Below are 72089 nucleotides of genomic sequence, written 5' to 3'. Positions count from 1 at the left end.
CATAGGCTCTCTGCACATATGTTAAATTTTCTTGGTCTACTTGTGTGGATTCTATTAGTGAGAGCAGCTGCTGTCTTTGACTCTGTTACCTTATTTTGGGACCCTTTCCTCCTAGTTCCTTTATACTTTGCTGGTTTCTGTGGTTACTCTGTGTTACTCATATCTGAGGATCCAGAGCTAGGAACCCAATGAGAGATAACACAAATCATTTGTCTTTCTGGCTCTGGGTAACCTTGCTCCATCTAATCTTTCCTAGTTCTATACTACCTGAAAATTGCATTACTTCATTTTTTCTTTACAGCTGAATAGTATTCCATTGTGTATACGTAGTACATTTTACTAGCCATTTATCTGTTGAGTGACATGTAGGTTGTTTCCATTTCCTGGCTACTGTAAACAGGACAGTAATGAACACTGCCCAACAAAATCTGTTGAGTAGGACGTCACAATACTAACTTTTAAAATAAATGGAGTTTTCTAAAATATACACAGAAAAGCTTTTGAAGTCATCCTTCCTGCATTTCCTTATTCTTTGCTGAAAGGATAACTATAAACTACTTATATTCTTCATTCTTGCCAATTTCTTGTTCTTCTCTTGTTTGCCTATTTATTTTCTTTGTTTGGGGTTTTTGTTGGCATTGTTTTGTTTTGGTTTATCAGCCTGTGTTTTCACTAGTGTCAATTATATTGCTGTTTACTAGGGATCTATTCTGAAGAGTTTCTTTATGGTTCTGGTTAAACATGTGCTTTGTGAAAGTACATGACGTAAAGCTTATCACTGCTGTGCAAAGCTTAGTGACTTGAATATTGAAGTAGAGATAATAAGTATTTATAATATGTTTGATTGCATGTGGTAATAATTTGTAATGAACTGAACTCAGCAAGCATTTTGTGCACCTACCATGCCCGATCTATTGGCTCAGTGTTTGGGTGTAAGAAGGCATGTCTTTAAAGTTCTCAGTAACAAAATAACTTGAAGAGAAGAAGGAAGCCCAGTGAAAAGAATTGCTTCTGGGTTCAGGTTAAGCAGCAAGCAAAGGAGTCTGCAGTAAAAATGCTGGTGCATCACCTCATCCTCAAACTAATCATCAATGAAAGGCAATGGGAAACTTCAAAGAAACCAGCGCACCAGTTCTCTCCAATTAAAGTAATCTACTCAAATTGACCCAAACCAGATATTTCCTTTAATTTAAAAAATTATAATGCCTATTCACTTTAATCTTCTAGCCGTATAATGAAATCAGAGTTACTGCCACTAATAAGACTGACATTACTAAGCCAGCTCCAAAGCAGCATTTTGATGATGTAGTAACAATCTCGCAGAGTAATTCTCCAGATGTTTCAAGAAAGTCCAGCACCTCACTTGTTACCAAAGAACACTGAGGTATTTTGATTTAATTTTTATTCCAAATAAAAACTGTAAAGCTATTTTTATTAAATAGCCACTGTAGTTGGTATCAAGATTCCCTGTATTGCACCAGTGATAGAGTACAAGCCAATCACTCTGAGTACTAACAATGGGCCTCTATACAACCACCTGAATCCAGTTTTGTTTTTCTACACAGGAATATGTAGCAACCACATGAGATAGCATCTTTTGTTCAGTGGCACTATTACTTTGTCTTATCTGGAAAAATGTTTAGATTGTTAGAAATATAGATAAATAGTAGTTTTGTTATTTTTACATCCAACACTAAAATCATGAAGATAGCTGTATGCTTACAAATGACAACTTATGAGACAACTGATTGCAGGGTTGACATAATATTTTATTCAGTCTTGTAATTGCCTTTCTTTTTTATATTACCTTTTGTTTTGAAAGAGGATCTGTGAACAAATTTCCATTTGGAAAAATAAACACTTCTAAGCAAAATTGAGACAGTAAAATCAACTGTTCCTTCTTTCATCAGGCTAGCTCCTAAAGCAGCTAAATACTCACACATTAAGAAGCTTAAACATTAGATTTGCTATTAGGCAATATTTTTAATTTAGAGGTAGCCTTCTGAAAACTTAGATAGAGTCTCATATTCACTTACACTTTCAGAACATATATAGGGTAGAAAATCTTGAGGCCGCATGCAGCTGGGAAAGGAATATATCCAACTAGAAGGAGAGTTAAGAAAAGAGAATCTCAGTTGGAGGAATAATGACCCACCCATACCCTTCTTCTATGAGTGAATAGCAAGAAGCTTATCTTTTTAGGAGCTATAGAGCTAATGGCAGCTTTCCTGTTTCAGATCTTAACTGCCATGCTGTGCCCCAAGTACAGCATCCCACCAATATGATGGCTTCTTTAAAAAGTAAAAACAGAGTTGACATATCACTTAGCAAATCTTCTTGTAAATCTAAACACAAATGGAATAAAATTGCTACCCCATAATGATATCTGTAACTCCTATAATCACTTCTAGTATTTCATAAGCAGTGGAATGAAGATTAAGGATTCAAGAACAGCCTAGGCTACATAGCAAGTCACAGTCTCAACATCCGCTGACAGATTATTGGATAAAAACTTTGAAAAGGAGGTGTTGCTATTGTTCATGCCATAGATGAATTTGGAAGATACTGTGTTGAATAAAATAAGACAGAAACATATTCCTTGATCTCGTATGTGAAACCTAAAGTTACCTTTAAATATATAGAAATATACGTCTGTGTATGATGAACAAGATTAAGTATCTGATATAAAATGACAAATGTAATTAAAGATAATGTATTATTTTTCATATTTTTTTCTTAATGGTTATAGTTACTGTTGCCACGGAGGAAATAAATGCTTAGCTTTGCACAATAATGCAGATGCTCATTTGCTTCCATATAGTAAGTATATATCTGTGTGTACAAACCTTGTCATGTTTATATCATAAAGCTACAATAAATATTGTTCTAAAATAAAATTACAGAAACTCTCAAATCAATGACCTAATTTTTATTCTAGACTAAAAAAGAGAATACAATAAATAAAAAGCAAGGAAAATATAAAAAAAAAACAACTAAAACCGGGAAATTTGGATATATGAAGATAACCTGGAAATCAATAAAATCAAAAGTCATTTCTAGAAATGATGACACAACAAAACCACAAACAAGACTGACAAAACCGAAAAGACAAGAGAGGAATCACCTATATCAGAAATGAAAAGGACATATACTTGTAGAATCTGCAGATAATAAGATCTCATAGTATGAAAAACTTTTATCAATTTGAAAACATAATATAAATGTGCCTTTGCCTCAAAATGACAAACTTTCATGGATCAAATAAGGTGAATATATAACATAAGCAGTCTTATAACCATACTGAAAATGATTTTTTCTTAAATTTTAGAACCCCCAATAAAGACATCTACAGATGGCTGGGCAGTGATGATGCACATCTTTAATAACAGCACTTGGGAGGCAGAGAAAGGAGGAGGAGGATGTCTGTGATTTTAATGGAAGCCTGGTGTACAGAGCGAGTTCTGGGACAGGCTTCAAAGCTACAGAGAAACCTTGTCTCAAAAAGGCAAACGAACAATGCAGAAAACAAAACAAGACATCTCCAGGCTTAGATGATTTTTTTTGTACAATTTTATCAACTATTTTTAAAAGATGCAAATTTTATGCAATTGCTTCCAAGGGAAGAGATTATTGACTATTTGTGTTGTGATATTAAATAATACAAAGTCAACCTTTTAAAGAAAACCACAGATCAATCATCTTTTTTAAAAAAATAATTTATTTTATTTAACTTTATTTTATGTGTATGGGTGTGAAGTGTCAGATCCCTTGCAACTGGATCTTCAGACACTTGTGAGCTGCCATGTGGGTGCTAGGAATTGAACCTGGGTCCTCTGAAAGAGCAGTCAGTTCTCTTAACCACTGAGCCATCTCTCCAGCCCCAGATCAATACATCTTATGAAAATATTTGTAAATTCTTCAAGCAAGGGGATGAAACGATGGCTCAGAATTTAAAAGCACTGGCTACTTTTTTTAAAGAGGATCTAGGCTTGGTTTCTAGCACCAACATGGTAGCTCACAACCTTCTATAACTTCTGTTCTAGGGGACTTGATACCCTGGCTAAGCTAGCCAGGTGGCCAGGACAAACAAGCAGCCCCTCCTTGCAACATAAAGTCTTTAAGCAAATATTGTCAAAAGAAACACAACAATGTGTAAAATATGTGTGGCAAATTAATATTTTACTTTCAACATAGACAACTTTGAATCATCATTTGAACATTAATCAAAAAAAAAATCTACCTCAGTAGCCAAGTAAACAAGGAACACAAGATTTTATAAATTCGTACACAAAGTTCACTTGAAAAAATTCAATGCAGATTCATGCCTAATTTTTAAAAAAATTTCTTTGCAATTTAAGAAAGTGTTCATTTTGATAAGAAGCACATATACAAAACATAGATAGCATCGTATTTAATAGTGAAAATTAGTGCACTTGGTATGGAAGCAGAAAAAAGAAGAAAAGATTTCCACTATTACCACTCTTTTCTTTCACACACTGTGAGATCTACTCCCTGGAAAAAAAATACAGATGAGTAAAAGGCATATACTCTAAGGGAAGGAATAAACAGTCACTATTTATAGATGTGATCATTTTCAGCATATAAAATCCAAAAATATCTACCAAATGTCCCAAATTGTTAAATGAGATCACTGAGCTGCAATATCACCAGCAAAATTCAATCACATTGATATATATATATATATATATATATATATATATGAAAGCCCTAGAACCCCAGAGGTTAGGTATAAAGTAAGGAATTATGGTTATTATGGTTACAGATAGATCTCATTACAAAAGGAAAAAACCTATATAGATGTGAATGGACGGGGGGGGGGGGGGCTGAAATGTGAAGATCAAGTGGGGACAGGGCACGTAGAGGGACATGAGGGAGAGAATATGGAGAGAGACAGCTAAATTTAAGGAGCATTTGATGGGCAGTATGGAAATTTTATACAGTAGAAACTTCCTAAAATATAAATATTTATGAAGGCAATCTAAATGAGACAACCAAATATTGGATATTGCAGGCTTTCTCTGACTACCAGCCCCCAAATCATGACACAAAGATTTATTATAAATTATGAATGCTCAGCCTTATCTTAAGCTTGTCCCACTTGCTCTTATATCTTAATTTAACCTGTTTCTCTTCATCTGTGTTTTGCCTCTGGCCTTTTACCTTTCTTTCATTCTGTATGTTCTTTCTGCTTCCTCCATGTCTTGCTGACTGGTCCCAAGTGTCTCCCTCTCTTCCTCCTTTGTTCTCTTTTCTTGAGCCAAGATTCCTTCTGATACTTATTCTCTTTGCCTTCAAGGCCCCCTATCCCTTTACTGCCTAGCTATTGGCCTTTCAGCTTTTTATTAGATCAATCAGGTGCCTTAGGCAGGCAAGGTAAAACAAATGAAACACGTCTTTCATACTTAAAGTAGTATTTCACAACAGTTGGAAAAGATTGAGTGCCAACTGGCCATATCTTGTTACCAAATAAAGCTTCCAGATTGGTTTACACCTAATTGGGTTGTTGGTCAGAGGTGTTCCATGAGTATTCCCAAACAACCCAGGCTGTTGCCAAAATTATAGGTTGCTCTCCACAAATTGACAGCAAGGCCCCACTGCTGAAGAATATACCTACACAACTTATTGAACATGGAGAAGTTGAACTGGTGCATATATAGAGGATTCGCCCCTATGATTTAGCATCTTTGGTACAGGAAGGTACTCTGCACACTACTGAAAGGGTCTGTGGCAGGCTTTGTGTTGATGTACCTCTTTTGGAACAAAGCTAGTGGGAGTACCCAACACATATCTGATTTGACATAAAGCACACTCCATGAGATGGAACCCATGCCTAACACTGCTTGAGTGGCTAAGAACCAGAAACAAGATCTCCCAGGGACCTAAGGTTAAACCAAATACTATTATTCTACTAAAATGACATAGCAATAAAATGCCTCCTAATGACTTTCTGCTGCAGTCATAGATCAGTCTCTTTCTCATCCATCATCAGGGAATCTTCCTCCTTCAGTAGAGGGGAACAAATACAAACACCCACTGACAAATATTATGCAGAGAATAACAGACTGAAACACTCAGTTCCACCAAATTTCTCCCCTCAGGGCTCAGGAAACCCTGTAGAAGAGGAGGCAGAAAGAATGTGAGAGTCAAAGGATGAGAAACACTAAGAAAACAAGGGACTCCAAATCACCAGGATCTAAACTTATATGAACTCACAGAAATAAAGGATGCATTTGCAAGGCCTGCGTGGATCTGTGCTGCGTCCTCTGAGTATACATTACGGCTTCAGTTTATTGTTCTTTTTTTTTTTTGGTTTTTTTCGAGACAGGGTTTCTCTGTGGTTTTGGAGCATGTCCTGGAACTAGCTCTTGTAGACCAGGCTGGTCTCGAACTCACAGAGATCCGCCTGCCTCTGCCTCCCGAGTGCTGGGATTAAAGGTATGCGCCATGGAACTCCTAAGTGTGTAAATGAATGGATTTCTGTTTCTCGTGCCTTCTCCTGGACTCTTTTTCTTCGGTTTGTTTGTTTTGTCCAATTGTGAAGCATTAATTTTGTTTCATCTTATTACATTTGTTATATTATATTTTGCTTTATTATTAACCCTTAGAAGCCCATTTTTTTCTAATGAGAGACAGAAAGGGAGTGAATCTGGATAGAAAGGGAGATGAGGAGGAACTGGGAGAGTAGAGGGAGAAATTGTAATCAGGATATATTGTGTGTGTTAAAAAAATCTATTTTCAATAAATGGGAAAAAAAGATTTTCTGTTACTCTGAGAATATTAAACATTAAATATAAATTTAATAATAAAATTTGTATGAGCTCAGTGAACTGTAACCCACAAAATGGTAATGAGATAAATAAAAGAATATATAAAGCCATTATGTTCATGAACTTAAATATTCAACACAATAATGATACCAAGGTTTACAAACGGATAAATAATTTTCATATTGCTCATAGAAAAGTATCCAGTTTTTTATTTACATGGAGATGGTTTCAAAAGTATGATGGTTCAACTTGTTATAGTTTTATTCTGAAAAGATGCCAAAGTGATACATATTTAGAGAAATGTTATTTTGTATTTTCAAATTTCCTTTCTCGGGATTAGGAGTGCAGCACATACAGTCTTGGGCAGTAGTCAGCCATGTGATCAGAAGTGTAAACATCTATGATATATTGCTAAATAGGATGTAGAGTAGGTTAGGTAGTTTGAACTTGAGATATTTCAATTTCTAAATTTTTGCACAACACATTTGATCATATTTGTTCTCCTTTCTCAAGTTCTCTCAGATCCTCCCCAACAATCTACTCAGTAAATTTCATGTTTGATAAGTTTGTTATGATTCAATTTGTCAAGAGCCTACTATATATAAAATTAGGTAAACTAGACTTACAAATAAGAAGAAATAGTATATGATAAACTAAAGAAATTACCCTATCCTATCTTACAGATCACTGTATCATTAGAGCAGTCAACAACAGTGTGGTATCAGAAAGGGAATGGACCATTAAATCAATGGAGCAGATTAGACTCATGCTAAACTACATGCCTAATTGACTCTAATGGAAGCAATGAAATGAAGAAAATATTTCAACACATGTCACTAGGGTGAGTGGAAAAGTATAATAAAGAAAGATAAATAAATTTATATCTACACTTTATACTGTATGCAAATCTTAAGTTAGAATGAGTGATAGAATGAAATGTAAAACATAAAACTGCCAAAGTTGTTGAAAAAAAGGGAAAAAACTTTAGAAACTAGGTGTAGAAAAGGAAATGGTGTATGTTACACCAAAAGCACTAGTACTATCAGTAAGTGAAATAAATAAATTTAGACTTCAACAATATTTAAACTTGTTCCATGAAAGTTTTTGTTAAGAGAATAAAATACAGACTTGGGATGCTATTTATAATTCTACTATTAGACATTGGGTAGTATCTAGATTATAGAATATTCAACATGGAAGAAAGAAGCTACATTTCATTGAAGAAAACATACAAATCATAACTGTTCATAATGAATAGATGAACACTTAACCTATACCTAGTTATTGAATGAATGAAATATAAAATCCAAAGGAGTCATGATCACATATTTACCAGAATGACATTCTCAAATTTGCATGAAAATAGATGGAAGTAGAAAAAAACCGTCCTGAGTGAGGTAACTCAGACCCAGAAAGATGAACATGTTATGTACTCACTCATAAGGGGGTACTAGCTGTAAAGCAAAAGATAATGAGCCTACAGTGTACATTTCTAAAAAAGCTAAGTAACAAGGATGAACCATAAGAGAAACATATATAGATTCCCCTGGGAAGGGGAAATAGACAAGATCTCGTGACAAAATTGGGAGCATGTGGATGGGGAGAGAAGGGAGGATGGAAGGTGGGGAGGAGAAGAGAAGGGGAGGGGGAGGAGAATTTGAGGGAATGGGATAGGGATAGTTGAGATGGTGAAGGAGAGAGAGAGAGAGAGAGGGAGAGAGAGAGAGAGAGAGAGAGAGAGCAAGGTGTTTTGATTGAGGGAATTATTATGGGGTTAGCAAGAAACCTGGCACTAGAGACATTCCCAGGAATCCACAAGGATGACCCCAGCTAAGAGCCTAAGCAATAGTGGAGAAGGTGCCCGAACTGGCCTTGCACTATAGTCAGATTGATTACTATCTTAAATGTCACTATAGAGCCTTCATCCAGCAACTAATGGAAACAGAGGCAGAGACCCGCATTGGATCACTGGGCTGAGCTCCCAAAGTTCAGTTGAAGAGTGAATGGAGTGAGAATATGAGCAAAGAGGTCAAGACCATATTTGGTTCACCCACTGAAGCAGTTTACCTGAGCTAATGGGAGCTCACCAACTCCAACTGGACAGGGAAGGAAACCGCATAGGACCAAACTAGTCCCTCTGAATGAGAGTGACAGTGGTATGGCTGGGCCAGACTGAGGGGCCATTGGCAGTGCGATTTATCCCTATTGCTTGTAGTGGCTTTGGGGAACCTACTCTCTTTGGATGGATACCTTGCCCAGCCTTTATATAGTAGGGAGGGCCTTGGACCTTCCCCAAAGCAATGTGCCTGACCCTCTCTGAGGAATGGATGGGGGTGGGGTGGGAGGAAAGGTGGAGGGAATGGGAGGAGGGGTGGGAGGGTGGGAACTTGGATTGTTATGTAAAATGAAAAAGATAGTTTGTTTTCTTTTTTAAAAAAAAATTAAAGAAAAGACTTAGTATTGTTATTTTCCTAAACTTGATTTCATTTTAAAGTTTTGCTTAAATTTTTATTTTAAAAGTATTTTAAAGCCTTCATAGTCCATCTTCCATTTTCACTATAATGTGTTACTTAACTAGTTTCTCTGGTCCTCATATACACTGTGTTATTATTGATTTTAGTCATTCTGATAAAGGTGTGATCAAATCTTATTTGGAATTCATTTAAAATCATTTAATAACTAAATATTAATCTTTTCATTATCTGCAGTTGTAATTTGCTCTTCCAGAGGACAGGTTTTCAGTTCCCAGCACCCACACAGTGGCTCATAACCATGTGTAATTCTAGTTCCTGGTGAGCTACTTCTAGTTCTCTTCTGATCTCTGGAGGCATTAAACACTCACGTGTTGCACATAGACTAATTAAACCAAAGCATCCATACACATATTATAAAATAAATAGATCTGAAAATGTTTTAAAGTTGATTCAAGACAGATAATAATAAAACTAAAACTATCATACTTCTAGAATAAAACATTAAAAAATATTTCACAATTTTAGCTGTTTTTTGATGAGTTTACACAAGTGCACCTACCATAAATAAAAGTAACTGTAGTAAAAGGATTGGCAGGCTGTGTCCCACCGCCTGGCTAGCTTACCCCAGAAATAACCACATGGAAATTGTATTAATTTAATTACTGTCTGGCCCATTATATCTAGTCTCTTCTTAGCAAAATCTCACATTTTGATTTAGCCCATTTTTAATAATCTGTATAAAACCATGAGGTTGTGGCTTACGGGGAAAAATTTTAACCTACGTCCATCTCGGGCCGGAGCTTCATGGTGTCTGCCTGACTCTGTTCTTCTTCCCCGCATCCAGTTCTGTCTTTTCCACCTACCTAACTTTCTGCCCTATCAAAAGGCCAAGGCAGTCTCTTTATTCAACCAATGAAAGCAACACATCCTACACTAGAAACAAATGTCATTTCAACAAAATTAAAAGTTCTGGCCATCAAAGTATTTTGTTTCTTAAATTTAAAACTGTAGCATTAGGTACTATACTCACAATGCACATGTCATAAAAAGACTATAAAACAATTTATACATAGCTCCTAAAATATGACACTGAAAAGAACTCTATTAAAATAAACCAGATATCTCATTATATACTTCACAAAAGAAAATTTATAAATAACTACTTAGCACAATAAAACCTGAAGGAACAGTAGCAAAATAAAACACACAGTCTTTGAAACATGAAAAAAGCATGCTTCCATAAATATACATTTAAAAAGAACTAAATAAAAAATAAATGTTGAATCTGAATGAAGAGTCAAAGAATAAATTTTAAGGGTGGGAACCAATAGAAAATGAAAACAAATATATTGGTGAAAGAGACAAACTCATATCCAACATCATGTTACAAAGAGAAAACTCCAAGCAATTACATTCAAATCAGGAAGAAGACAAGGCTGTCTACTCATTATGATTCTATTTATATATATAATGCTTGCAGTCATAGCTAGAGCTAAAACAAGGGAAGGAAATAAAAGAGATACAAATAGGGAAAGAATGAGTAAAACTAATCCTATGAGTTCTTTCATAAGAGACCATAAAGACTCTATCAGAAATCCTCTAGAACTAAACAATAATGTTATCAAAGTGGCATAATACAAAATTGACGTGCAGGAGTCAAAGTCAATAGCCTTCATATATACCAAGGAAAAACTCGTCAAGAAAGTAACCAGGGAAATAACTAGCCTCAAAAACAAAACAACAAAAAACTTGCAATAAACCTCATCAAGAAAACAAATTTTACAATGAAAACTTGAAATCTGTAAAGAAAGAGATTAAGAAGATGGAACGACTTCCCATGCTCATGAATTGTTAGTTTTGTGGAAATGACTGTTCTACAAAAAGCAACTAATAGATTCAAGGCAATCCTAATTAAAATTCCCTCGCCTTTCATCACAGAAATATCACAATCTTAACATTCTTATAAAAACATGGAAGACCTAGAATAGCATTCTATTGAGTGAGGTAACCCAGACCCAGAAAAAAAATATAATATATACTCACTCATAAATGGCTTGTTCAGATGTACATTCTCAGAAGAGAAAGCTGAGTCTCAGATGAGTTATGTAACCTGCCCAAGGCACTACTCCCATTGTATGGTACAACCTAGGTTAACTTCCCCCTCTGTTAAATATGATTATTATGAAAATAAATGACTACAACAATTCAATGGAGATGACCTGGGGGAAAAAAACTTTAGAAATGCAAAATACAATACAATGGCATCACCACAAACTAGAATTTTAACAGTGGATAGAGTATAGAGAAGTGAGTTGGCCCAGCAGGTGTAAGATGCAGTGGCCAAAAGGCTGTAAGATTGCTTTCTCTTTCATGTTGACTTTCCTTCCCAACGACTCCTGCTCTCTCTTTTGCATATATTGTATGTGGCACATGCTATTGTATTATATTCTGATATGGTTGTTTCTTAAGATGCCAGGCCTAGGTAATGAGGTCTTCTCTAAGTAGGTCTAAGAGTATATTGTTTATGGAAGGAATCACCTTTCTAAATTGAGGTTAATATTTATTTGCAGCCTTCTTTTCCATATTGGTTTTACTGAGTACTCCTTTAGTTAATACATGTTTTGCTAATTCTCACTTTAAAAAAATGTATTCTTTGCCGGGCGGTGGTGGCGCACGCCTTTAATCCCAGCACTCGGGAGGCAGAGGCAGGCGGATCTCTGTGAGTTCGAGGCCAGCCTGGTCTAGAAGAGCTAGTTCCAGGACAGGAACCAAAAGCTACGGAGAAACCCTGTCTCGAAAAATAAAAAAAAAATGTATTCTTTGAAAATTGCAAAAAATAAAAAGAAATCCTGCATGGCCATACATGATCTCAAGTTATACTCCAGAGTCATAGTAATAAAGTCACCATAGTACTGGCACAAAAGCAGACATGAATCAACTGAATAGAAGAAAAAATGTAAGCCTATGCAATTACATATATGTTTATATCACATCTGGTTTTAATTAATGTCTCAGAAAATATTAGGTTTTAATTAATGTATCAGAAAATATTATCTAGGAAGTATAAAGAACAATAACTTCACACTTGATTTTATACAAATGGATAACAGAGGCCATTTACTGATTTCACCACATACACACATATATAAAGATAAAAATGAAAACAATTATGTGTGTAAATATACAAATTCATATACACACATGTAAGAAAAACACATGTACAACCATATGGAATATATAAAGCATTGAAAGTAGCTTGCATACATACAAGTCTTTAAGGAGGATACACCTGAACATAGATATAACTGTTATAATTAAAAGCTAAACTTTATAGACAAACAAAAATCTCTTTTTATTTGATATTTTAAGCATCCCTCTGATCTGGTATTAAACTAGACATTTTCGTTAAAATTTTATTGTGTTAGATTGCAAAACTGATTGATATAGGTCACACTATACATGGAGCTCACTTTACATGGGCAATGGAGCATAAAAATGAAAATCAAGTTGGTACTGATCAATAAGCTTTCTCATTGCTGATGGGCTTGCATACTACTGTTGGGGCATGGGTATGCCATTGATAGTCTCACCGATCTGTGAACCTTGGGGAATGCAATAATGATAATAATGAGTACAAAAGTGACACAAATGTTGTTGGGGTAACTATCCACTTTCTGATTGGATTCAAGGCCTGTTCCAGGGAAAGAACAACATGCCTATTGAAAATATGGCCATAAACCCACCACAATTGCTGAGATCCCAGATCCTAAAGTGAACCTACTATGAATATGGTATCAAACTGTCCTTCAAATTCACATCTCTCTACCCCTAGCTTAGAATAATTCTGAAACCTCACTAGAAATTTATTTGTGAAGTCAGGGAGAATTAACGTAGAAACTCACAACTATTCAAAGGTAAGTGTGGAGAATAACTGATTGTTGAGTTCTCAGCCATATATGGGAAATCTATATCATACCTCCTCGCCACGGCTCAGGGACCATCTTGGAATAAGCGAGAAAAATTGTAAGAGCCAGAGATCATAAAGCACAAGAGCAAAATGGTGTCTTCTAGATGTAAAAGGATTGCTGCAATAATGAATTCAAAGCACCCCTGGCTGCCTTTCCAAGGCTTTTACAAGATTAAACTGTCTATATTCTAGCATTGAGTGGGAAGCAATTCATGAGCCTTAGCCCCTTACTGAGGAATTATAGGCAGTTCATGGCTTTCTAGAGGAAAAAAGAGTCAGTTTTTTTTATAAGGTTGTGACTCTTGCTAGGTTGATCTTGCTCCAGTGGATGCCCCTATATTCAGTATTATGGTCAGAACAAAATTGAGTCAATTAGTTACTACTTAAAAAAACCCATTAACTTCTGCTGTTCTAAAATTATGATTTGGTATGTTTTCAAATTTAATAATCATATGCACTTTTCTTTTAAACTTCCAATGTACTCAATCAAAAAACAAATATTTAAATCTTACTTCTTATCATCCACTGTAATGCATTACAGTTCAAGATGCCATTTTCTGTTAATGTATCTAGTTGCATCCTCAGTAAGGACCTTCCACCTGCTTTCTCTCTGGAATTGTTCTTATTGAAATGCTTGCATGACTAGCTCCTTATTTTTCAGTGTTTTACTTAAGTCCTAGTTACATGATTTCCTCTTTAGTGTAATGTTTACAAGGCTATTATCTGTCTCTACTTTAAAATAAGCATCACAATAGCCAGGTAAAAGATGAGGACTATTCAGAGACATTCCATAATGCCTAACATTTACTCCTAAAAGTTATTCTCTATCAATTTTGAATATTCTCTTTTCCACCTCCAAGATTTAAAGGTGAAATTTTTGATTCTACTTTTGTATAAATTTTGATAGTGGGAAAAGATATATAGGCCTTTATTTTCATATCTATCACCAGAAATAAATTTAATGACTAGAAGCCATGTTAAGTCATAGCATTCCAACAATTGACAGAGTTCAACTCTGTAAAATTACCTAAAATGAGAACAATGCGTTAACATATTCACCAGTTCTCCATACATTTTAAGAAATAAAATATAGTAAATAAGTACAAAATTTGTATTCAAATCATAATCAATCAAAAAGAGATGCAAATAATGTTGGAAATAACAAAAGCAATATTAAGTAAAATCTCATGGATCTAATCTACATGGGAAGTAGTAAAAGACAAGATATCCTGAGTAAATTGGGAACATGAGGAACATGGGAGAGGGTTGAAGGCAAGGAGGAGGAGGGAGGCAGGGAGGGGAGCAGAGAAAAATATAGAGCTCAATAAGATAAAAAAAAAAGTTTAGAAAAGAGTCATAGTGTAACATGCAAATACTGGGAGAACTACAGTTTTCTGGAAGGATTTCCTCCTCAACACGCCACAGTTAAAAGAGATTAACCAAAACATAAAAGAAAGACTGGAAATATTCAAAATTTTATTTTCATTTTATGTATATTAACACACAGTTTTCCTTGGCTTTCACGGTAGAGTTCACTTCAGATTTAATCTGACTCTGTAGGAGTCAGAATTCTGCACTTACGCAAACCTTTTATATAAATAAGAGGTCCAAAGTTCATAAAAGTTCATTAGAAGAAAAGTCAACTCAAAGATGAAATGAAAGCTGTGCTTAAGCATGTGATATTTGAGAACAGAGAGAAAAATTATCTCCCAATAATCAGAATAAGCTACTAGATATTTTGTCAGTGTTTACTTACTCTTTGAGATATTTTGAAATGAAAGATGGGCTTTTTAAAAAATGTTTTAATGATTTAATTTGATAACATTCACTAATTGAATCTAAATGGCCAAAACTGTCTTTGGTGAAGCATTTTAAGTATGTTTTTGTAAATGACAGAGGTTTAAATAATATTGCATGCTAGTGAATTATGACCAGATCCTTCAACATTGTATCTGTATTCCAAAAACATGATCTAAGTTTTAATGAAGAGTGGCACCCTTGCAAGAGGTTTTATCTAAACTTGTAAACAAAATATTAAGTAGAAGACTACTTTTTGTAAACAAAGTTGGCTTTTAGTTACAAATATTTCAGATAATATAGAAATTGAAAGTTTGGTTATATATAACTTCATACGTATGTAATTTATTAAATTCATAGGATTTTGTCTAATTTTCAGTAATCTGTATTTTAATTCTTTAAAATTACTTAATTTTAGCACATCTCCATATAGATTCTAATGGCATGGAATTTATTTGTTTTAATTTGGACACAGTTTGAAAGCATGCACTAAAAACATCTTAGTTCTACTTGTAACAATGAATTTTTGCTGAATTTCAAGATTTTTATTTTCTAATGATGACAATTTCATTATAATTATTGTTATATGCTTACCAGGAGACAAAATATACTTTGTATGAAAAATAGATGCATATTTTTCAAGGTATACAGATGGAGCACAGCAGCCCACATTCCTGTGGAAGGAAGGAAGTTTTTGCCCACTGAAACTGAGATACTTCCCCTATTCTTACATGAAACGGACAAAATGCAATACCTAAGTGGCTATAATGGCAAATCAAAATCCTTCAAGAAATCAAGCTTCAAGGAATTTAATTTATCTACACCTACAAGGGATAAATCAACTGTAATGAGTTAAAAATATGAATAAATTACTAAGTTAATAAAACATTGTTATGGTACCATTGTATAATTTTTAAATCTAGTTTTAGAAAAATATTTTTAACATCCAGATCCACAGTCACCGTGTTTATTGATATGGTTATATGACAATTTGCTACATAAATACTAAAATGAAAAGTGATTAACCACTGCCAAGCCACATCTTCATGAGAGTCATTCAGTAATCTAAAACAACAAATCAAAGTATGTAGGACCTGACTGTGTGCTATATGAAGAAAATTAGAAGATTACAGATCCCAAACCTTATCCAAATAAATAAAGAATGTACAAAAAATTAATATAGTTCTGAGATTTTTCCTTCAAAATAAATGAAAATCAGTTACTGACCCTTATGGGAATAAAAAAAAACATCTTGGTAAATGTATTTTTAACATCTCCTATCTAAATTTTTAACATTGACTGTGTTAAGTATTAAAAATGATAAATACCTTACATTTTAATATTTTATTAACTTCTCTTGAGCATGCAAAAATGAAAATAAAATCTCAATTTTTATCAATAGAATGTTCCTAAATTATAAACTATTATAATTCAAAAAATTTAAGTTTCAAAATTATATAGGACTACAATGTACTTCTATAAAAATGATCTTTATCAGCAACCCACTTGTGATGTGATTCTGCTTGTTCTTAAGTGGATGTTTAGTTCTTCCCTGCCAGAAATTTCAAACAAAACAACATAAAAGAATTACTATGGGAAGAAAATTCTTTGCCAGGAAACTGGGAATGTTTGAATTATAATTAGTAATCAGAGAATTTCCTTCCTGTTATATTGACCAGATGAATCAGAACTTATCAATGGAATTTGATCCTTTTGTCATGCCTCCCATTAACTTTAATGTGAAAATTGCTAGTTAAGCAGTGACAAAACCAAAGTTGAATCTTTTAAGAAAAATTCACAAGGGTGGTGGTCATAGGGAGAAAGTGGAGGCAACTGTAGGTAATGGTGGCTATCTCTACAAAATCACTATAATGCTGTGGTCACTAAACATTTGAACTAATCTGGTTTCTGAGTAGATGATTACTTTCCTAGTTTGCTTTTCTAATAATGTGAAAAAACACCACAACCAAGAGCAATGTGCGGAGGAAAGTGTTTATTGCAAATTTCAAGTCTTGATCACAGCCTATCACTGGGGAAATGCAAGGCAGAAACTCAAGGTAAAAACACAGAGGCAGGAACTGAAGCAGAGACCATGGAAAAATGCTGTTTTCTGGCTTGTTCCTCCGGGGCTTGCCCACCATGCTTTCAAAAGAAATGGAACTCAGAACAATCTGCCCAGGACTGGCACCACCTACAGTGACCTGGGTCCTCTCACCTCAAACATTAGTCAAGACAATGTCCCTATAGATTTTTCTACATGCATTTTCACAATTGGATTTCCTTCTTCCCAAGTGATTCTATCTTGTGTCAAACTGACAAAATACAAAACAAAAACCAATGAAACAACCATAAAAACTGACCAGCACTGTGGGTCAACAGGTTCCGTTATAAAAACAAGTTTGGAATTCCCACACAACTTGGATGAATCTCTAGGAAATTACATCGAATAAAATAAATCATGTCTTCAGATTATATTCTATATTTTTCACATAGGAGGTATTATGGGATGGAGGGGGTTATAGTTATGAAAAGTACCATGAAGGACCTTTGATGTATCTGTTATATATCTCGACTATTGTGATGACCATACAATCATATATGCAAGACAATCGTATATTGCATTGACCTGAATACATGAGTGGGGATACACCTATAAAGGAATAGAGAAAAACAGTAAAAAATTAAAGAAAATAAGTAAATCGTACCAATGTGAAAAATGTAGTTTCTGTTATTGGTTATTTTGTAAGGCGTTAACTTTGGGAGAAAATATGTGAAGAATACCAGGATCTCTATAACATTTCTGTAAGTATCTCAAACTAAAAACTTTTAACAAGTATGAGAAAGGAAATCAGAGTTCGCAATAATATTGAGTTTCATTTTTAATTAAGATAGATTCATTCAAACTTAAAACATTTCTTTTCATTTTCAACCAGGATATGTTTGTACTAAGTTGACAGTCAGAACTCCAAACTTAAGTTTGAAAACAGCAGTTACTTGAAACTGGTTTAGCTCAATAATTGTCTTTAGATTATTAATTGTATTTCAATGAGAACTATTATTATGGGAGTGGCTATGAGTGAGCATTCAGTAAACGCTACTTAAGTGCCAGGTATACATCATCTCATTCCCATAGGATACCTATATGTTAAGAAGTACTCTTTACTATATTTAATAGATAAGGAAATCGAGGCTCTGAGAACCTGAAGAAAATTTCCAACTGTATCTGGTAATGAGTAGTAAATTCACGCTTTTAACCTATTCTAAATCCAGTTCTTTTAACTAGCATGCTTTAACATCAGTGCCAGCCATTGCCTACTGAAGGACTGAGGAAGACCACCACATGGTTTTGTAATTTGTTATAAAACTCTAGCACTGCAATTCACTAGAGGAATAATTAAGAATTTATCAGATGTTCATATGTTTTATACTCTAGCTTACAATTATTCAAATGGAGAGTGTGTTTATTGTAGCATATTTATAATAGGAAATATCCAACATCCAATTTACTTTAAAACAATTCACAAAGTAATAAGATTATAAAGCAAAAAAAAATATAGCAATGTCAGCTACAAAATTTAACAAGGGTGATTGCCAAGCATAAATCTTGCCTAAAAACTAGACACTGCTCTTTGTTAGTGGGAGAATTAAATTATTAACACTACCATAGAATTGTCTAATCACCTGACAACTGAATTTAAGCTACAGTGCTTACTTAGTACTTAACCTCGGGCTTTTAAAAATAAAACATTACTAAAGAAAGCAAATATTGTTATCTTACATATGAAAAGGAGATGATTTCCCTTGAGGAAATATGTATCAATCTCTAATAAAATTAATTATTCTTGAGAATTAATACATAGTTTAAAACTAACTTTGTGAGATTCCGAACAGGTACAAATAACAATCTACAAATGCTTCACTTTCCCCAAATTCAGTATAAAGCATTCTTCAGCATACCAAATAATGTGTACCCACTTCAAAAACTTTTTCCAATTATGTGATTCCTATTTGCCTTTTTTAGTTGCTTTCACTTTCCCCCATAGAAAATTAAAATTATTTGATTTATCTTTATCCAAGTTTTTGAAATATGTTGTAATAAGGAAATAAAACATCATTTGACATGGTTTAAAATAATATGTCATCTGATTAGAGATAAAGGACCTCATCTGTGTTCTTTCAAGGCCAATGAAAAAAATCAATTCATGAGTGAAGCAAAAAAAAAAAATCCTAGAGCTCTTGTAAGTATTAGATGTTTAATTAAATGTCACTGTGCTAATAACCATATCTGCTATGTATGTTTTAATTATGCCTTTGGGGAGCAAGAATCTTAAATAATTTAGAAGTAACCAAAGTATGACATTGACATTGTGATAATAAATTTTCTTTATTGTTGTTTTAGTGAACACGAATATGCCATGAGAATAAGCAAATTACAACGGGATTAAATGTCATCAATACAGAAAACTAAGTACTGGGAGACATTTAAAAAATAACAATCAAAATCTTAAATATCATACTATTTCAGAACCCTACACTTTACGTGATCATAGAATATCTCCTATTAAGGAAGTCCTTATATTTTAAAGGAAATATCAATGCATGCACCAAAATAAAGCTTTCCTCATACAGCTAGCTAGCTTTCATGAGCCTGAGTATAACTTCCAATTTAATTTGTTGTAATTTTTGAATTCCCACAATCCTTCTTTGTTTACAATAAACGGTCCTTTAATTTTTAAGGTCATTTGTGGCAACTGTCCTTGCAACCAAACTCTCCTCAATCAATTAGATGTGCTGTTTAGTCTGCTTCAGTTGCTGGGGTGACCCTAAGCAGGAGATCAGTCGTTTTTCAATTCATGTTTTTCATCAAGTAGACATAGCTTTGAAATATTAAAAATAAGCCCACTAATGTAACAGATATACTTACATCACTGTATTAAATTTTTTCTTTTACAAATTCAACTCAGGATATATGTTTTACAATTGTAAAAAATAATGCTTAAAATTAATTAAATTTCAAATATTTGAATCAACTCAATTTTTAGGTTCACAAAAAGAAAAATGATGAAAAGAAATGGAAATATTAATTTTTACAAACTTAATCTTAGAAATAATATATGCTTAATGTACCATAAAAGCTCACATATTATTAGACCATGATTTTATCATCACATTAACATTGAAGTTAAACAGTTGGCAATGTCATTCAAGATCTGAAGCGGAAAAGTATATTATGTCTCCTCAAAGAGGTGCTTGCTGAGAGTTTACTACAATGAAAAAATGTTTCATGACTGCTTTCAATGTCAAAGGAACCTCAGCAAATATTCAATGGTATTTAAAAGAATTCCACTTTAAAGATAAATATATAAAGATAATGTATTAATATATATATATGTGTATGTATATATTAATGCAATATAAATATATCTTATATTATATAAGTAAAATTTATTGAGCTGATTCAAATATTTGTGCTTTCATAATGTTTAAGCATTTTTTCCAATTGTAAATTATATGCCCTGGGTTGAATTTTTAAATGAAACATTTTAATATAGTGATGTATTATATATATGTGTGTGTATTTGAATATATGTGCTAATATATATTAAAATACAATAAAAGTACAAAATACATCCTGATTATCATTTCTCTCTTCTGACTGATGTGTTCATTTTTCCCAGAACTAGGCACTTATATTATTGAAAATAGAAGCAAGTACTGAAATTACATAATTAAGCAATTGTACTAAGTGAAAAATAAAGCTGTCTGAAAATATAGCCTGTGTTTTACCAGCAATCATCTGTTCTATCATTCTCTTTTAAGAGTGGTAAAACTAAGCTGCCTAATTTATTGCACTTTAAAAGTATGATTGGCATTTTCTTACTTTATACACAAGGGGAAAACATCTGAAAAGCTGTTGGTTTCTCATTAAATAAAATTCTTAACAAAGCAGTTATCTCATGGTTCATGTCAAAGGTTTTGCCTGGATTTGCTAGGAAAGTGAGCAGTAAGTCATAAGCCCTAAGTCAGTACACAGTCACAGAGGACTCCTGTGATTTGACTTCCTAAGGAGTCTGGGAGAAAGTCCTGTTGGAAACTAGAATAAGATAGTTAAATAGTGAAGAAGATGGAAGAGAGGGGCAAAGAATAAACTATGGGAGGAACTAATATTAAAGGTCATTTCAAAACCATATGGAAGTCTACCACTGTAGACTCATACACACACACACACACACACACACACACACACACACACACAATTAGAGACAGTGGCTCAACTAGAACTTTTATACCATCAAACAAAACCTCCAGTGGCAGGAATGGGTTACATCATGTTTATTTGTTGTCCAGAGGAACCCCAGAGAAAGAAATACCAAGAGGTATTGCCAAGATTATTTGTTACTCTCCACAACCTGATGGTAAGGCCCTCTTGCTGAACAACATTTACATATGTCACTGACATAAAGAAGTTTAGCTACTGTCTAACCAAAAGTTTCACCCCCACTGACCAGTGTTTGTGATACTGGAAAGTACACTACATATTATCAGACAGGAAAGGTAATCTCCAATATCTTAAAGCTACAATCTTGAATCCTACAACAGTAGACTACCTTAAATATGTGTGTGTGTGTGTGTGTGTGTGTGTGTGTGTGTGTGTGTGTGTGTATCCTGATGCAACAGTGGCACTAATATTAAGGGAGTAGCTAACCACTTTCTGATTGGATTGAAGACCTACTCCATGAGACAGAATGCAATCCATACTTGGCAAAGGGAAAATGATCAATAATGTTAGACAAGATATGTCATGAGCCTAAGGGAAACCCTAACACTTTTATTATGCTAAAAATCAGAGCAATAAAATGACACCTTATAGCATTCTTCTATACTCATAGAACAGTGCCTCACTCAGTCTTCATCAGAGCAGCTTTTTCTTGCAGTAAATGCCAACTACTACAGAGCCCCAGAACTAGACAATGTGTGGAAAGTGTGAGACTTCAGAGCACTCAGTTCTAAATGGGATGCCTTCATTAAAGCCCTCCTTTCCTCAAGGCTATGTGGGAAAGGAGGCAGAAAGAGTCTAAGAGGCAGAGGTAACATATAAACCCAAGAGAACAGTGTCTTCCGGACACAACAGGGCTGATGCAGCACATACGAACTCACAGAAATTGTGGCAGCGTGCATACGACCTGCACAAGTTCAAGCCAGATGGGGTCCCAGTACTGAGAGGGGGATGTGGACATGGGCACCCATCCCTAATCAAGGAGCTACAACTGGCACCTGCTTGCAAAGGAAAAAAAATAGTTTTCTCCAGTGCAGTCTCATTGGCATATTGACAACACATCAGGACAGGCCTCAGGCCCGGGAGTAGTTGACCAGTGCAAATTAAACTGAAGACACTTTTTGGACTTGTCTCATTTTGCTCTTTCAGTGCATTTTTTTGTGTTACTTGTCTTTGGCTTTTATTTTTATTTTCAATATTGTGGTTTTGTAGAGTTGGTGTGTGTGTTTCTTCTTTGTTTGCTTGTTGTTGTTTCATTTTCTTTGTATTTTAGAGAGAACAAGAGACCATAAAGTTGGGTGAGTAGGAATCTGAGGGGTTCTGGGAAGAATTTGGGAGGGGGAAACATTAAAATAAATGTTAAAATGAAAAGAAAAGGCTCGGTTGCCCTTGATAGAACTTTACTATTCCATGGAGTGAGGAGCAGTTAGAAGTCCTGATGAATGACATCAGTCTCTATGAAAATCTCCAAGAGCACCTAGGAGAGGGAGCTGAAGCACATAGGAACCCCTTCAGACCTGATCCACTGAATTAAGACCCGGGTTTTATAGAGCCAAAGAATCGAAGTTAGGCTCTCAGCAGAGTATTCGCTCCATCGCCTAGCTACCTATTCTGCTGCTGCACAGGTTTGCTTGCAGGAGTTAATAGCAGAAAGGCAAGGCCAGCAGATCTTGTTTCCTGCCTGCTAAGCGAGGTTTCAGCTCTGAAGGCACAAATCCTGCCCAGTTTCTCTTTCTATGAGTCCCTGCAAGGACATAAGGCAGAAGGCTCTAGAATGAGGACAAATTCCACACTTTCTAATCTCTAAGTTTTCTAATCCTTTGTTTTCTAATTTCCCCAAAGGTCATGTAAGTCTAGACATTGCTAGCTCACTACCATTAATATGCTATCTGCGAGCCTTGATTATTTTATCTGCAAAGTGGGGCATGAAGTTCTTTAAATCACCTTTGCTACTATGAGATTAAGCACAGTGCATATGAAAAGCAACTTGTTCCAAGCTTCAGATACAATACTTGTTGGTTATTGCTGGGAGTCACACATCTGAGCCTTATGTCTTTTCAGAATGCTATCAAAGTGACCTAGATTTTGTGTGGAAAGCCAAGCTCTTCTCACAGTTTGAACGTCTTTTCCAAATATTTTTGGTAGGAGCCGGTTGTACCTTCCTGGAATTGCCTACTCTCATCACATATACCTAGTGCTTTATGTGCCCGGAGGTGTGCTGAAGCAGGGTCTGGCAAGCTTTTCACCCACCACATTCTGTTGTACATCACAGCTCACTCAGAACACGACACCCTAAAAGCCAAAGGTGAATAATCAGCTACTACCTGACTGCGAAGAACTGAAAAGGAGGACTTTGAACTCAAAAGGATATCAGAGGGAAGAAGTCCCAGTTCTTTTGTGTTACTCCAGTGGTGGAGACATTAGCCTCTTCCGCTCCATTGAGTGGGGTCGGGGTAATCCACCACCAGCACCTATTTGTTCAAAGCCATCCTCCTGAATACCCACTGAAGAGACATTTAAAAGCTCCCAGAATGGGCCTTTACTCTGTGATGAGACTCACTCTCATCCTTTCCCCAATGCTTGTTGCTCACAGACACACACACACACACACACACACACACACACACACGAGAGAGAGAGAGAGAGACAGACAGACAGACAAACCGACAGACAGAGACAGAGAGAGAGGAAGAGAGAGAGACAGAGACAGAGAGAGGAAAAGAGAGAGAGAGACAGAGAGAGGAAGAGAGAAGGAGACAGAGACAGACAGAGACAGAGAGAGAGGAAGAGAGAGAGAGAAAGAGACAGAGACAGAGAGAGACTGTTTCATTCATAATAATTTTCAGGTGCAATCTCGCAGAAAAATGGTTAAAATTTTCTTTATTTTGCTTGGGAAGTGATCAGATCTGGTTGGTAATTGCCTGCCTGATCAAGAGCCATTTCCTTCATGGTTAACCAAACATTGGCTCCACTCAGCTGGGCTCGTTTTAAATATCACCAAAAGCCAATAGCTCCAATTACGACAGGAAACACATTTCCCGACATGAAACAAGGACCAGAAACAGATTTGTCCATATCTCAAAATGCACGTCATCTCTAGGAGAGGGAGGTGTGTTATTCCTTTATCCATTGCACCCCCTAGCTCTTGCTCTTACATACTCACAAACTCCACTCCACAACACATACACACATCATTTTAGGAATTGTCGAAGTACTCAAAAATCTTGTTTCTGAGTTCCCTATAAATGGTTGAAACTTCTTTATTACAGTGATGTTTTATCTTTAAACTGAAAAAAAAAACCTTACAGAAGTCAAACAGGAAGCAAATTTCCCCTTATACCCTCCTTGAGAAAAAGAGAAATAGATATGAGAAAAACTACTTTAAAAGGTGTTATATTCCTCTTTAGATATTGACTATTGTCAGAGGAAAGAGCTCAGACACATCTTAGATTTGATGGATACTTACCGAATTGGAAATGTCAAGAATTCAGGCATCCATTTACAGATCTTTCATGCCTCTCACCCTCACAGTTCGGTGTCTAATTTTGGTGAAGCTACGAATAGCCCTCTTTGGTCACTTGCTCCTTCCTTTTACTCTGTCGGGGATGCAACTGTGCTGCAGCCAAATGACCAATGACAGAAATTGTCCTCCTTCCTTGAAAATGTGCTGCTTCAGTAGTATAAAAAGTAGAAGAGAACTCAAGTGTGTTCCCATTAGCCTACACTAAGCAAGAATCCGATTTCTTGGGGGGCCTTTCCAACTAAAGGATAAACTATTTGAAGTCACTTTGGGTCACTCAATTGCAAGCCATAGTCCTTTACGATTCTCTCTTAGCTGTCCTGAGGTGATAAATCTGACCCAGAATAAAATGAAACATGCTGAGATATATTGAAAGAGAGACTTAAGGTTTAGATGTGTGGGTTCTGGGGACCGGAAGACGGAACAGACATTAAGAGCAAACACACTTTCCAGGTCACAGGCCCCACCAGGTCACCTTTGGCTCACTGTGATTAAGTTGCTAGCTTGCTAAACAACACGGAAGAGAGTATGTCTGGAGTGAGGTCTCACCTACCAACCTGCTAAACTGGTAGTTATGGGGGCTTGAAAGAGATTTTCAATGTAACCGCACATATTTAGGATAAAAAAAAAAGCATTGCACTTTAAAGCTAAGCCACATCTTATTCTTGTTGTTCAGTCCTTGGGAGGCACTACTCCCACTCCCAGTTACATTTCCCTCTAAGTATGCCGGCCTACAGCTGAGAGAAGGATGCAGCCAGGCAAAGATGCAAGGACAGACACAGAGAGACATGTCCTCCCAGAACCCTCGAGGCCCTGAAGGCTGAAATCATATCATTGTTCTTTCATGACTGACCTTGAGTCAAAGCCGGTTGAAATTGCGTGAACGAAGGTGCCAGCAGGGTCAGTTCTAGGAAGTAACAAGTTTTGCTCCTCCCACTCCTGGAAATATCTGCAAGTTCTCTTGTGCAGTTCACTTGCGCCTGGACCCTAGGCAGAGTGACCACTGGGTTCCCAGAAGAGCTAGCCTGGGCATCTTTGAAGTGGAAGAACTCAGCCTGAGACTCGTCTGGCATTACCACCTTGGGCACCCAGAGACATACCACTGCTTCGTGCCTGCCAGGTAAATTCCCTCGCCTTTCTCGCTAGGCTGTTGCTTTTCTTTGGGTATCTTCTGAAAAAGTTTTCTTTATAGGCTCCGTCATCCCTCTTAGATATCATTAGTCAAGTCTTTCAGATTAGGAGGATTTGTCTACAGTCAGACTTGATGGTGTCATAGAGATCCTGAAATCACTACCTCCTACAGCAGTGGTTCTCAGTCTGTGGGTCACCAGCCTTTTGGTAACCTTGTACCTTTAAAAATATTACACTGTGATTCACAACAGGAGCAGAATTACAGTTATGAAGTAGGAACGAAATAATCTTATGGTGAGGGGTCAGCACATGAGGAACTGTATAAAAGTGTCACAGCACTGGGAAGGTTGAGAACCACTGGCCTGTCTTTTGAAGTGGAATGAGTGCTCCTCAAAATGAATGAAGACTAGAAGTAGCTTGTCTGTTGAGGGAATGCTCAAAGGACCAGCAAAATTCTACCTCTGGGCTGGGAAAGAAGGCGCTGAAGCAGAGGAGGTTATGCTTCCCTTAAGTTAGGAATGCCAAGGTAAGTTTCGAGAGCCTGGGTGTAAGAAGGGATTCTTGTACCTGACTGAAGAGTGAGAACTATGGCTAACATGAAATACTGTTAGCTGAATACTTGATATTGAGAGGTGACCCTGGCTGAAGTTTGTGTGCAGTTATGCCTTCTTCACAAGCTGAGGAGCCCTGGCATGCTGAACCAGAAGGTTGCAGGGTTTTTGTTTTTCCTGAGCCCCTTTAGACTCACTTGTGTCCACAGAGGGCAGCAGAGTTCGTCAGAGTTTGTCAAAGCGTCTTTTATTTGTTCATGTTTTCTCTCAAGAGACCTTGAGTTCAGATACAGCAGTTGTAACACACACAGCCACACATACATATCCATCTTCCCTACACAAGAATACATGCCATATACATTTTTATTTAGATTAGTAAAAGATAATATAAAAGATACTTGATAGTGAAAGGACATTACAGAGGTTATTGTAGATCGGACATAATGCATTTCTTCATTCTCAGCTCTTCTGCTTGTTACTGAAAGAGCAAAGGGTGCATAGAAATGAGAGAAAAAAGGAATGTGGAAAAATGAAAAACAATATATCCTAGAAGGGAGAGAGAGATAGAGAGCGGACAATACAAAGGAAAAAGAAGAAAGAGAAAGCCAGAAATGAAGAGACATAAAGAAACACGAAGGAGAAACCTTTAAGAAGGAACACACGTAAGAGTGAGATAAAGAAAAGCAAAGATACAGAAGCACAAAGGGTAGATGAGGGACAAAGAAGGGAAGTAGAGGCCCACTGAGCTTTCTGTCAGCAGATACTGCATCCTTAAGGTTGCTTTCTTGCTTCTGGAAGTCTTGAGATAAACTGTTGGTCCCAGCACTCAGGAGGCAGAAGCAGGTGGATCTCTGTGAGTTGGAGACCAGCCTGATCTACAGAGCTAGTTCCAGGACAGGCTCCAAAGTCACAGAGAAACCCTGTCTCGAAAAAGAAAAAAAAAACCATTTCTCTCAAGCCTGTGACAGTACCTCATGTTCCCTCTACTGTAGCGACTTGAATTCATCAGTACATTTCCCACAAAAGACAGCAAATGTGCATCAGATAAACACATCACACTAAAACAAAAGTTTCATTCAGAGCCTAGAGAGATGACTCAGCAATTAAGAGCACTAACTGTTCTTCCAGAGATTCCGAGTTCAATTCCCAGCAACCACAAGGTGGTTCACAACCATCAATAATGAGATCTGGTGCCCTCTTCTGGCCTGTAAGCATACATGCAGGCAGAACACCCATACATAAAAGGCATAAATACAATTTAAAATTTTTATTATAAACTGACTTTAAAATTTTTATAAAGCCAAAACAAAATAATGATAAAAGGTAGATAGAACTTCTGTCAAGAAAAAAATCATTCCTGTAGAAAATGCTTGTATCACTTTATAGATGTCCTCCTAATTATGGCTAAAAATCTTTTTACAGATTTTCACAGAATTTTCACAGAATACACAGACACAAACTCAAATAACTATTCAGAATTTTGCCTTCTGTCAAAGCAAGAAAAGGTGAATTAGAACATAAAGAAATACTCTAGTCAGGGCTGGAGGAGTGGCTCAGCAGTTAAGAGCAACTATTGTTCTTCCAGGGGCCTGAATTCTATTCCCCCACAGCCACCTGAGGCACCTCCGGATCACCTGAGACTCCAGCCCTATGGGATTCATCCTCCTCTTCTGGACATCACGGGTACCTGCACTCATGTGCAGGTATCCACACACAGATATACACACATTCATGTAGCTAAAAACAACAACATTACTAAATCTTTAAAAAAAAACCTCTATTTAAAGAGACAATGGGGGATGTCAAAAAGATGGCTGTTAAACAAGGAGGAAATGAAAATATATATGCTTGTCAAGGAAAATTACTGAAAATTTAACAGCCATGATATATACACAGAGGACCTGGTGTACACCCATGTGAGTCTTGTGCTTGCTGCTTCAGTCTCTGTAAAAACATAAGAGTTTTGTTCAGTTGACTTAGGTATACTTCATCTCCTGGCTTCCTCCATTCCCTCTGGCTCTTACACTCTTTCTGCTTTCTGCTATATGGGATTCCCTGAGCTCTGAAGGGAGGGATTTGATAGAGATATCCCATTTAGAGTTGTTTGTTCTAAGGTATATTTATAATTTTCAGTTTAGTATTTTATGGGACTCCTAGGTCTCTGATTCTTGTGCCTTCTTTTGGACTCTTTTCCTTCTGTTGGTTTGCCTTGTCCCACTTGAATGTGGTGTTTTTTGTCTCATCTTATTCTAATTTATTTTATTATGTTTTGTTTTTACCTCTTAGAAACCTATTCATTTCTAATGATAGACAGAAAGAAAGTGGCTCTGGATGGGACGGGTGGAAGAGGAATGGGGAGGAATAGAGGGAGGGGAAACTGTAATTAGGATATATTGTAAGAGAAAAGAATGAATTTCAATAAGAGTGGAAAAATAAAATATACAAGGAAAAAGGAGGTTTAGCAGGCAAGATATTAAATATTGAGCAGCCATTAATTCAGGTTGACAGTTTCAAAATGTATGTCTATGTGATAAAATAGATTAGAAGCACTATCTGAACTCAGTTGTGAATATTGATACCAATTGCTTTAATGTTTACTAAAATGCTAGTGTATTTGAATCCTGTAATCCAACTGTTTACCTAAGTATCACTTGCATCACTGAATTGAAAAATTAAAAATCATCATGAGCAATATGCAAACATGATTTAAACAATTATGGATACACTATCATAAAATAAATAATCAAATGCTCCAACTAACTATCAACCTTTTTGGTAATGTGAGTCACAAAGGCTGGGGACACAAAGGCAGAGATTGGAGAAGTGGCAGTTGTTTTACTGAGATGATTTACTAATGTAATTTTTAAAAACTATTCTAAGTCAGCAATAATCAGAGTGAGTGTTTTCAGGGCATATATTGTAGCACAAAGATCTCAGTGCTGCATTCTATTTGCTAGCACACATAGCTATCAGTTTTGTTCTTCCTTCCTCTTCTTATGTAGGAATTTAAATATGGTAAGTACAAAGAGTATGTTCATGCTCATTTCAGCGGTTCCTCTAATACAGGTCTCCATATTTTCCTTTATTGCTTTATTACTGGTATTTTTGGTACCTAGGATTTTCTGACTTAATGAACATTTACTTCAAGCAGGAACAACTTTTTTTCTAGTTGGGTAAAATCCTAGTAAAGAAAGACAGCAGAAAAAAGTAAGCATAACTCTGGCGTTAAGCATAGCCACTGTAGATGTCTACCTATATTTAATATTTTGACAGACTTAGACGACACACTTTATCCTTTGTAGGTGCTAGATACTGCTGATCCCTGATATAATAAAGATCATCATTGAGATACAGAGGGAATCCATTTACAATTTATTCACTTGCCCTGAGCATGATGAAGCAGAGTAATAAATTAAGGAGTGAGAATATACTAGAATGCCCAAGGAGAGTTGTAGAGATGACAAAGGCCTAAGATTTGGTGGACTACAGCCTATGGTGTGAAGCTTTTCTTCTTTGGGGCAGCTCAGGTTCATGCATGTTTAGATTAGACAAAGTTAGAGGAACATGAGCCACTGACTTAGAGTCAGGGTTTGGGCGCTGTTGCTTGCATATAAAATCATGTTTTATATGAAAACATTTCAACAAAAATGCTGAAAAGGTACGTGGATCAGAATTATAAAAGCACATTTTCTCATAGCTTTAGAGAAATGAAATGATTCTTCAAAGTATTTTCCAATAATTTATTAATGGAATAAACTTGGTATATTGCTAGTCAAGTGACCTATGCTGGTCATACTTATTATACTCTTGTAATTTTGTTTGTTGTTTTGTTTACTTAGGTGATGTGGATTGAACACAGGGCCCTGCACACATTAAGACCTGAGCTTTCATTTCACACTTTAATATTGTAATAATAAAATAGTTGTATATATTTGTGGAATACAAAATGATGTTTTGAAACATATACACCATCAGTACATATTACTGTAATAGTGTCAATAGAGCAACAGAGTGGTAACTTAAAAAGTGTAGGTTTTCTTGAAGCTTGATATTTTCATGAGTGAAGATTGAAAGATGTAAGACACAGTGATATTAATTATGTACACCATGCCTACTCCTGAAGAAGCTGATACATATTCTTGCCGCTACTCATGTCACGATATCGTAGGACCACCTGTGCGTTCATTTTCTTCTTTTCTCTTATCCACTGACTTTGTCTGAAATTATTCAAGGACAAAATTATTCTTAGAGTTCTGAGGCCAAAATTGCTAACAAGAAACAGACAAATCTAGTAAGTTTGAGTCCTGAGTTAAGTGGAAAAAGATTTATATGACTTTGAGAATAAGGAATATAATGAGCCTAAGCTTGATGTTCTGTTATCATAAGAAGACCTTCAGTATTTGATACTGAAGTAATAAACATAATTACGTTTAGCAAAATAACTTTTCCTTCAGTTAAGTTTCCCTTCCTCCCCTTGAGAAGAACACAACTAGTAAAGATAAGAATTTATCTCCCCTCTCTTTTTTCTCTAACTCTCTCTAGGAACAATGGTGACAATATTTTCCATGCATAACTCATAACCTAGCCTAAATCAATTGTTAGATAATATGCTCACAGAAGTTCTTGAGAGACCATACCAAATTATTGCAAACCAGAGACTGAAGGATCCACTGTGAGAATGTATTTAATATTTGTTAGGGCAATTTCCTCAACTCCCTGGAGTAAGAACACAGTTCTATGTTACTGGCTTACCATTTACAAATCCATCTAATTATGTGAGAATATACACTTTCATTGCATTGATACAATACCAAAAATATTGTTATAAAAGCAAAGCTAATAAAGTCAAATTATGTGTTCTACTGGACATATTTTCATGGATTTTTGAAACCCAAATGCAACATTTGGGTTTTGTTCATTGATTTTAATTATTTTAAAAGTTCACAATTTAAGAGCAATTAGTCCTAACACATTTGACCTTTTGAATTTGATGTAAAATTTAAACAAAAGTTGGGGGTTTTAACATTGGCCTGAATGTTCTTCTAAGATGTGGACTCAATTTACAGATGTATAGCTGATACAACTATTAACACGTTCTTGAAATTAAATTTTCTTATCTCTTTAACTGTGAACACAGCTATGAATCCTGATTTAGGCATTGTGCTAAACTGTTTGTAGAAATTATTTTACTTGATGTTTTGATAGATCTATTCTCTTATAGAATCATGGTCTATAATGACAATATTATAGGTAGAAATAATAAGAGGAAATTAGTTTAATGCCAACAAAAAGATTTCTGAATGCCATTCAAAGGTAATACAGTCAGGATTTGAATTAAATCAATGTGAACCCAAAGTCTGTCTTCTTAATGCTTCAGCTCTACCCCTGTTCATTATCGTGTGCCTGGGAGATCATGTAGGAACTCAGATTACTCATCTACTATTCTAGTTTGTACTGGAGGTTTGCACTCCTCAGAATGTGGATGGACGCTTAAAAGAAATCCCACACTATCTCAGAATTGAGAAATAGATGGTTATTTATAGGGGTAAACTCACAAATCAGAATCCTCTGCTTGAAGGGAGAACAGAAACCGAATCCAGCAAGTGGAAAGAGAGCGGATGCATGCTTTACAACAGTTTATATAGTTTAAGGGGCCACGCCCCAGTGGGCGGGTAATCATTGGCTGTAAGACTTCCTACTGCACCAGAGAGTCAATAGCTCATGATTTCCTTATCCATAAAACAGTTTTTTGTAAAAGAAGAAAAAGGAAGGTAGCAAGGTGGTCTTCCAAAAACCTTGTCAACGTGAATGTATTTTCTTCAGGATTTCTTCTGTCTATAAGTAATGAAAGTTCATTCCGAAACTCACTTAAGCAAACAGGGATCATTTCCTGTTTCATGTACCTGAGCAAGTTCAAGAAATGTTAAATTTGGGTACTCAAATGATCTGAGGATGCAGCCCATATCTGACAATTCTTAGCTGTTCTTTCATTAGATTATTCTAGATCTAAAAAAAATCATGAAGAACTTGTTTCTGATTCTTATTCTGCAATGCTTTAATAAAAACATCATAATCTTGTGGAGTGGAAATCAAGGGAGAGAAAGAATTGAAGGAAACAACCTCCATCATGAAGTTGCTTGTGCTCCTCCTAATGAGTAGCATTGGGTGTCCAGTCAGGCTCCAAGTTCTAATTTTATTATATAGTATTTGTATGAAAATACACAGACAGACATATATATTGCACATATATTTGAAATAATTATCTCCAAGTGGAGAGTGGAAGTTAAAATATCTCCATATGTAAGCTTGCTATCAAAGTTTTAGTAAGTACTGCAGAACCCTTATGTGTTTCCGAATTAAAACTCGAGTCTACAGAAAGGAGACTTCTGGATGTAGATAGGGCATACATAGTGAATTGTCCCTCATGTCCTCCAGTACCCAGCAGCTCTGATCGTGAACAACTGAGCAGATTGCAAAGCTGGTCCTGACATGCATGATCCCTGTAAATACAAGGTAACAAGAATTACTTGCACTTTAGCCCAGCAAACTTGAGCAAGAAAAGAGCTACATTTTTTCCCTCAGTGTAATATCATCAGATAATTACTAAAATGGGAATAGAAAGGGTATAGGTTACATGAATAAGAAAGTTCTGGATGACTAAATTGTATGCGTATAATAAATATTAAGGAAGACATTTCTTGTAATATAGGAATTTATATGCCAAGATATGCTATTTCCTTGGTTAAAGAAAATCATATCATGGTAGACAGTGTGAAATACTAGAGGTGACATTGTAACAAACATCCTTTACCTAACTTTTATAGAGATCTCTTCAAAACCTCTGCTAAGCAAAGTTTCCCCTTGCTATACAAGGCAATGTGAATAAAATGAGTCAGGTTCCAAAGCAGGAAAATTCTCAGAAGGGGAGACTATAATACAAATGCTATGTGGTTGTTAGCAGACTTATATTAACCAATAAATCAATAAACTCTTAACTTTTCTGTTTCTGAACTGTGCCTTTTAGATAAGAACATATAATGGTACATATGAGGAAGAATGAATAACAAATAGTCTACTTCTGAATTTTGATAGATGAAAGAAATATCCATGAGTTGTAGCAAAGATTATATTCAACCCTGTATGTTTTCAATCTAAGTGCTTTGTACACTGAAATTCTCCTTGCCTTATCAACTTTACTCTGCATCCTTAGGATAAAGGTAACATCTTCCAAGCTCTGTAATGGATCACACAGTTCAGCAGCATTCAAACTACAAGGAAGTCTTTGCCATGACATCCAACATTACTAAAAATACTTTAACCTAAAGCTGTCCTCCCCGTGACTGAATAACCCACCAATACTTTAACAATTATTTCATGGAAAAATCTACGCTTGCAGTTCAACAGTTGAAATTGAAATCCTGATTGCTCTTTGGGCTGACAAGGGAGGGGGACTTGACCGGGGGGGGGGGGGAGGCGGTGGCGGGGAGGAGGCAGAAATCTTTAATAAATAATTAATAATAATAATAATAAAATAAATAAAAATAAATATTTTTTTTAAAAAAGAAATTGAAATTCTGTGAAGGTCTTTCATTCTTAAACTGATTATTGGGATATTATAAGTTAATTCTAATTCCATCCTATTGTTACTGGATTTAAATTGACTTTGAAAGACTTTCGACTAAGCATATCAAAGGAGAACAGAAGAAAATTTCCTAAAATGTACAAATGTCACCAGCTTAAATTTGGTTTGCAAGTGTCCAAAAGTGCCTGATTTCCTACTTTTGTTGAAAAGTGAGTGTGTGACCAAGTGACAGCCACAAAAGCAAACATGTCACATTTGTAGGCAAAAGTATTCCTTGGAAATGATACTGATAGTCTCTTCTGGACACAAACCGTGTTGTTATTCACTTTAAGGAAAAACAAAACCCAACTCAGGAAGATATTTCAGAAGGCACTAAAACCAATTACTTAATAGTTCAGCACTTTATTTTTTCACCACATTGTTGGGAGCAAAGACTCCCTGTGCTGATGGTAACTCTCTAGTCCTTACACTGTTTCCAGATTGTGAGAATTTGAAGAGAGTGTGGGGGGAGGGTGTGTAGGTCCTACAGAGGCAGGACTGGAAGACACAGATTGGCTCTAATCTTTGATTGTGATGTTTGGGATATTCTTGAGCCCTTCCCCCCACACTAATGAAAAGAGGTTCTGTGGGCACATCTAGCTACACTGCCAGTTGAAGGCTCTAACTACACAGCTAAGAAAGCTTGCACTCTCTTCTGTGTTTCCAGTGCTGTCACAGGAGAGCAAAAAAAAAAAAAATCCTAGATCTATTTATCTGAGTCTGGTTAAGTAATATTTGCTCTTTCTTGGAAAAGTGGCCCCTCGTGGGCAATTATTTCACATGTCTTAGCGTTTTACAATTTAATGTAAAACAGTAACCTTGTGTCTCCTTTTCTTCTTCCCTCCCGCCTATATGGAGCCCCATTCTGACCAACCCCCAGTCTCTCCTCCCTACCAGACTCTAAAGTGTCACTCACAGCGCTTTTTTTTTTTTTAACGTTTCAACAGCTTCCAAAACAAACAGTGGAGGTTGTGACCGGCTGGGTATTCACTCAGTTGGATGCAACAGTATCTCTCAATCGCTTGAGCCGCCATTGGTGGCAGGTCTGTTCCCTAATGGGTCAACATTTGCCAAATTCTGAGATCTGGCAGGTCCCAAAATCAAGGATTTGAGGACTGATGGTACACACACGTCCACTGAGAGGGAGGAAACCTAAAAAGGAAGAAAGACGACACCTCGTAGGATTTTGACTCGTTTCATCTTCCTTCTCTTTTATTTTGTCTAATTAAATAAAAATATATTCATAACAGAGGGGGATTTTTTTTCTGTTATAGTGCGAATCCAAAAATTGGTTTTCAGATTTAAGACTTCTTTTCTGTGAGCTTTTCCTCCCTTGCCTCTCTTTTGCGCCCTCCCTCTCCCCCCTCCCTCCTTCCCCAGCTCAGGTTGAAACTTTGCAGCGCACAATCACTTCTTCCCCTCCAGGGATGGCTCTGAGCTCTCGAGCGCACGCCTTCTCGGTGGAGGCCTTGATGGGGAGACCCAGCAAAAGAAAATCTCAAGACTCAAGAGAGGAGATGCAGCCTGAGCTGCGGAACGAACAGTGCGTACAGAAAGAGGAGGAGGTACCCAGCACCGCTTCTGGGGACTGTGAGCAGCCGGGTGAGTACACTGAAGCAGCCCGGTCACCCCGTGCGCTTCAGCCGCCTGGCTGGATTGGATCTTCTTCGCCTGGTTCACTGCGCTGTGGCAAGGATGTCGATGTCGTGGGTCAGCCCTGCAGGTCAGGTTGTGGATTGAGGAACACCGTTAGCCACCTGACTTGAGTACAAATTTTAAAACGTCTGAATCGCACTGGAAATGCCCTGGTTTGTTTGCGATGAAAAGGAGGGTCCCCGCTTACTTTTAGAGGAATGAGTCACACACCCTTATAACATCCTAAGAGCCAGACCTGGCTGTTCCTCTCAGTAGGAAGCAGGGTGTTTTCCAAATTCCCAAGAATATCTAGCTTCGGATTCAGCTCATGGAAGGTTAGGGGTGAGAGAATTTTAAGGGTCCCACTTTTCGTGGGATGGAAATTGGGCCCCCTCTGTATTCAGAAACTACAAAGGGCTTTGAGGGGGAAACTTATGCATCAGACTCTAGAGTTTCTGGGGGGAAGGACAAGGTCTACCAGTTCAAAGATAGTCTCCTAACAAAAGGATGTGTGCAGCCTGCCAAACTCTCAAACTCCATGTCTGGCAGAAAAGCGACGAAAGGAGGAATCTTCAAAATCTGCTTTATCCGACTGCTCTGGTGGCAAGGGCAACGGCCAGGAAAGTGTGCAAGAAAAAAATATTATCCAAGTGGAGCTTCAGGGATCTGATCTATGGAAAAGATTCCACGACATCGGGACTGAGATGATCATTACCAAGGCCGGCAGGTTCGCCTGGGGCAATGATTTTGCCGAATCACACACAGTAGGCACTTAAGGAGGAGAATCCAGTTTCCTAACGTGAAACTCCTCCCTCTCCCCACTCTTTGGCAGCCTTTAGAAAGCCACAGACTACTCAGTCTGTTGCTCTGGGAAGTACCTAGTTGCATTAAATCCTCTATTAATATTTTCTGATACATCCTTACTCCAAGGACTCACTCTTTCAACTCCTGCCTTTGCACTGTATGCAAAAATCTAGACTTGCACAGACAGGCAAGGGTCAGATATGTCTCCAACTTCTTACCGCTGTAGCCAGCCACTCAGAGCCGCTCAGTTCAAGCCGAGCAAATAGCAGCAGACAGTTCCCCATCCACTGTCCTCCAGCACACCATCCCTGGCTCAGATCACTGGAAAGTGCCCTTTCCATCTGGTGTGGGACAGTCTCCTAACTAGTCTTCCCAATTTCAACACTTGCAAATCTACCTCACATATCCTTCTTCTACTAAAAGTACATGAAAGGAGTGAAGCTTTCCCTGTCCTACTTGCTCTCTTATGATTTTAAATGTCATGTGGGAGGTCATGGATGAGGTCTTTTCATTAAGACAGTCTGCATCACTGGGAAATCTTGGACTTTTAAATCAACCATCTTTCTCTTATGTAACAAATGCTACTTTCTGAACATGTCATGGAAAGGGAACAGCATCTTCCTTCAAAGTATCTCTAATATCTCCTACGTCAGGTTCTATTTCCCATTCAAACCCCTATATTTTTCCCCCACAGGCGTATGTTTCCTTCTGTTCGGATCAAGGTGAAAGGGATGGATCCAGCAAAGCAATACTATGTGATTTTGGATGTGGTACCAGTGGATTCCAAACGATATAGGTAACTTGGTAGATATGGTCCAAACAGGATGAAGACACAGATTCAAAGCATCAGTGCTTCAGCCTGACACCTGAGAGCAGGAATTGAACAAAAGTATGCCTGGTGAGGAGACAGGATTGCTCATCCTTGGACTCAGAGAGCTGAATTTTCTCATTTGAATCTGAGTTCAGGTGAAGGAAGTGTAGGTCTTTCCTACTCCCTCTTCATGGAGGTTGGTGTCAAAGGACTCCTTATTGCACCCTAAGCCTATCCACTGTTTGTACCTTAGATGACTAAAGTGTGGTGCTTGGCATCCTCAGGCAAGAAGTTTGAAAAAAATTAGAGAGACATGCCTTAGGCTTCAGGTGGCTTCTGGGAATAGGCTGTAATCTGGGCAGGTTCACAAATGATGTCATGATTTGCCCAAATCTAGTGGCAGGGTCTTAGGGTCAGGGCTGTTGTTTTGCCCATATGGTGTCCCTTTTTAAGATGTATGCCTGAAGGAATAGCCAGATTCAGACAGTGTCAGGATTCTTTTCTTCTTTTTTTTTTCTTAAAAGACCTGGAGAAGGCTGTGCTAAAGGCACACAAATTATTCTTAAAATAAGAACCTTTTGAGCTAGAAGCCCAGAAGCACTGCCCTGCTGATGCTTTTACTGGGAGCTCTGGAAGTTAAGGGGAGGGTGCTGAGAAAGCAGTCCTAAGCCAGCGAGTGCAGGCAACCCAGGGGTGTCTGCTAGGAAAGAACAGATCAAGTACTATGTAGCTGCTTCCCAAGGCAAGAAAGTACCGCTTACTAGTGGTTTGAACCTCTTCAACCGGGCTAGACAGAGAAGCAGCTGCTTGCTTTTTTCGTTGCACTGAGGCTGTTTGGGGGGGGGGGGGGGGATGCTGAGTAAAATGTCGGTTTGAAATCGGAAACAGTTTGGAAAACCAGCCAGCCGGGAGGCAGCGCGGGGAGGAGTTCCCTTGGAGTTTTCTGGTGTGCAGTCGTTCCTAGCAAGAAAGGGCTTTCCCTGAAACTATTAAGCTCTGTTTAGTTCACCGTGGTTCTTGCTTGTTTGTCATTTGTGGATTTTTTTTAGGCATCGCTGCAGTGAGGAAAATGAATCAAACTGATTTCTGTTCCACTTTCTGTGAGGAAATAGCAGACTCAAATATCCCACGCTGTTTTTACTCACCCGGACACTTCATTGCATTTGGTGGCAAATGCTTGTCTACTGTTTGTTTGTTTGTTTGTTGCCTTTGAAGATGAAGTTGGATCTTCTGTTTAATTGCTAGTCTTTGGAATAAACGTTTTAATCTTTGGTGAAGCCTCTAATCCCTTGACTTTGTGCTGGCTGAGCCTAAAGCCACACCCTGCTGTTTTTTTATTCCCTCAGGTATGTGTATCACAGCTCACAGTGGATGGTAGCTGGGAATACAGACCATTCGGGCATCACGCCCAGATTCTACATCCACCCGGACTCCCCTTGCTCCGGCGAAACCTGGATGCGGCAAATCATCTCCTTTGATCGAGTGAAACTTACCAACAATGAGTCGGATGACAAGGGCCATGTAAGTGAGCACAATCTTTCTCCTGGAGGAGGTAGGTGCCAAGCCTCTGGCCAGAGGTAGTACTCTGAGAGGTCATTCTTCTTTGTAAGTGTTGAATGCTTTGGGAACCAAGCTCCTGGATTTAAATGTCAGAGATCACAAAGGGCTCATGAAGCTCTGCCACCAAAGAGTGCTGGACACTGGAAATGACTGCAGGGAGCTCCAGGGCCCAAAAACCCCAAAGAAGAGACCAGTTTAAGCTACAGAGAGTGCCCTATAGTTGAGAGTGGGAGGGAACACTTCATAGGACTGTCAGGCATCCCTTCCCCAGCAACACTGAGGTCTTTCTCCTTTCCTGGAGTTCACACATTGGTTTCAGGGGTATCTTTGATATGGTTTGGTGGGAGGATGCAAGGCAGCAAATGAGAATCCAGACTGTAAATGTCCACATGTTGCTGCCATGGGAGTCAGTTCCTGCTTATTTTCCGGTTTCCTGGATCTTGAGGCTTCTCGCTAGGTACACTTCTGCCTGGGCCCTGCCAACCTAGTCTTGTGCCAGTCACAAAAGGAGAGAAGGAAACTACCAGGATTAGGAGGTGGAAAATAACAGGTTTCTGGGCACATTTGGGACCATCAATTACTGCTCAGAGAATTTATATCAGATGATCAGGTACTCATGACATGTCCAAATCACATGGTCATCCGCATTTGGAAGCAGGAAAAGCCCCAATCTGGCTAAGAAATTGGCTACATGGTGTCAGTATTGCTGTGGTGCCTTCCTCCGGAAAGCCTTCAGCCAGGAGGGGATCAAAACTCTCAACAAAGTCCTGATTTGTGGTTATCTGAGCCTTCCTGAATACTGTCATCTAGGTTTTTTGGCTGGCATGTCTTCCTTGGGGGTTATCATAAACAGGGGGTGATGTTGGGGAGAAGTGGGTGTTTCAGATGGCACCTAACCATTTCTTTCTTAGATCATTTTGCAGTCTATGCATAAGTACAAACCCCGTGTGCATGTGATGGAGCAGGACAGCGGGATTGACCTGTCCTTGATTCAGTCACTTCCTACTGAAAGAGTCAAAACATTCTCCTTTAGAGAAACTGAATTCACTACTGTGACAGCTTACCAAAACCAGCAGGTAAAGGAGTCGAGAATCTGAGAAGTAGAAGTGGCCCCAGTGGTGTATTGGGATAGAATATGGGACAGCATCATATGGCTTATGTTTTAAACAGTGGAGGGGGAAAAAGTCGTGATTTTACTTCATTATCAAGTGACATTTGATAGAAAGTTGTATGGTTCTTTTGTTAAAGAGGAGATCATAGCAGAAGGAACCAGTAGGCAAAGGAGACAATCATCTTAAATTTGACTTAGCTGTCTGCTCGCATTTATTTCCACATTATAATGGCAGCATTGTTGTTGCGAACATAGACTGGACTTTTCTCTATGTCTTTCTTTTGAATTCATAGATTACCAAACTGAAAATAGACAGGAATCCTTTTGCCAAAGGATTTAGAGATCCTGGGAGAAACAGGTATGTAAAACAGCATACTAATTTAATAATTGTGTAGCCTCTTAAATAACTACTAGAAATCATAGGTAAGTAGAATTGCAATCATACAGAGTAGCTCTTTAATGAGTATTATAGATAATTTAACTGTGGATGAGTGTTGAGTATTATAGATAAGATAACCGTGGAGGAGACACTCAGAAGCTTCCACTTTTATGGATAGTAGGTGGCAGGAAAAGAAACTGTGTGTGTAGATCCCAAGCCATGACTTTTTCTACTGTACCTCCTGGCCAGGGTTAAGATATTGTGTAATATAGAATTGTGGAATTTACAGAAATGTACTCAGATCCTAGCTACGAGTGAAAATAATAGTTCAGATGATTGCTCATAAAATAGGACAGGTTTATATGAATCATTATATTCACTAAGTGTTTTCTGGAGTTGCTGAAAATAACTATCTTTTTTTAGGGGTGTACTGGATGGGTTTTTAGAGACTTACCCATGGAGGCCTTCTTTCACTATGGATTTTAAATCCTTTGTTGCAGACACACAAAGTAAGGAAACCGTTAACTTTTGGCTTTATTTTTACATATTAATGCAGTAATAGCAGTCATATTCTTTTTTTTTTTTTTGATTTTTCGAGACAGGGTTTCTCCATTGCTTTTTTGGTTCCTGTCCTGGAATAGCAGTCATATTCTTGTACCGAATACTACACAAAGAGATATGTGTATGCTAAAAAAATATGTGTTCACAACCAATATGTATTTACTCTGTGGAGAAGTAAGAAGGGAAAACAGAGGAAAACTGACACCTACGGGAGATAATAAAGTTATGTTGCTCTTGGATATATTGCTTATCTAGCTTATTGAATTATCTTACTCTCTTATCATGATGTCATGCATGGATTTCACAGTATCTCATTCTTTTATATTAAGAATCTATTGTGCCTCTGGCCCATTTGTGGCCTAATTTAAAAATATATTAGCTGTATAGGTTATTTTTTGTTTATCTTTATCATATACTGAATGATTTCATTTTTTAACCTTTTTTTAGTTCTACTTTACCTTCTTATTGCATGAGAAGTAAATATAAAAAAGTATGAAAGAGAACCCTAAATTATCACATCTATTTTATTGTCATGTATGCATTCCTCTTATTTTCACATTATTTAAAAAGTCACTGAACATACAATACAAGGTAACATCATATTGTAGAATTATAGAATGTAATGTAAAGTGATAATGAGCATGGTAGAGGAGCTGGGAAGAAATAAATACAAGTATAAGATTACAAATTCTTATACAGGGTGTGGTACATTACTACTTGAAAGGAAACAGAAATTAAAAGATGAATACTACAAACAGAAAGTAGTAATTAAGAAATTATGATTAATAAACCAAGTAAGGAACTGTTAGCATGCAAAACCACAAAATGAACTAAATATAGCATTTTATATTTATATGGATGTGGTGCAATTTGTCTACTTTTACAAATATTTTTAAATACTCTTTTACTTACACATAAAATTGAGTGTATCCATCATGTACCATGTGATGTTTTTATTCGTGTATGCATTAAAAAAGTTTACACTCACTCACCTACATTTATCTCCTCAAGCATTTGTTACCTTTATATATGAAAACTTTCAAAGTCTACTGTAGTGTTTTCAAAAGTATAACATATTATTGGTAACTATAGTCTCTCTACAGTAATACAGATGAACTTCTTGCTTGTGTCTCACTATAACTTGGAAGCCACTGATTTGGCATTTCTCCAACCCTAGTTAACCCCCATTTTTTTCAGTATCTGCTAGCCATTATTATGTTCTCAGTTGTCCTAAGGCCACCTTTTATAGTTCACATATGAGTGAAACCATACAGCTCTTGCCCTTGTGCATCACAACCAATTTAATTGCCATAAGTCATTAAAAATATTTGTAATGTGTTTCTTCTCAGGTAGTACATTGCCTGATGAATGCATCATCATCATCATAGTTGCATTATGCATGTGTTTCAGTGAAATAATCCATAGCTTTATTTCTGAAATATCAATCTGTAAATAGAATATTTTATTTATAAACAACATAAAACTTTTCCATTCTTCTTTCCCCCTTTGAAGGTGCTTGTCTTTGGACACTTCCTTATCATTACTTTTATGGAGCAAGACATGAACATTATACTTAAGTTTTACATGGTGCCATAACAAGTAATTGCAATGTGAAGAAATGAAGTATAATCATTTGTTGAAATGATGTGCTTTAAGGCATTATAGAAGATTATCAACAGTTGTTTTACTAGAATAATTCAACTGACAACAATAGGCGACATGCATTTAAAATATCCAAATAACCTAATTTGAAAAAGGACAAAAGTGACCATTCATTGATCACTTAAAATAGATAATTTCATAATTTACAGTGTGAAGAGTGCATTCATATGGGAGAGGAACAATCATTTAAAAAATAACTTCTGATTGTTTTATTACAGATATTTGTCATTCTGCTGATAAAATATTAGTGTGTATTTATCTTTACATACACCCAAGAAAAATAACAAAATTATCAATAAAATCTCCCAAATTCATCAAGTATGGTCAAACATAATTGATTGAATTAAAACATTTATAAAAATAAAGTTCAAAGGCTAGGTTGTCTTGTACTCCTAATTTTATTATCTGTTAAACCAGTGGTTCTTAACTTCCTAATGTTCAATCCTTTAATACAGTTCCTCGTGCTGTGGTGACCCCCCAACCATAAAATTATTTCATTGCCACTTCATAACTGTAACTCTGTGACTGCTGTGAATCATAATGTAAATATCTGATAAGTTTCTACCAAATGGGCACTACTCACAGCTTGAGAACCACGGTGTTAAACAATAAAAGACTTTGGATGTCATAGAGTAAACACTTTCCTTCTCACCTTGATGTTTCTAAATTTGAAACACTGCCTTCAATTCTTGATAGAAAATAAACATGGAAATCTCAAAATCTATGATTTTCACATAAGACAAATGTTAATGATCATTAATTTTTTATCAATAAAATTATTTTCATATTTACTTGATTTTTACACTGAAAAGATCTGCAAAATCCCAAACAACAAATTATTTTGTTTAATTTGCAGTTTAAAAAAACAAAAGGATAATTTTTGTTCATAGTATGTTATTGGTTGAGTTACATATGGGGCTTCTTTAACTGTTGGGTAAAATGGCAAGGCCTGGAGCAGAGCCAATGCTCAGTGTGTGATGCATTGTAGTATGTCGCAGTAGCAGGACTGCCAGCAATGGAGCAACTGTATTCAGAGTCAGTCGAAGGAACAAAAATATTTTTCCCAAGCTGAAAGAACCATGAACATGCAAAGAAAACCACTCCAAGAATGGGGCAGAGAGGGCACTAAATAGATATGATTACTGGCTCACCGGGAAAATCAGGTTCATTATTCACTGACTGACTTGTCTTTCACAGGTGGAAGCAGTGGCTCATCTCCAGTGACCTCTAGTGGAGGAGCTCCCTCTCCTTTGAACACCTTACTTTCTCCTTCTTGTTCTCCACCTACACCTTCATTTCACATACCCCCCAGCTCCTTTGGAATGACCTATACAGACACATACCTGCAAAATATAAACCTCCCCTTCTGCTGCAAGATTTGTTCAACTAATTTTTGGCGACCACAACCTTTTGCCTTACCTACTCCTGAAAGGCTACCAAGCTTCAACAGTTCTCAGTCTTTACCCCGATTCATGATGGAAGTGCCCATGGTATCCTCCAGGGGCATCATCAATTCAAACAATGGCTTACATGAAGACTGCAATGGGCAATGTCTACAAGCATCTCATTCTGCCAATCAAATGTTATATGGATTACAGAATCCTGGAAACATTTTCCAACCAAACCTCATTGCCCAAGAAACACTTAGTTGCCCTTTTCATCCTTCCCATGGTTGTTATAGGTACAACTTATCCATGACATCTAGACTCGAAAATGCTACCAAACATCTCAGTGAAAATGACAACAGCCAGATTTCTTTTGCAGAAGGCAGATGTGAACATTCATATTGGTATCCAGCAGTCAACCAATGCCTTTAATGGGACAACGATCTCATTTTAAGACATTCACATGTAAGCACCTATTTTCTTTATTTTTAATAAAAGAAAGGGCAATGTCTCTTAAAACTTCCTAAATGAACAGCCTTGTTTGTTTTGCATTTGAAGTAACTTAACAAATGTTTACAAGAATCTCTCTATAATGCCATCTATGACCTGTAAGAATATGACATTATAATAGCCTTGGTTCTCAAGTAAGTTACTTAATAAATATTATTTGATGAGATAAGCCATCAGTGATAATTAGTGACCGGAGATTATCTCCAGTCACAACATTGTCAACACTCCATTCATCTGTGCTTTACCTATTAACGAAAACAAAATCAAGATGTATATAATTTGTGTAAAAACAATAAAAGTATTTCCGTCCTATCTATGAAGGTTGGCTACACTATAAATATATAGCAAGATATTGTGGTAAACAACTGAATCATTTGTTTGATTTTTATTTTGTTGATGAAAGAAATCATAATTGCAGTCTTAAGGTGTAGACAGGGACACAAGTTTCCAAGTATTGTTTTAAACTAATCTGTGTAGCCTGAATAATATTTAATGCTGAAGGGGATGCAAAGATCAAATGATACGTAAAGCATTCCAAATAACTTCAATCCTTGTTTTCTTTTATTTTTGGATGTTTTACATATGAAGTATGCTAATTTATTCCTCTAAAAAGTCTATTTATTCTACATATTAAAACATATAATTTTTGTGCTCAAAAAAGGGAGGGAACAGATTTGTCCATAGATATGAAAGTAGCATTACATTGGTAGAATTATTTCTCATTTTCACATCTTGTGTGCTAGCCATGGTAAATGAGATGGATAAAAGTAAAAAGAAAACTTCATTTTAGCTTTTGAAAATCAATGAGATGTTAGCATTTACAGCAATAGTTGCAGTCATTTTATTAAGCCAAGGTCCTTTAATTACAGCAATATGACTTGACTTTTCCTATAACTAACCAACCTGCCAACACCTTTCCTTGTTTTTCTAAAACACAGCAGAAGTATGATATACTTATTATCATATTGACCAAAATTTTATTCCATCCTAAATATTCCTTATAAATATACCTTCCTATATAGTATTTGCCCCTGGCTTCCAGAAATGTAGATAGAACAGTATATGGTTGCAAAGTCTAATGAAGAGAACATATTATTTGCAGTTTACAGTAATGGGGTATCTATTGTAAAAGTCTCTGAGGCATGAAACATGTCCTATACAAGTTTATTAAGGAAGGGATTAAAGAAACAAGTACACCTTTATGCTTAATCTACAATAGGAATGCTATAGGCAAACTTTAGTAAATTATGGATTCAATGTAACTGATTTATCAAATTATAATGATACTATTTGATAGCTTATATGTGGTTTCTTCATTAAGTGACAACAAAACGTTATTTAACTGACAATCTCTGAGTTGTTCTTTAATTACTATATAAGGGAATACAATAATTCAATAACTATTCCAGGGTATATATACGAATGCTTTAAATGTCAGACTTTTTATGTGTCATAAATATAAGCATATGCAATTACACCATCAATACTTAATAGAGGGAAAATTTTAAATGCTAGTGTTTGGTATTTATCTTATGTTATTTCATCAAAAATTCATAAATTGAGCCTTCACACTTTTACTTATAGTAAATGAGGGAAAGTCTTCATAGAAAATTTGACTTGTTAGAAACCTCCATCAAGTAGCCCTTTCCCTTGAAATAAACTGTTCATCTACAGAAATCTGTTAACGTGCCAAGCTTCTGCATATGAATGCTGAATGTTTAATGCTTAATGCCCTGCTGTCAGCTCCTAAATGGATGATACAGAATTTATGAAAGTTGATATATTGTAACTATACTTACAGAACAACAACAAAAATCTATCTGTTCACATTTAACTGCCTTGCTTTTAAAAACTTTCAAAAGCATCTGGATAGACAAAGTGAGAAGCTGTTAGCAAATAAAAGTGGTCACATGATACTGCATAAGTTCCAACTTCTAGTAATTAAAACTTCTGTCTCCACCTGGTTTGAACATGCATACATACATACATACATACATATATACATACATACACATACACACATTATGCACCCCTTTCCTCTTTTAAAAGAAAACAACAGACTATATTTCGATATCTGATTTTAACTTGATCTGGTATGTAAATTTCCCAACTAAATCTAGAGAAAATAATCCTTGCATCAATTTTGTAAAATTTGCACATTGAATCAGGAAATAATGGAATGCTATTTTATCCTTGTATCCTCTGTCAAGCTGAAACCTGTAGTCACATTCCCTGGTCAGGAAAATATTTTGTGGAATAGTCAAGCTTAAATCAATGACAAAAGTGGAACTTGGTTGAAGTTCTTGGTGACAGTTTGCTATATTATATTGATTATTACGTTTTAAATATTAATATAAAACTTTAGGTAACATGATTTATAACATCAATATCTTGACTATTTCTTTTCACTGTTGGGTGCCTAAACTCTATGGATATTATACTTTTATAACTTTAACATTATAGCATTTTAAGTTACATTCTTTTAGAATCTTCAAGTTAACTAATGTCATTGCTTCTATTTAGTGTGCTTTGAGAATGAAGAGGCTTCTTCAAAACTCCCAAGCTGTGTCAAGAGATGTTTCACACTGCTTTCAGGCATGAGTTCTCCATATGGTCTGGGAATGAACATGATTTCATTCTCCTGTGAGGGTGAAGTATGTTTGTGGCAGGCAAAGAAACGAACTATTAGTCTCGGCAAGTGATGACTCAAGGAAGAATCAGTCTTTGACCCATCAGCATCTCATGTGCTGACAGCATGACAAGGGTGCCAACAATGCATGAAGACAAGCATCTGCACCGGACATTATGGAAGCTTTTCTTTAAGTTCTCCTAACCATTTCTATTCTTGCACCTTAGGGAAAATGAAGGCACACAAAGAAGGTAGTCAGAATGTAGCTGAAATAAATGTGTTGTTTAAATACTAAAATCTATTTTGCGAAAGTTTATATGCATGCTAATAACTAATTTAGTATGTTTCAAGTAATAGAACTGTAAATATATATAGATGTATAAAGTAGGAGTGTTTTTTACATTTTTGCCTCCTTATTTAATCTCACTAACAAGTTTTTATTGTATGTATATGGTTTTATAAATTAAAGATGTCACTCTAGTATGTGTATTTATGCACTTAACCTATGTGTGTGTATGTGTATAATCTCCAATGAGATATTTAGCTTTCCTTAAAATCATTTACACTGTGTTTTTCTCTCAGTCTTAAAGAAATGCTGTATAGAAAATCTACTCATTAGATACTTACATATGTTATTAATTATGTATACTTAAGTGGAGATATATTTAAATATATTTAGAAATGTTTAATTGCATATGCTACACTTTGATAATTGAATTGACAGGGCATATGTACAATTTCTTATTTTAATTTAAAGTTATGTTGACTTTGTGGTGAAAAATATTCAACCAGCCAAAATAACAATCAATAACTCCTAGTATACAGCAACAGTTTACCAGTGTATTTCATTTGAATTTAACATGACTATTGGGACAGTTAAAAACAAAGCAATTGTATAGATAGTTTGGGCACTGGTAGCAGTTGCTTTGATATAACTACCTTGATATACATTTAATCTCTTTAGATTTGATCTGCAATTAAATGTTATTTTGTGTTACATTTATATAAATAAACGTGGGTTAAATGACAACATAAAACAGAATGAATAGATAACACAGAACATTTGAAACAGATCCCATATTAAAACTATTTACACATGTAGAACTGGCCAAAGTTGACATGTTTTTTCAATAAAATATTGAGAGTAAACAAGCGAGTATCATTTCCTCTCAAGGTTTCAAATGTTCATGTTTACAAATTTGTCCTGCACATTAATATGCAAACATGCATGACAGTGAGCAGATGTATAGAAAAATGTTACAGTGTCTTTGTATTAAGTTCAAATGCCAACACATGTTTATTGACTAATTTTTAACTGCTTAAAAGAGCTACAATCATTAAAGTTAAACATAATAGAAAATTCTGAAAATATAATACAATGTATATCATTAAACACTGTAGTCAAATATTATTTTGTTGTTATTGTTAAACATAAAAGAATTTTGACTTTGATTTATATCACATTCTTATGCACATGGTGATATAATGTAATATTTTAGTTATAAAATATGTAATTAACAACTTACTGATATGAAAAGAAATAAAATTATGAGTTTGTGTTAGATAAAATTTGATGTCTATGTTTTTATTAGATATATAATTTAGTCTTTCCTTCTTATGGTCATTTGTTAATGTAGTGCTTTAGTACTTAACTTTTATTTACATTTTACCTGGAATTTTCATATTTCATTTATAACAAAGATTTTGTGACCTTCTAACCAATTAAACTCACTAGTCTTCGTTCTTGCTGAATTTTATAAATTTTTGGAGAGAATGTTGTCATAGTAACAACACACACACAATGCTACTTATAGATTGTAGTAGTTGGAGCGGCGGGGCTGCGTCCCCAGCACCCTGGCTGCCTGGCTAGCTTATGCCCCAAATAACAACACACAAATTGTATTCATTTAAACACTGCTTGGCCCTTTAGCTCTAGCCCTTACTGGCTAATTCTGATATCCCGATCAACCCATCTCTAATAATCTGTAAGCACCGGTCTTACCGGGAAGATTCTAGCCTATGTCCATCCTGGGTCAGAGCTTCATCGCATGTGCCTCAGAGAGCAGAGCTCTCACGTCCTCCCGGGAGAGGGGAGCATGGCGTCTCTCAGAGGAGCTGCATGGTTTCTTAGCTTACTTCCTCTTCCTCCCAGCATTTTGTTCTGTTTACTCCTCCCACCTATGTTTTAACCTATGAGGGCCAGGCAGTTTCTTTATTGCTTAACCAATGAAATCAACAGATTGATATATGACACTCCCACATCAATAGATCTTGCTTTTAAAAAAGCAACAAAAATCAATGTTGAAATTAAAAAACTTTGCATTGCAACCACACAAATGGTATTTTCATTTAATTAAAGGAAGTCATGCACAGGCCAAAGAATGTTCATATGACTAAGAGTTGCATTTTGCAAATCAGGGCTGACTTGTCTTTAATTCCTTATAGTAGACAGAAAGAGAACTGTTTGGTCAAATGGTCACCACTTTGTGACCTGTCACAGTGTTTCTCTCTCTGTAACTAGTGAGGAAAAACTGGATGCAGTCACATCAGAAGAGGATCCGTGGGCCCAAGTTCCATACATATGAGAATAAAAGGGAGATTAATCTGGTATTTGCACACAAATGTTGCAATCAATTTCAACAGGTGTGAGGAAGCAAAGCAGTTGCCCTGAGCCCTGAGTTTTACAGTGGGTAGTAAGAATAGTCACCCCAACTTATGCTAACAAGTGCCTGAGACCACACACACACACACACACAAAAAAAAAAAACTTCAGTTTATTACTGTACGTACCTTTCCTACTAAACCATGAATGAAGGATGAATGGGATGTTTTTGAGTAGAATTTATTTTTTCAACTACACACACACACATAATTATATATACTGAAACTTGAAAAACCAGAAAAGGCAAAAACAAAATGGTGAAGAATCACAAATAGTTTGTAGTTTGACTTACAGACTGTGAGCATCTTCACACGCTAGACAGTTTTATGTAGGTGAGGTCATACAATGTTAATGATGATTCTCACACATAAGGTCCCCCAAACTAGGAGTAAATACCAAAATCTGTTAAACTTCTCTCACTGTAACTACCTGATTTGGTTAGTTCTGGCCTTTCTAAAAGGTTTTATATGATTTTTACTAATATTTTCCTATTTCATTGGAAAGTATATTTTGTTTTTTTCCCTTTTTTGATTTTTTTGTTCTGCTTTTGATGCATGTAACTGGACTTGTTTAAGGTACACACTGTGCTGTTATGATGGTTGTATACCACATCGGGTTAATTTCCATATCTATCACCTTAAATATTTTTCCAATACTTTGGGAGAAAGAAGATTTGAAATGCTCTCCTATCTATTTTGGGTGTGGTTCATTATTGTTAATTGGAGTCATGGTTCATTATAGAGAGCATCAAGACTTAGTCTACCTAACTGAAGCTTTGTATACATTGACACCCTTGTCCTGGTCCTTTGAAACCTCCTGACTTACCAGTCACTGGTAAGAGTATTTTCATTCTTCATATTATGAGAATAACTTTTAAAACTCTAACATATTATTTTTCTTTATTTGCATGTATTCCCTCATTTAATATTTTCCAGGCAGTATAGACATTTTAGTGATATTAACTCTAACAATCCATGCTCAAGGGATATTTTCTATTTGTTTGTATCATCTTTATTTTTATCCCCTCAATGTTTTATTGTTTTCATTAAAGAAATCTTTCATTTCTTTGGTAAAGCTTTTTCTAAGCATTTTTGTGGCCTTTATCCAGACAAGGTCTCACTCTTTAGCCTAGGCTGCCTGAAACTCATTATGTAGCTCAGTCTGGTCTTGAACTGATCATACCTCAGTCTTTTAAGTGCTGGGACTGAACACATAAGGCATCTTACTGGCTATGTAGTTACTGTAAGTGAAAATGAGTTTATGATTTAGTTCGCAAAGTTTGTCATTGACACATGGAAAGCTATTTGCATATATGGTTTTTGTATCTTTCAACTTCACAGTATATGTTCCTAAGTTCTTACAGATTTTTAGGTGGTTTTTAGTATTTTCTCTGTGTAAGACTACTTCTAAGTTAATATTGATCAACATCTGCAACTTCTCAGTTATTCAGCACTGTGCACAGTTATACAAATATGAAATCAAATTGCTCATCAACAGATGAATTTCTAGAGATGATATGGTATATGTACACAGAAAAGAATACTATTTATCCTAAAAAATAATTAGAATTTCAAGAGGTATTGCATTAATCTTCATGAACCTGGACTGTGACAAATTTGACTTTTTATTTTCCAATTTAAATAGTTTAAATTTCTTTTGTCATAATTCTGACTAAGAATTCTGGTTATATGTTAAATGGTTGTGATAAAGTAAGTGCCCTGGATTTGTCCCTATCTTAAATGAAAATCTTTCCCCCCATTTAGTATGAAATTCACTTCCGTTATGATGTTGATTTTTTTTCTGATTCATTGAGTCTTTGTCATAGAGATATCGAGTTGCTGAAAGCCATTCTATCAAGAACTCCCTTTCCTTCCTTTTGTTAATTTGACCTATTTTGTTTATTGATTTAAGTATGTTAAACTGCACTCACATCTATAGGATGAATTCTACTAGATTATGTCAGCAGATTCTTTTAATATTTTTCTTGAAATGATACACTAGTGTTTTCATGGAAGGTTTTGCACATACACATGCGCACACACATGCGCTAGCGCGCACACACACACATACACACACACTGATTTGCACTTTTCCTTTTCTATTTGTTGCTTTTCTGACTTAGGTATGTGGGTTGCTGGCTGGTCTTACTTTGGGTTTGAAAGATTCACTTCCTTTACATGTTCTTTAGTTTAGTTTTGTTTTGTTTCCGTAGCGTAAAAAGAAATGTATTAATTATTCTTAATTTTTTTTGTAGAATTCAACAGTGTGGCTGCCATTTCTGGGCTTTTCTTTGATGAAAGAATGTTTAAAAGCTGCTTTAATCTCATTATTCATGTTGGTATATTTTCAAATATTTCTTGAGTAAATCTTGATGATATATATATATATATACATAGGGGATTTTATTCATTTTATTATAAATTTTCAACAATTATAGTTGAGCTATAAGTTTCTCATTATAATTTTTGTTTTTTATTGATTTTTCTTTTATTGAAAATACACCTTTTCATACAATATATTCTGATTACCGTTTCTTCTCCCCTAACTCCTCTGAGATCATCCCCACCTACCCTTCCACCCAAATCCATACCCTTTCTGTCTCTCCTTAGAAAACAAACAGGCATATAAAGAATAATAATAAAATTAGAAGGATAAGACAAAAACAAACCAAATAGAATAAAATAAACAAGATAAAAGCTAACGAAAAAGCACAAGAAACACATATAGACACAGAAACTTGCACTTGTTCATACACATGGGAATCTCATAAAACCCCAAACAGAAGCCATAACATACACACAAAGTGTTCTGACAAAATATTATAAGACAAAGAACCTCCGAAGAAGCAATTGAGTTTGTTTTGTATTGGCCTTCTACTGCTGGGCTTGGGGCCTGACCTCAAGAGTGGTTTGTAACCCCTGAGATAGTTTCTGGTTTAGGGATGGGGTTTGGGTCTATTTGTCTCAGGGCTGTGACTTTATCTGGCACTGACCCATGCAGGCCCTGTGCATGCTGTCGTAGTCTCTGTGAGTTAATACTTGCATAGGTTCAGATGTGCTTAGAAGGCCTTGTTTTCTTGGGGAATTCCATTCCCTTTTACACTTAGAATCTTTGTGCATCTTCTTTCACAGAATTCCCTGAATCCTGAGGGGAGGGATTTGATAGGGGCAACCCATTTAGGGCTGAGTGTTCGAACATCTCTCTCTCTCTCTCTCTCTCTCTCTCTCTCTCTCTCTCTCTCTCTCTCTCTCACACACACACACACACACACACACACACACACACACACACACACCCCGAATTGTACTGCTGTGGATCTCTGTATTTATTCTTATTCACTGTAGGAGGAAGCTTCTCTGATGATGGCTGAGCAAGACGCTCATCTATGTGTTGAAGAATGTTGCTACAAGAACTGTAGTATTTGGTTTCCCCCTACGTCCAGGGCCCATCTAGTCTCTGGTTGTGGCTACCTAAGCAGTGTTGAGAAAGGGTTCCATTTCACAGAGGGGGCTTAAATCCAATCAGATTCTGCTTGGTTGGTTAGTCCCACAAGCTTTGTGCCTCTTCTGCACTAGCGCACCTCGCAGGCAGATCACCAATGTAGACTGAAGAATTTGTGACTTTGTTGGTGTTATGTTTAAACATTATGGGAGGCGAGGGATGTGGCTCAGTCAGTAAAGTATCCATCAAGTAAGCAAAATTACTTGAGTTTGGATCCACTGCAGCACCACAACAACATGCACCTGCAATCCCAGTGCAGGGAAAGCAGAGGCAGGGAGATCCCAATGTCTAACTAGTCAGGCAACCAAACCAACCAAGAAGCTCCAGATTCACTGAGATCCTCTTTCTCTATCACGTATGTGATAGAGAGGGATGGAGGGAGACAGCTAGTATCACACACACACACACACACACACACACACACACACGCACGCACGCACACACACACGTACACACACACACGTACACACACACACGTACACACATGCTCATACACAAACAGTTTTGAAAAATTATTTTTGAACTTGATGTATTATCTGTCCTAAATAATGTCGTGAGTTGCTGTTAAGAAGAATGTGCCAGCAGTAGATGGCCCACAGAAAAGAAACTCAACAGAATCTTTGGACATTGTGTCATGAGGTCATGTGAGGGCTTTTGCTGTTTTTCTTCCTTTTTATTTTAAACTTTTTAAAAATTTTTAATTTTAACTTTATCTTCTCTCTTTTCTATTTACCCTACATGTCCTTTGCATATATATTATGGCTTCTGATTTTGTGTTTTTAATGGGATTCCTGAGTGTGAAAAACAAGGGGTCTCTGTGTCTGTCCCTTGTGTCTTTTCATGGGTTCTTTTCCTTCTGTTTGTTTTGCTCTATTTCAGTTTGTTTTAGTTTTATCTTATGTTTTGTTTTATCATTAGTCTTTAGAGGCCTGGTTTTTTTTTTTTATTTTTGTTATGTTTTTTTTTTGTTTGTTTGTTTTTCGAGACAGGATTTCTCTGCGTAACAGTCCTGGCTGTCCTGGAACTTGCTCAGAAAACCAGGCTGCACTTGAACTCACAAAGATCCACCTGCCTCTGCCTCTCAAGTACTGGGATTAAAGGCTTGAGCAGCCACTGCCTGTTTTCCAATGAGACAAGAAGGGGTGGATCCACCTGGGAGAAGAAGCAGTGAGAAACTGGGAGGAGTAGAGGGAGGGGAAACTGCAATTAGAATATATTACATGAAAAAAAAACCTATTTTCAATAAAAGAAAACAATTACCTAGAAGCAAATACTACCACCATCTGTCTATGGTTCCTTTTATCTTCTTAAGCATATGTTCTAAGCCTTTAATACTCATCCATAAAATTTTTCTTTTTTTTATAGCTGAATCTAATCTTTTGCATAGGATAACAGATTTTCCAGGGGCATAATTTCCCATGACAGGAAAATTGTGAGTTATGGAACTTAATGAACTTCCATAAAATTATCGAACATAAAAAAGAAGAATACAATTTTTTTAACTGTCGGGCAGAATGTAAGTTTCTGTTTGATTTGATTTTAAATTTACTTTAAATATAATGTTTTTTATGTGGTTTTCTGTTTGAAGTATCCGTTGCTGAAAGTAGGATGGGAAAGTCACTTACTAGAACTGTTTTTGTTTCTCTCTTCCTCTAGATTTATTGATGTCTACTATATGTATGTAGAGGCTCTGGGGATGGGAGATATGCATTTATGACTTAAAGTTTTGTTATATTGACCCCGCTTACATAGTGGCATTGTCTCTCTCTGTCTGTCTACCTGCTCGTCTATTTGTCTCTCTGTCTCTGTCTCTCTCTCTGTGTCTCTCTCATATATATATATACACACACATGTATGTATATAATATATATTAACTTAAAATCTATTTTATTTCTAAATAGTTCTGCTTTCTTTTTGCTTTCATTTATAAAGACTATCTTTTTCCATCCATCCATTTCAATCTATTCATGTCTAATTTGGTGAAGTGAGTTCCTTGCAGGTAGCATATACTTGAATCTTATTTTGCTTATTCAGCCATGTATTTTTCAAAATTGTTACTATGTAGCATTTGTTTTCATATATAGTGCACAATATTCTTTTTTTGATGCATATTTGGGATGTCAAATGATCAAACCAGAGCAACTAACACTATATTTTTAGATTCATCTTTTCAAATATAATTTTTTTTATGTTCTAAAAGTCTTCAAACTATTCTCTAATTGTGTATTTCAATTGGCTAATTTAACCTGCTTAAATTCAAACTATTAACTTCTAAAGTATTGGTATTTCTATGTTGTTAACTTCCTGGTTCTTTTGTAGATATTTTATTTTTCCAATATTAGAGCCACTCTTTCAAAATTTATGAAAACTTATAAATTCATTTTAGATTTTGAAACAGTTTTTCTGTGTCGATCCTTATGATCAGATGGTTTTTCTTCTTCACTTTTTTGTATGCATAGATATGTTAGTTGATTTTGAAGTTTTGAGCTGGCCTATCCTATGTGGAATAAAGTCCACATTATCTCACTTATTAATTTTGTATAAAATTGATATGATTTATATCATTTCCTTGTGACTTTAAACAAATAATATCAAGTCATATAGTTCAAATTGTTTGTATTATCATTGTCTTGTTTTAGTATCAGGAAAAAATCTACCTTTATGAAGTGAATTGAGAAATATTCATCTTCTGTCTTGTGGCAAACTATAAAAAAATTGTGTGGACACTCTTAAGGGTAGGCTCCATATCTAGGAGTAGATGGCCAACACACACACAAAAAAAAAACCTCAGTGGCATCTTTGCAGGTTCTTGGTCTCATGATATTTTATTAGGACATTTTTTTTATCTTAAAGGTACTTTGCATATGTATTATGGCTTCTGGCTTTGTGTTTTCATGGGATTCCTGTATGTATGAATGTATGTATGTTGTACCTATGTCTCTGTGTCTATATATGTTTCTTGTGCTTCTTCTTTGGTTCTTTTTTTCCATTTGTTATTTTGTCCTATTTGGCTTGTATTTGTTTTATCTTTTATTTCATTTTATTATTGTTCTTTACATGTCTGTTTTCTAAGGAGAGACAGAAAGGGTATGGTTTTGCCTGGGAGAAGAGGTGGGAAGGATCTCAGAGGAGTTGGGGAAGTGAAAATCATACTCAATATATTTAATGAAAAAATCCATTTTCAATAAAAGTAGAAGAGAAGGTTTTAAAATTAAAATTTATGTTGTTTTTTAGATACTTGGTAGTATTTATCAATAAAAACATTTGTTTGTGTATATTTTTGAGAACTATTCTTCAATTTTAGATTATTAAATTAAAAGTAGCATATCACAAAATACATCTATAAAGTTATATAGCTTAAAATAGTTGGTTTTATTCTTGATGTCATCGAAATACCTAAAATGAACCAACATGAGAGGGTAACAGTTCATTTTGGATGAAGTTAAAAGAGAACACAGTTCATCATGTGAGGAATACATGGCAGCTGAAAAGTGAGCTTGCTGGTCTTTTGCATCAAAAATCAGAAATCAGAGAGAGATGAATGCTGATGCTCAGCTTGCCTTGCTCTTTTTATTCAGTACAGCATCCAGCCAATGGGCTGTTTCCATCCATCTCTCTGCCTTAGTTAAACCTCACTGAAAACACTCTCATCTAAAACACCTAGAAGTGCATCGCCTAGGTGATCCTCAGTCCAGTTTTACTCACAGTCATGATTACTACCACCTACCTTAAGTAGCTTTAATTCCATTTATGAATTTAGGGAACCACTGTTTTCCTGGGAAAACAGACGTTAAGGAAACTCCCAGGAAACCACAAGGATGACCCCAGCTAAGAATCTAGTGGAGAGGGTAAAGATCGAAACAGAGAATTCTCAACAGATGAATCTCTAATGACTGAAAGGCACTTAAGGAACTGCTCAACGTCCTTAGCCATCAGGGAAATGAAAATCAAAATGACTCTGAGATACCATCTTACACCAGTCAGAATGGCTAAGATCAAAAACACTGATGACAGCTTATGTTGGAGAGGATGTGGGGTAAGGAGAACACTACTCCATTGCTGGGGGGAGTGCAAACTTGTACAGCCACTTTGGACATCAGTATGGCATTTATCAGAAAATTTGGAATCATCCTTCCTCACGACCCAGCAATATCACTGCTGGGTATATACCCAAAAGATGCAGATCCATACCACAAGGACATCTATTCAATTATGTTCATAGCAGCATTATTTGTAATAGCCAGAACCTGGAAACATCCTTGATGCCCCTCAACTGAAGACTAGACAAAGAAAATGTGATTCTTTCACACAATGGAGTACTACTCAGCTGTTACTAGGTTATAATGACATTTCATTGCCCATGTAGGAATCAAGTACCAATCATCACTCAAACTACCAATTCTTTTTTCCTATGGATTTAACAAGTTTGTACATTATAAGCGGGATGATGCAGTCCATTATGCTTTGTGGCTAGATTCTGTACCATGCCAGTATATTGTTCTTATGGCTGAAAAGTGCTCTATTATATGGATATATTACATCTATTTCCTTAGTCAGTAGTAAATGTATAGATGGTTTTCTACTTTTCAGCTACTGTGAATAATGTTGTTGAAAATATTCATGTACAAGTTATTTTGTTAATATATCTGTCAATTCTCTTGGATATATATCTAGGGATAGCATTTCCGGGTAGCACAATAAGTGTATACTTGACCATTTGAGAAGCAATAAAGTAGTTTTCAAAATGACCACACTAATTTCATTGCCTTCCAGTACATGCAAATTACACAGGTTTCAATTTCTTCAATCCTTGTCAGCAGTTGGTTTTGCCCATCTTGTTTAGTTCGATCATCCTGATTGGAATGCGATATTAAAGTATCACATTAAACCTGTCATTAACATTTTCCTAATGACTAACGATGCTGAGAATATTTTAATGACTGTATAGCTATAGCATAACTTGAATTTACACATTAACTTGATTAACAACATATCAATTTATGAAAAAATCATATGGATATTTGGAAAAAGTTATGTACATGATCAATTTCCTAAGCATTCCAATTTTCTAGCATTATAAAGCTTTCCAAGCCCAGAGCACATAATTACTTTGTAGATGATTTAAGTTAAAGTCAGGATTGCTGGGCTTTCTTTACCTGACTAATATACTGGTGAGAAGTCATGAAGGTTGGTGGCTTCCTTCTTCTGCCAGTAAGAATTATATTTCATAGACCACCTGTTTTGGATTAAAGAAGTTCTTTCTACAAATTGATTCTTGATTACAATTACTTACAAAGCTTGAAAGGGTTGTTAAACCCTTTTTTACATGACTTTTCATATGATAATAAAGTTTTTTCTTTTATTCTAATGTGAGATGCTACATTGACTTATTTTTATAGCTTAATATGATCTTCTATTCCATTTCTCATGTAATACCACATGTATTATACCTTGTAAATGGTGATGAGTTCTTTTATTAGCATATTTGATGAGAAAGTTTTTATTGATTTTTATCTGCATTTATAATGGGCACTGACCTGTTTCTTTTACTTTGTTGGCTGTGACATTTTATTATATTACTTATATTATGTTATATTATATTATATTATAATTATGCAGCCTTCATAGAGTGAGTTGGAAAATGTTCCTCCTATTATATATTATTAGTTAAGAATGTTATTTCTCTTTAAATATTTGCAGAAACGTTCAATTTAAAACATTTAAATCTAAGCTTTTGTGTGCATGTTATTTTATCACTTCTTACATTATTATTATTATTTCCTACTAATTCATTAACTTTTTATAATTTTTATTTTCTAGAACTTTTCCCCACTTTATCTGTTTTTTTCTAATTTTTTACAGTAGTTTTTCATAGTGTCTTATTTTTCCAAGGTTTGTAGCAATGTTGTGTTCATGCTAGATACTATAATTATCTAATTATATAACTATATAATTATAGTTAATATAATTATAATATAATTATACCTTTTCTTTTTGTCTTATCTACTGAAGGTATCATCAGTTTTATTCATCTATCTTTTCTAAGAAACAACTTAAGTTTAATTGTTTCTTGTTATTGTTTTTATTTCATTTATTTCTGTGGTATTTTTCTAGTCTTTTATTATTTTTGTTTCTTATGTGTTTTATATGCTCTTAGTTTTCTAGTTTCTGAATTCAAATTATCGAACTGACATGCCAACATCCTTTATTTTGGTGTTAGGAGGGCTTAAAGTCAGGCCAGGAATAGGCTAGCCATGCAGTCTAACAAGACTTTAGCCTTCTCATCAATGTAGACATTTACAGCTGTGTATTTCTAATTACAGTTAACTGAATCTGAGAAGATTTGCTTTGTTCCTTTCTCTTTCACTAATATTGGAAAGCTTTTCATTTCCACTGTGATTTCCTTTTGAGCCATTGAAAGTTTTAGGAGTATGTTTTAATAATCTTTCACTTACTTGTTTCATCTAATCCTGAAAAGAAGGTATTAAAATGTTTGACTATTATGCTATGATGTCTACTTCTCTCTTCATTTTGATCAGTTTTGATTTCACATATGTTAGAAGTCTGTTGTTATAGTTGTAGTTATATTGCCTTGATAGATTTTTTTTAAAAGATAAATTATCTTGTACCCCAGGATGTCTGGGAACATGTTTTTTATTGTGTTGCTGTTGGTGTTTTATTTTGCTTTGTTTTGTTATTGAAAATTCAACCTGTGGCCCCAGACATGCTAGGCAAGCATTTTACCATATGTTCTCACAATTTTCTCTTCTTCTGTACTGGAAAGAATAGATTAGAATCACTTGTTTCAAGTAGCAGAGTTCTCTAAGTAAAAAATCATGTTATAGGTCGGCTACAACTGTGCTGAACTGCGTTCTCTCAGCACTCACAAAAGCATACCAGCATCGTAAGTGACCAGAGCACTAGAGGTGAGACGGAGCAAACTCTTGAGAACAGATCTCTCTGCTGACTTGAAAAATCCTATGAATTTGCCTCAACATGTCCTTTGAAGCCTATTGTCATTCTATACACATATCATGATGTGAAGTACTTAGTAAACCCTGAACTGTTCTCCAATTTTGAGCACTTCTTTGTCAATACTTTAGTGTGTAATAATCAATGATGATCCATGTGACTCTAATTGCATCAAGAGTTTTATATAAATACATTTTTAAAAAATCTTAGGAGTTTTTTCTAAGAATTTTATCTTTCTCATTTTATTTGTACTTTAGAATTAAATAAAATGTATCATGCGGTTTATTGTCTCGTTGTCCATATCAATAACTTGTAGTCACTAAGCAATTGGGAAAAAATTTCACTGTTTTTGAAATAGAAGAAATATGCTCTGTAAAAGGTTGAGTACTGGGCTGGAGAGATGGCTCAGCCGTTAAAAGTATTGCCTGCTCTTCCAAAGGTCCTGAGTTCAATTCCCAGCAACCACATGGTGGCTCACAACCATCTGTAATGAGGTTTGCTGCCCTCTTCTGGCCTGCAGATATACACACAGACAGAATATTGTATACATAATAAATAAATATTTTTTTTAAAAAAAAAGAGGGCTGGAGAGATGTCTCAGCAGATAAGAGCAATGACTGCTTTTCCAAAGGTCCTGAGTTCAATTCCCAGCAACCACATTGTGGCTCAGAGCCATCTGTAATGAGATCTGGTGCCCTCTTCTGGTCTGCAGGCATACATGCAGACAGAATATTGTATACATAATAAATGAATTTTGAAAAAAGAAAATGTTGCGTGCTTTCAATTACACTGTAAGCTTTATGTCTTTTTAGAGAAACTAGTTGGCCACCATTAATTGTTGATACAAAAAAATCAGTCACTTCTTTGCTGTATTTAAAATAGTGAGTAAAGCCTGTAAACTCTGCTTTCCGTGGTAACCAGTCATTGACTTGCTTATTTTACAATTTCACTTGAGCTATGGTATCTTCTTAAAAAGAACACAAGAACAAGGCATGGTTCCTGCTCTCAGAAGGTTATTTAGAGGTGTAACACTAAGACATATAAAATACAGTATACAATAATGTTAACACCACATGAGCTATTATGCACTGTGACACAATATTAAACACGAAGGGAGTCTCCAAATGATTCTAAGTCATGGAAGTTCAAAGGAGCACAAAGATGAATGCTACTTCCTGAACATGATATAAATTGTGCCTTGAAGGGGAAAGAAACAATAAAGCATATATTTACATATGAATTACTGTGTGATAGGAGCCTTCTTCGCTATTTTCTATATTAGCTCATTTAACCACCATAAGTACTCTAAGAAATACAGTTTGGGGAACTAGTTTAAGGGCTTACAGACAGCAAGAGGCAGAACAAATTTTAAGTTGTGTTTTAAAAATGTACTCTGTCACGTTACCCATTATAAGCCTGGAGAAGTGCATTAACAAAGACACAGTAAGGAATATAGATCCTAAAGTGTAGTGAATTGACTAAAAAGGTGTCTGAGTTGGACAAAAAGCTAAAATGCATGTGGTTGCACTGTTCCTTCTTTCGCAATAAGGACTGACCTTTTGTAACTATAGTTAATCTCGCCAGATTCAACAAGCAGGCTTGAATTTGGCACGCCATTATCCGTTTTTTCTAGATGTAATTTTGTGTGTGTGTGTGTGTGTGTGTGTGTGTGTGTGTGTGTGTGTGTGTGTTGTGGGGAAGGGGGTTAAGAGAGACCTGTTTACATGTAAAGCAAGTATCTGTTCCCATGGTATACTTGGGCTTTACAATACAGGTACATAAAGGATTAGTTGCTGACAAAACCTTTGGTTTGGATTAGTGCCACTAAGGTCGAAATATGTAGTGGGTTAACATTGGACCTCTGTGTGCCTTGACTCCTTGGATAAATCTTAGAAATAAGCCTCAATCATGAGAGTGAAGGTGTCTGGGTAATAAATTCGCAATAAAGAGACAACAGCAAGAATAGTAGTGTTTTATGTACTAACTATGGGCAAGATGGATTGGATAACAGAAGAACAATTCTACAGGTTAGCTTTGCTAGGATTGTTTTTCTCTCTCAACAGTAAAGCTGTCTGCTCTCAAAGACTGTTAAGTTCATTGTATTTCTTTTTCTCTTTAGCTGCTCATCTTTCCCACCAACCTGCTTCAGGGGTCTAATAGTCAGCTGAAGATATGTGTCATCAATCTGCCTTACGACATTTTACCTCTTTGGAATTTTTAGGAGGCCTCAGCGAATCTAAATACAGTATGCAAAATTTCATTTTTCAGTGAACTGTTTCAAACTTCAGGCTATAACAAAAATTTATAAAGAAGATATGAGCAATTTCACAGAGGAATTTCCCTTTTCATTGCGTGATTGAAGATATTCAAGTTGCTTCACGCTATAAGCTTACATTTAAGACAATAATCTGCACAAAATTTCCTGCTGTATATGTTAATAAAAAAACTTCCCTAGTTTGTTTTATCTTTCATTTTTCTTTTATCAGAAAATCCAAGAAGCATAATTCCTTCTGCAATTCTATTTCTCTTCATGATGCTTGCTCCATCTTTTCCAGTTGCTGATGGAGTCTGCTACAATTTCCTTGATGTATCCTAACAGCTGTAAGCACTTAACAACTAATCAGCTCAATTCAGCTCACCTGTGTGAGTGATCCTTGACAGCTCCATCTGCTTCGAGTCAGCCTTTTTTATTTTCACTCTCCCCCCCATAAAAGACTTGAAAGTTAAAGGGAGAAGAACTAATGAACCTGCAAGACTATTTTCAGTTACTTGAGTGTGGTTCAAGGTACAGAATATTTTTTAAAGATCCATTTATTTAAAGACATATTTCTAGCAACAACTGGCTACCATATAATTGGAAAGAAATGCAGGTGACAACAAACATTGCACAAATAACCAGAAAGTTAAGTACAGATTCCAAAGGAGACAGAGGGATTACTAGTTAAAGTAAAAATAAAAATTTTAGCTGTAAACCTTTTTTAAAAAAGTATCCACCACTGGTGAAAGCCGTTTTCTATGGCAGCAATCACCGTAAGATTGAAGGAACCTTTAGGAAGAGCAGATCTTATCACCATGGAGTTAACAGTATTGAGCACGGATACAGAAGTCAAGAATATTACAGAAAAACAAAATATATCTATTCTAAAGGTAAATAAGGCTACTCAAAAAACTAGGTAATAGGTGGCTAGTGCATAGTACAGAAAGAATTGCCTCTACTCTTATTAGATCTTTTAATATCAACCCATACTGCTTCTATGTAGGAAGTGACATCTGACAGAATTATCAAAAACTTTATCCAGTGAATATTTTCCCCAAAGAATGGCAAATCGCTAATAAGCATCAAATTATTTTGTATGTAGCAATCTCTACCTTAAAGGAATCTATTTTTAAAACACTTGTACAATTGACATTTTCAGCCAGCTTCAACTTCCCAACCCTTTACTCATCTCCCTTTATAATAATGCTATATAAGTGAGCCAAATTGTTAGCTCAGTAACATCAAAGAAGTCCTTGGGTCCCTTCCCTAGAGTTAGGAAGACTCTGAGGTCTGGTTCAATCTAAGGTCCAGGTGCTCCCCATTAAATATCAGGGCCTGAAATGGCATAAGGTTAATACTGCCTCTACCTAAGAAGGCAAAGGGATCTCTAAACGCTGGACAGTTCTTACATTCAAGGAAGGCACTCTTAGGGAAACACATTGGATGATTTTCAAAGAATTATTAGATACCAGAAGTGGAGAAGGCACTTTAATGTTGTTTAGTAAAGTCCTTTCTTCATTATATAGCTGGGAAAACTGAGGTAAAGAATGGCAGATAGGACTGCCAGCGTTGTGCCCGGTGGTTCACCTGAGAAAGTGTGAAATCTGCCTTATGTTTTGGCTGTTAAAATGATGTGTGGACTGTATGAGAGGTGCCTTGTTGTGTCAGAAAAGGCCCCTCAGATGAATGTTATGTTCAGACACACTAACTTTTAGCAAAACTCAGCACCTCTTTAACTTTGGTATTCTTCTGGAACATTTGATTTTCAAAAGCATGAATAGTGAAACCCTCCTTTTCCTTAGCATCCTTATTAACTCTACAAACGGCACAGTGTTCTTTCCTTAGCAACATATCTTAAATCGTCCCACTATTCACTTAAATAGAAAACCATCTAGCCAATTTGGGGCATTTTTCAGGTGGTAGGTTTTTAGATTGTTTTAAAGAGAATTCTATGCGTGCAATTTTTTTCATGGGTATTTTTGTTATTTGTGTAAAACACTGTCTCTATGTAGCCCATCCTAGTCCTGAAATCCAGAACATCTTGTCTCAGTCTCCTGAATCTACATTATAGGTGTTATAGGCACACACAAGTGCACACTGACTTTGGAGAGTTTTACTAAAGAGTTTGGAATATAATTGTTAAAAGTGGATAGAAATAAAGGATTTCTATGGGGAATAAAGCACTGGAGCTATAAAGCTATGATATTACAGCCAGAAGATGCTGAGATGGATAGTCTTGCTTGAATAATCAATACGTAAGTTATTTACAATATATTTTCACTTCCCTGAGCTGTAAAATAGTAACTGTTTCAGAGGACTCTGTCAGGATTATTGGAGATTACATGTACCAATTTGCTTAATAAATTGTCCAAAACAGTAAAAATATAAAACACTATATTGATTCACATCTTTGTTTTTAAAATGATTATTTTGAATAATTCAAAAGAACACAGAGAGAAATGTATTGTTCTTGATCATCTGGTCTGAGAAGGAGTCAAGTTTGTGGGCAGAGCCTGCTCATTCATTTCCCAGCTGCCCAGACCTGAAATACACACCCAAAATAATCAACACAGAAACTATATTAATTACAACACTGCTTGGCCAATGACTTAGACATATTCCTTGTTAACTCTTATATCTTGAATTAACCCATTTTAATTCTTTTATATTTTACCACGAGGCTTGTAGTTTACCAGTAAGGTTCCCGGTATGTCTCCTTCAGTGGCTACATCATGGTGTCTCTCTGACTCCACCTTACTTTGCCCTGCTGTAGGCCAAAGCAGCTTTATTCATTAACCAATAAATGCAGCACATGTACAGAAGGACTTCCCATGCAACACGCTGATATTACTCACTTTAGAATAGAGCAGACTTTGGCCAATTGGACTGCTTGCAAATGACACATGTTGTGCCAGGTTTGGGCTTAGTTATTAAAAGTGTAAGTGTTAGGACCGAAATTGCATCCCTAAAACTGATGTGTAAAAACTGGGTGTGACAACATATGCCTTTAATCCCAAAGCTGGAGAGATGGAACCAGGAGGACCCTCAGGCCTCAGTGATGAGCCAGTTTAGCCTAATTGGAAGCTTCAAGTGCAGTGAGAGGCATTACAGGTTAACTTCTCACCTCCATAACGGCATGCAAACATGCATGTGCAACTGGGCATACAAATAGGCATACATACCCACACATACCAAGGTCTATGTTCTCATCTAGAATCTAAACGAGGTTACTTAACTATAAATATGCATTCGAGTAGATTATGTTTACATTTTTACAAATAAAACCATTTTCTTCATCTTTGACCCGAAGCAATATTTTTTGTGACATTGAATTTGTATGTCTATTGATATACATTAATGCCCATGATCATCCTCATCTCTGCAGCAGAACACACACATATACATGTAATGAATGAATATGGCTTTTTTCATTAGGCAATAAATGTTCTGACATATGTTCCTATCCATTATCACTTTACAGAGATAATGCTGACTTTATCTGATCACTCAAACAATACTGAAATACTTTTTTAACCTGGAATCTTGTTTTTCATGTAAATAGCTATTGTTTTATGATGTCCAAGAGCTTGTTGGGTGTATCCAAGACTGCATGTGAAAATAAGTATTATGTCTGAATTTTGTAGGTGAGAGGCAGGATGCATGTGAGAAGGGTACATCACTGTGGGAAAGGACTAAGCATATGTTAATTAAATGGAAGTGAGAATTTCTTTTGAAATTTCAGGCATATTAGGCCAGCTAACACCCAGCCTGCTGGAAGGTCATACTTAAATGTGATCACCATGCATTCAGTGCTAGCCCTCTTCTATATCCCATCAAAATGTCCTTGGTAATGACCTCTGTATTCAAAGTAGCTACTTTCAACTTCTTTATAGCTATTTAAATATTCAACACTAATATATATAGTTTTTTATATTACTGTAAAACAAAAGAGATATTTCAAACAGTGTGAAAGACAAGAATTAAAGATTAAAACTAGAGTAAAGCAGTGACCATATTCTTTTATAGACACAAAAACAGACTGACATTATGATCACACTTCTTATTGTTCTATATGTAGCCAACTATTTTGGCTAACAAAGAATATTAGACAATTACTCTTCCAACAACAGCCCTGTTTGTTTAAGGGTGATGAATAAAATGCCGCACTTGTCCCAGAAATGTTTAACAGGCAAGATATACTCACACTGTTCTTTATTTTGTCACCATACAAGGCACAGTCTATTCCAAAGGGCAAAGTTGCTCTTTGCCTTGTGAACTATGAGGTGACCACCTTCCTTCTTGGCACTTTGTAGGGAGGACCGAATTTCTCAGTATCTGGCACCAAGACTTCTTTAAAGAACTGGAAGAGCGATAATCCTTGAGTTGGACAGAATGATAAATTAGTTTACGCATTTATTGAGAACACTTATCCATGGCAAACATTAATGTAAGACACAGAAACTATCAAAACAGAAACTTCTCTTAATGGATTCTTTCCTGCTTGCTCTAAATTAGTCAAGTATTTTATTGAGTAGAACTTACTTGGTTATGAGTTCTCAGAAAGCTGCATCTATATGGAATTTTTACTTTGTAGTATCACCATCTAACAAGTGGACACTCAGTAGATTCTTAGTGAAGGAAGTAGGTAATAAAGAACATGCTTGAAACACATAAATAGAGGTGAGGCTAAAGCCTATGCCGTGTGCTTTCTAGAGACATCTGAAAACTTAAGGAAAGAAAGCATCATGCTTCACCATTTTGAAGAGGAGAATAGTAGGAGCATATTAGGACCATATTAGAAGAAAAGACTGTTTAAGGTAATGTACTTTAGGTCTTTCCTGAGGCCAAAAAATAAATGGTTTCTTTTTTATTCTCTTGCTTTTCTTTTATTGTATTGTAAGCTATTCAGCTCAACTTAACCTATACAAAAGTCTACATGAAGCAATTATTCAATTGTAAGCAATACCTGAGTAATTACAGTAAATGAAGCGGAACACCATAATATTAACAATGTTCAATGCCCCAAATTTCAATTTTACTGAATGACACATAAAAAAGAAAAGCTTCAAGGTCATCAGTAGTAGGTAATTAGTCTACATGTACTTTTCTAGGATATATGACAATATTCCAATTCCTTTATTCAAAAAAATTATTGCAAAAAATTAAAAATAAAATCTATTGTAAATATAGCACAATATCTGCTTTTCCTTATTTGGTAAAATTGTTTCAGGCAGGAATTATATCATTTTAATTTTAAAATATGTTTCAATTGAAATAGAATTATATCAGTTTCTCACCTCTTTCCTCCCTTTATCCCCTGCCTCAAATCTCACTCATCTACCCTGATCTCCACATCCCAAAGTTGATAACATCCTTTTCTTTCAGTATTATCACTACACACATATAAATATAACATGCTGAGAGCATTTTTGTTGTTTGTGTGTATATAGTTTCAGGGCTGACCATTCTGCACTGGACTGTCTATAAAGAGGCTCACACTTGGGAGAGGCTAATTCTACTCCCAGCCATCCTTAATTGTCTATAATTCTTTTTCTAGGGTTAGAACCTGGGAAATATTTCTTCTTCTACACTAACATTGATACTGCCATTTTCTCTGGTCTTGTTTATGTGGCTATTTCTATGAGACACTTTGTCACAGTAGACAACGTCATGGTCTTCTGACTCCTAAAATCCCTCCAAACACTCTTTTGCAATGTTTCCTAAGTCATGGATATAGTAAATGTGAGATTGATGTACCCATTGCAGCCAGATTCTCCAGAATCTGTTCATTTTACATTATGTCCAGTAATGATTTTCTCTGATGGTCTCCAACTGCTGTAAAAAGTCTTTGATGAGCGATGGTAGCTACACCTAAACAAACTCTCTCTGCCTAAGTTATCTTAAAAAATGGGGTTAGTAATTATTTCATACAACTATTTGAGGAAATACACGAGGAGAGATACATAAACATCTTAGAACAATGTTTGGCTCACTGAAAGCATTGGTGTCTATTAATAGCAAATATATTTAAACTGATATTGCAACAATATGGCACATACACCTTTGGAGAAGAGACTGTTGGGCTCTGAGGATGGGTCTGGAATTCACTTTCCAGAGGATGTTCAGCACTGTAACCTGATAATTATTTTCTCTGAAAGTAATTTGAAATTGTCTGTATTTATTCCATTTTGAGTAACATCAGACAGAGAGCATTACCCTTATTAGAAATGTGACATAGATTTCTAATGTATGTCAAACTCAGTGGTGATGCACACCTTCAATCCCAGCACTTGAGCAGCAGAGGCAGGTGGATCTCTATGAATTTAAGACAAGCCTGGTCTACATAGTGAGTTTTAGGATAGGCTCCCAAGCTACAGAGAAACTCTGTCTCAAAAAAAAAAAAGAAAAGAAAAGAAGAGAAAAGGAAGGAAGAAAGAAAGAGAAAGAAAGAAAAGAAAATCTGTGGTATATTCAATTGTCTTGAATAAACCATAGAATAAGATCTAGAGTGCATATTTTCTGTTTGATGTCAATGGGCAAAAGAAAACTATCCATTTCTAATCAGGAAAATTGTGAATGCCTCATTTTCTGGATTAAAATTTTTTTGAACAAATTAATGCAAGAATAACTACTGATTTAGTAACAAAATAGAGTGATATCTAAAAAGAAGACTCAAAGTATGACTGTGGAGGAAGCTCACTAGTGGAAAACCTTCTTGCCTTTTACAAGGTCCTGGGTTCCATTCCCAGCTCCAGAACAGAAAAAGTAAGCAAAATTCAATCACGCAGGGGTTTGAGTATTGATTACAGTCAGGATTCAGCATAGCCCTTTGGAAATTTTACATGTTTTCAACCTCTCTGAGTTGGTCCTTTTCACTTTAGTACTCCAAACTTAAGTTGTACTTGGGGCTCAGAAACTGATTCAAGGGAGTAAAGCAAGTCAGAGAAATGCCGCTCTGAATATCAGTGTATGTCCAGTATTTCAATAAGCTTTCGAGTGTGGTAGAGATGCATCCCCAATGCAGTTCTGCACTGATCATGGCATTACTGCCAGAAGAAAAAGCAATCTTATAATGGTTAGTTTGGTTCTCTCTCTCTCTCTCTCTCTCTCTCTCTCTCTCTCTCTCTCTCTCTCTCTCTCTCTCTGGATAATTGTTTAGGGAACAGAATATAGATCTGTTTGTAATCAGAAGTTGGGTTTCACATACAAAAATGTGATACTTAAAGAATAAAGATATGAAAATAGAGGGGCATAAATAAAGATTTGAGTAAGAGGCCAAATCTTCAGTCTCAGAACTTTCTTACTAAGTATATGAAGACTGACAGACATAAAACAAAATCATTCTATGACCCACATACTGTCTTTGGTATCTTTATGCTTGTTTGTTTAAATTAAAGTCCACTCTATTGCAGTGATGATCAAAGACCTGAAGCATCTACGATCTGTGATAGCATCTACGATAGAGGTATCAAAGCATAGGGAAATACAGTGGGCTTCTCTTTGTCCCCGTATTAAATTGGGAAAAGCTTTAGGCTTTTAGTATTCAAATATGTGTTTAATATTTTCATTTCTAAATGTATCCTTTCATCTTTTCCTCTCTTCCTAATTTCTAAAAATTAATCTTCAGTAATACTGAGAAAGAGAGAAAAGACCTAGAATGCTTTTCACCATCTTTGGTTGTGACTTAATTACTGGCAACTCAGTAACAGTATGTGACTAAACTGTTTAACTTTCTCTACCACCTAATTTCCAGGGTTCTCTTAGAAACCTTAAAGATTCTTCACAACATGTCTCCCACTCTGTTCATAACTTTTTTCTGCAGAGTTCTAAATCTTATCAACTATTGATTATTCAAGTCTTTTCCCACATTTATAGATTTCTTCTGTATCTCCAGGTAAACTATTATTTTCATTCCAGGCAGCAAGATGTCTCTGTCATTTCTAGAGTTTTGGAAGTTGCTTATTTCTTGTTTGCTTAGGTAATATTGTATCTTTCTGGAGTCTTTGATGGAGTTGAAGAATAGTTAGTTATAGTTATAGTTTCCCTTAGTTATGATAAAGATAAAATAGATATAAATATTGTAATTCTTATTTAATAACTGTTTTGTTATATGTAATTTTACTATGTTAAAGTTAAAGCCTTCCTTTTTTGTTTAAACAGAAAAAGGGGAAATGACCTTCCATCAAGGAAGGTCATTGGTTAATTAATAAAGAAACTGCTTGGCCTGATAGGTTAGAACATAGGTGGGTGGAGTAAACAGAACAGAATGCTGGGAGGAAGTGAGGCAGACGCCATGGCCTTCCCTCTCCAGGTCAGATGTGATGAAGCAAGCCGCCAGGTCAGACATGCAGAATCTTTCCATGTAAGACTGGTGCTACACAGATTACTAAATATGGGTTAGGCAAGATGTGAGAATTAGCCATTAAGAGCCTAGAACTAATGGGCCAAGCAGTGTTTGAAAGAATACAGTTTCCGTGTAATTATTTTGGGGCGTAAGTTAGTCAGGCGGTCGGGAGCCAGGCGGCAGAAACGCTGCCCGCTGCTCCCTACTACATACTTTTATTTTCACCATTGTTCTTTCAAAACAAAATATGTTACATTGCAATTTATAAGGCATTAAAGTTAGACTGCATTGCAGTGATTTATTTTGCATTATATTTTCTTTTCATATAATTTATGCTAATAATCAGAAGACATGATTTTTTGTTTGTGATTTATTAAAAAAGATGTCTGCCTTTTGTTCGTATTAGCCAATTTAAACCTTTCTTGTTAAACAACTCTTCAAACAAAAGGACTCAGAGTCAAGAGTTGTGGATGGAGTGTATCTTCAACCAGGTTCTGTGAAATTTGCAATTTCATGCTTTCTAGGAAGTGTGAAAATACTGAGAATGGTATTAGTACACAATATTAGATGCTTTGCAGGGACAGTAGACAGCAGCCTAGTAATGAGAAAAGAAAATTCTTGTCTTGGAAGTCAGTGTCGGTGATCATGGACTATTTTCTTTTAAACTTTTTTTTTATGAGAAAACATTACAAAAATCACATACCAAAACCAAACAGGCCCAAAGACTATACACTCCTGTACCCATAGAGAAATAAAAATGAAGGCAGAGGGATTTCCTTTCTGCAAGGTTATTCATCAAAAGATTCTTATATTTTTATGGGACTTGCTGTTGGTCTTTTATACCTTTTTTTAAAGGCGATTGCTAACTATTTTTTAAAATAAACTCACCAATTTAGTTCAAGATTGCCTTCTAAGTTTGCACTAGCAAACAGATAACAGAATAAGTAAATATATACGAGATGTAAGTGTAAGAACTCTTGTTGCTTGCTAAATTTGTCCAGATGTTGAAGTGAGTAACAATGACAGAATTTCCCGCTGTTTTACATGACTGTATAGACTTAAGGAATCTTGTTTTCAAGTGCATTGACTCTTTCTTCATTCTGTATCGACAGTGAACCATTTAAAATCAGAAAGTAAAAGCCTCACAGAAACTTTGTCTTAGAAGATGTCCTGCAGAAAC

General features: G+C 35.9%; 1 protein-coding gene across 1 annotated transcript; it reads left to right on the top strand.

Annotated features, from left to right (window-relative positions):
* Positions 1 to 35544: 35544 nt before the first annotated feature.
* On the top strand, positions 35545 to 44466 carry Tbx22 (T-box transcription factor 22). The gene is made up of 8 exons (XM_075957789.1): positions 35545 to 35728; positions 36311 to 36488; positions 37260 to 37361; positions 38723 to 38897; positions 39848 to 40012; positions 40341 to 40405; positions 40850 to 40935; positions 43847 to 44466. The coding sequence occupies exons 1-8, from the start codon at positions 35554 to 35556 to the stop codon at positions 44464 to 44466; spliced, it is 1566 nt and encodes a 521-aa protein (XP_075813904.1). The 5' UTR covers positions 35545 to 35553.
* The last annotated feature ends 27623 nt before the right edge of the window (positions 44467 to 72089 follow it).

Source organism: Microtus pennsylvanicus, chromosome X, assembly GCF_037038515.1.
Source record: "Microtus pennsylvanicus isolate mMicPen1 chromosome X, mMicPen1.hap1, whole genome shotgun sequence".
Classification (NCBI taxonomy): Eukaryota; Metazoa; Chordata; class Mammalia; order Rodentia; family Cricetidae; genus Microtus; species Microtus pennsylvanicus.
This window is presented reverse-complemented; position numbering and strand designations above follow the sequence as displayed.

Bases quoted from the DNA above. Each gene is read 5' to 3' on its own strand.
- Tbx22 (XM_075957789.1), top strand. From the start codon at position 35,554: ATGGCTCTGAGCTCTCGAGCGCACGCCTTCTCGGTGGAGGCCTTGATG. The intron at 36,489-37,259 runs GTTCGCCTGGGG...TTTCCCCCACAG, and splicing joins ATCATTACCAAGGCCGGCAG to GCGTATGTTTCCTTCTGTTC. The intron at 40,406-40,849 runs GTATGTAAAACA...ATCTTTTTTTAG, and splicing joins AGAGATCCTGGGAGAAACAG to GGGTGTACTGGATGGGTTTT.